This window comes from Cydia pomonella, chromosome 14 (assembly GCF_033807575.1).
Source record: "Cydia pomonella isolate Wapato2018A chromosome 14, ilCydPomo1, whole genome shotgun sequence".
In the NCBI taxonomy this organism is placed as follows: domain Eukaryota; kingdom Metazoa; phylum Arthropoda; class Insecta; order Lepidoptera; family Tortricidae; genus Cydia; species Cydia pomonella.
This window is the reverse complement of record NC_084716.1, coordinates 21,046,176-21,099,593: the sequence shown is the minus strand read 5'-3', so window position 1 is coordinate 21,099,593 and position 53,418 is coordinate 21,046,176. Positions and strand designations below refer to the sequence as shown.

At 36.1% G+C, this 53,418-nt stretch overlaps 3 protein-coding genes across 3 annotated transcripts; 1 reads left to right on the top strand and 2 right to left on the bottom strand.

The window, feature by feature from the left end:
- Nucleotides 1-6,687: 6,687 nt before the first annotated feature.
- On the bottom strand, nucleotides 6,688-19,056 carry LOC133525187 (keratin-associated protein 9-1-like). The gene is made up of 17 exons (XM_061861462.1): nucleotides 19,039-19,056; nucleotides 18,104-18,130; nucleotides 16,994-17,020; nucleotides 15,748-15,780; nucleotides 14,620-14,646; nucleotides 14,313-14,339; nucleotides 13,603-13,629; nucleotides 12,018-12,044; nucleotides 11,685-11,711; nucleotides 11,229-11,255; nucleotides 11,061-11,081; nucleotides 10,547-10,588; nucleotides 9,795-9,821; nucleotides 9,600-9,626; nucleotides 8,893-8,919; nucleotides 8,407-8,439; nucleotides 6,688-6,817 (listed from the first exon to the last, which is right to left on the bottom strand). Exons 4-17 carry the CDS (start codon nucleotides 15,751-15,753, stop codon nucleotides 6,737-6,739), a joined length of 426 nt encoding a protein of 141 aa, XP_061717446.1. The 5' UTR covers nucleotides 15,754-15,780; nucleotides 16,994-17,020; nucleotides 18,104-18,130; nucleotides 19,039-19,056; the 3' UTR covers nucleotides 6,688-6,736.
- A 225-nt stretch (nucleotides 19,057-19,281) lies between these two features.
- Nucleotides 19,282-28,894, bottom strand: LOC133525229 (uncharacterized). Its single transcript, XM_061861518.1, has 13 exons — nucleotides 28,228-28,894; nucleotides 26,348-26,374; nucleotides 26,210-26,233; nucleotides 25,784-25,819; nucleotides 24,623-24,658; nucleotides 23,288-23,314; nucleotides 22,784-22,810; nucleotides 21,475-21,507; nucleotides 20,392-20,418; nucleotides 19,724-19,750; nucleotides 19,622-19,648; nucleotides 19,512-19,538; nucleotides 19,282-19,287 (listed from the first exon to the last, which is right to left on the bottom strand). Exons 2-13 carry the CDS (start codon nucleotides 26,354-26,356, stop codon nucleotides 19,282-19,284), a joined length of 306 nt encoding a protein of 101 aa, XP_061717502.1. The 5' UTR covers nucleotides 26,357-26,374; nucleotides 28,228-28,894.
- A 1,947-nt stretch (nucleotides 28,895-30,841) lies between these two features.
- On the top strand, nucleotides 30,842-52,204 carry LOC133525186 (keratin-associated protein 5-1-like). The gene is made up of 20 exons (XM_061861461.1): nucleotides 30,842-31,906; nucleotides 32,384-32,419; nucleotides 32,777-32,791; nucleotides 33,715-33,732; nucleotides 36,336-36,359; nucleotides 37,055-37,096; nucleotides 37,865-37,894; nucleotides 38,532-38,570; nucleotides 39,185-39,211; nucleotides 40,413-40,439; nucleotides 41,370-41,396; nucleotides 41,762-41,788; nucleotides 42,369-42,395; nucleotides 43,330-43,356; nucleotides 44,631-44,645; nucleotides 44,829-44,864; nucleotides 45,316-45,342; nucleotides 47,300-47,326; nucleotides 49,354-49,389; nucleotides 52,117-52,204. The coding sequence occupies exons 2-20, from the start codon at nucleotides 32,387-32,389 to the stop codon at nucleotides 52,198-52,200; spliced, it is 588 nt and encodes a 195-aa protein (XP_061717445.1). The 5' UTR covers nucleotides 30,842-31,906; nucleotides 32,384-32,386; the 3' UTR covers nucleotides 52,201-52,204.
- The last annotated feature ends 1,214 nt before the right edge of the window (nucleotides 52,205-53,418 follow it).

Below are 53,418 nucleotides of genomic sequence, written 5' to 3'. Positions count from 1 at the left end.
GATGTATTGACCATGCATACTCGAACATACGTAAGTCCGATATAAATAAAATTAACTGTATCGAATTGAATCTATCCGATCATTTATCATTAATCATTGGTATTCATATAAATCACCGATTACAATCTAAATGCCATGTTTTAAAACGAAAGTTTTCACTTTCTAATAAGCAGGACTTCACTCGTAGTCTAAATTTCCAAAATTGGGATGAAATCTTGAGTAAAAGCAATTGCCCAAATGAGAAAACAAAATCTGTTATTAATGTGTTAAAGCATTACTTTGATGTACATTTTCCTGTTAGGTATCATCCTATCAAAAACTCCGACGATGTCTGGGTCAATGACACCGTGAAAAAACAAAGAAACATTATTAAAAAACTTAAAGTAAAACTAAGTCAAAACCCAAATGACACTGTGGCGCGTTCGAAGCTTCATACGTTAGAACTTTCCTACTGGTCCCTTCTAAAAAAAGTACGAAAGAATCACATAAACAGCCAAATATCAAACAGCGGTCATGATATGTCGCGTAGTATATGGCGAATTGTATCAAATGAAACATGCAGAGGTAAAAATAACAAGAACCGAGCGATCGACATTCTTGTTAGCAGGGCCGCGGGCGACTGTCAGGACGCCCGAGCCGCCGCCTCCGCCGCCTTGTTAAATAAGTACTATGTCGACGCAAATGTAAACAATGCGAGACCATGCACTCCTACTGCCTTAAAATATCTACAGAGTTACTTAGACAATACTCCCCTACCTCTTATCTTTACCCCATTTACCCTAAGTGAATTGATAAAAGTATGCAAACAAATAAAACGTAAGACATCTAAAGACATAAACGACATGTCTACGCATATCTTGGATTGTTTGCCTCCTTGTGTTATATCCCTTCTCCTATCACTATTCAACGAATGCGTTAGTGTCGGTATATATCCCGAAATTCTAAAATTAATAAAGGTTATGCCAATTTATAAGGGAAAGGGTGAACTGCATTTACCCAAGTCTTACAGACCCATCTCACTTGTACCTGTTATCTCAAAGGTTTTTGAAAGACTACTCAGTAATAGACTTATGGAACATTTTACTCACAATAAATTACTAAACAGTAAGCAGTATGCCTATCAGCCGGGCCGGTCGACTACTGATGCCGCTCGTGATGTCGTGGGGCGAGTGCGGGCACACCTTGAGGGCTCGCGGCATGTCGCTGCTATTTTCTGTGACTTGTCGCGCGCCTTCGAGATGATAGATCACTCGCTCCTCCTCAGTAAGCTCTCTTACTACGGGGTCACCGGTACCTTCCTCGATATAATAACATCATTTTTAGATGAGCGTAAACAATGTACGTACGTACTTAACTCGAAGTCTGAAATGGAGTCAATGGGTAGCTGCGCCGTGCCTCAGGGGTCTGTGTGTGGAAATAGCCTATTCTTGGTCCTAGTAAATGATATCACGACAGCTTGCCAAGGTCAGGAGTATGTTATGTTCGCCGACGACACCTGTGTTATTGTCCATGCAGATGATTATGATGGCTTAAAATCAAAGATCTGTCACGTCATTAATCAACTTGTGAAATGGTTTTCGGCCAACGGCATGCTTTTAAATCTAGAAAAAACTAATATTGTCCATTTCCAGTCAAAAAAGTCAAATAAGCCCAATCTGGATATTATATTAAATAACACCCCAATTCCACAAGTCGAAACGGCTAAGTACCTAGGCTTCCATATTGACGCCGGCCTAAAGTGGGCCCCACACATACAGGCAACTTGTGACAAATTAGCCGCAGCGTGTTTCGCACTGTCCAGGATAGCACCCAGTTTATCTATAGAGAACATAAAAACTGCTTACTATGGTTATTTCCACTCGATTCTTACGCAGGGTGTAGATCTCTGGTGCACAGCGGCAGATCGCGACAGAGTGTTTAAAATGCAGAAACGAGCCCTGCGTATAATCGATGGAAAACCTTTTGACCATCCTGCTCAGTCGTTGTTTAAAAAACATAAAATCTTAACGTTACCGTCTATATACATATTGACTGTGTGCATGCATGTAAGGTCAAATATACATAATTATAAATCTAGCGCAAAACTTTGCAACACCGCGGCGCGAAGGCGACCACGGTTGCAAATCCCAAAGCAACGACTCGCTAAGTCTCGACGATCGCTTGATGTCATGGGACCAATTGCCTACAATTCCGTACCTAATGCCATCAAAGACTCTGCCAGCGATGCGATATTCAAAAAGAAGCTTAAATCCCTTCTAATAGATCAGGCATACTATCGTATTGCCGACTTTATGAGTGCGCCGGTGCGAAATTGACCCAGCAGCGTTTGGAAAACAGGTTTTTAGTACCTAACCTACCTACAAATGTTACTGTTTCCTTGTTTTGTTACTTACATATAATGATAAGGACATAAATAGTACTCAATACAATAGTTTTTAGATTTATGACGTGTAAAATGTACTATGTTTATATTTACCAATAAAGTCTGTATTCTGTATTCTGTATTCTGTATTCTGTAAAAAAAAAACCAGTGACCTCTGGGGAGTCTCCGTTCATACTGTCAAATCCTTAATAGAAGTTGTAGCACCTGACTTGGTAGTTATATTTAATAACAGTGTTGACTGCGGTGAGTTTCCTGATCTAATGAAACATAGTAAAGTCACTCCTATATTTAAATCAGGTAGCACATCCGACCCCACTAACTTTAGACCGATATCAGTGTTACCGACCTTCAGCAAAATTTTTGAAAAATTAGTTTTGTCTCAGTTATTGAAACATTTTAATATTAATAATCTAATGCATAACAAACAATTTGGTTTTACACGGGGTCGCTCAACAACCGCTGGTGTTGAGCTAATTAAACAGATCTTCGATGCCTGGGAGGAGTCACAAGATGCTTTAGGTATCTTCTGTGATTTATCTAAGGCCTTCGATTGCGTCTGTCATGAAACATTGATCAGGAAACTGCACTATTATGGAGTAAGAGGCTCAGCACTGAATTTAATAGTCTTAGTTACACGGTAGAATACAAAGGGTTGATGTGAGTGGACAGCGACCACCGGGGTCATTGGTCTCTATGGGTGTACCGCAGGGATCAATATTGGGGCCGTTCCTGTTCTTTATCTACATTAATGACCTGCCTTACCTTGATATAGTATTGTTTGCAGACGATACCTCACTTATTTTCAAAGTCAAACGATAGCAACAAGCTTGCAGTGATGTAAACAATGCTATTTCTAAAGTAGTAAATTGGTTCAATGTTAATAATTTATTGTTAAATGAGAAAAAGACTAAGTGCATTAAGTTTGTTACAAGTCACATACGGAATGAGCAAACAAGTGTCATTGTCAAGGATGAGGAATTGGAACTAGTAGATAGTACAGTTTTTCTTGGTATAACTTTAGATTCTAAACTACAATGGGGTTGGGGACCCCTGTCTTGTATTGCTAATCTGTCGAATAGACTGAGTTCTGCAGCTTTTGCAGTGAGCAAGATCCGTCAGTTAACAGACGTGAAAACAGCTCGATTAGTTTACTTTAGTTACTTTCATAGCATTATGTCATATGGTATTTTACTATGGGGCAGTGCTTCAGAAATAAAAACCATTTTTGTTCTGCAGAAGAGGGCTATTCGTACAATATATAAAATGAACCATAGAGACTCACTTAGAGATAAGTTTAAGGACAGTGACATAATGACAGTGCACTGTCAATGTATTTATGAAAATATTCTGTATGTACATAAAAACATTGCCAGTTTTAAGAAAAACTGTGAGATACATAATATTGATACTAGAAATAAGCATAAGCTCGCAGTGCCCTTCACTAGGCTCCATAAAATTAAAAAACCATTCATGGGTAATTCGGTAATTGTGTAAGATTTCCTAATATTATAATTATAACTGAATTGTCTGTTAGTAAATTAAAAAAATATGTAATACATAAGCTTATCTCTTAAGCCTATTATAGCACACAAGACTACATGAATGATGAAACACCGTGAGATTAAGTGTGATTGTAAATAATAAATTATTTATTGTTGTGTTAATAATGATGAAATTGATAATTCAATGTATATATACAATATATTTGACATTTAGATTTTATTCTAGAAACTTTCTAGACTAGTATTTTTATACAATATTGTCGTTTGACGATCCTTTTGTGAAATTCTTATTATTAAGTTTGCCATATCTATAATAATTCAATGTTTTTTTTTAGAACAATAATAACTGCATCAATAAATTGCTCTGATATTTAGATTAAGATGATATTTGTTAAATTTGACTATTTAAAAGTGCTTGTTGCTAGGCCTATTTGAATAAAGAATATAATTATTGACTTTGACTTTGATTATGAGCCAATTACATCTACACTTTATCAGGTCTGATATCAGGACCCGATTTCGGGCCCGAGAAATAGTATTTTTCTTAGTTAATGTAAAAGGATACATAAGCGATTACTTATCGTATATAATGTTTTTCACGTAGCTTGCGTTCTGTGACAGCTGTTATCTCAATACAATTTCTAACCTTAAAATGCCAAATTGTATTGAGATGACAGCTGTCACAGAACCCAAGCTATGTGAAAAACATTATAGGAAAATACTTTGTCTCTAATTGCCAAAAATTTTCAAAGTTTGACATTTTTTCATAAGGACCATTTTTTTTCATTTCAAATATTGTAAACGATGTGCTGATATTTGGTTAAACGGAAAAATACTCTTGTTCATCAGAAATATCAAGCTTGATAAAGTGTGGATTTAATGGGCACATATTTTTTTTAATTATATTAAGGTATACTCTGGCAAACTTACTATGTTACTAGAAGACGCGAAATTCAAATTTTGTGTTTGAGGTCAACTACAATTTTAAAATTTGTCGCCTTTTTCTACTTACGGAAATGGCTTACCAAACAATATTTATAAATATTTAAAATAAGTTATTTGTTATGTTACGAGCAAGCTTCGTAAACAGATACAAATTACAAACAAGTGTCTTCTGTCATTGAGAATTTGATTTCATTTGACATTAGTGTAGTATTAGCTATGGAAGGTAGAGGCAAGGAATAGAATCTCCATAGGCAGAACTGTTGCAAATGTGTCCAGCTGTCGGCTATAAATAATAGTTCCAAATCTCTCCAGAGTAGCGCTAGAGTAGCTAAGAACCTTGGCGTTATTGACAGAGTGAAGTGCGCTGTCTATGATTAGATTTTTTTCTCAAGTATTCTAGGTATTGTAGCGCCACCTATTTATGGTTTTTCGTCGGACACTTTTTGGTATATGGAGTGGAGATTCTATTCCTTAACTCTACCTTCCATAGTATTAGCCAAAGAGCATATAATCACTACGTTGTTCGTTCTACGTTGGTATTAGCGAATGAATTTAAAGCACGGACTTTTAAGATTATCTTTATATCTCCATGATTTAAACTGGATTTAAAGCCGGCAGATGGATCGTTTTCAAAGGTTATATTTTATCATTTGTTCTGTTATTAATGTTTGTATTTGAATAATTTGAAGTATAATATACTTCAAGTTATTGTTCACATGTGAAGTATAATATGTATACTTCAAATTATTCAAATACAAACATTAACAACAGAACAAATATTATTTAATCATGTAAGTCGTGTATAAATAAACAGTTATTTTATTTGACTATTATCAGGGCCCGTATGTGTTACTTTAAAACTTACGCGTAAGTTGTAGTAGTATTAAGAAAAATTGCCATACCCTAACAGGGTGCCATATGATCCTGTTCATTATTGTATTAACTATTTGTACCATGGTTTGCAATAAACGTTATATTATGTCATGTCGTTGACGGAAAAATTACGTCACACTATATGAATCCAATTTTCTAATTAGTATTTTCGCAATTATTAATAATTCTTCAACTTCTTTAGTTTACTGATATAGATATGACAAGCAATATAGAAACGTCTAACTGAATTTCATCTTATTGTCACTCGACTAAATAATAGATTGTTAGTTTATTATGTAATAGATATTTTTGATTTTTAACAGTGTATTTAACGAAACAATTATTTTTTTACGCGAATGCGCATTATATATTTTGATAACGAACCTATTACTATATAAGGTTAATTATCAAAATTTATAATGTTTAAAAAAAAACTGGCTGTCTGTATGTGAAATAACGTCAATGGCATGAAATGTACGGGCCCTGCTTATTATGTTCATTAACCATAGTTATTTAGAATACTACAATCTAATTGTTTATAGCGAACCATGGTACATATACAGTTCTTACAATAAAATTTGTGGAACACATGTCCCCCTGGTAGGGCATTGCAAATTAATCTTATATCTAGTTATTTAAGGAACAATTTTTATAACTGGTATTCGTACATAAGATAAATAATAAATACACGAAATAATAACAACTATATCCTAGCTTATATCTTGTATTAAGTAGTCCTAATTATATTTACACAAAATAAAGGGGTTAAGAAGTAATAATATTAGTAGTACTTGCGAAAAATTTTCTTCTTATATTTCTGGTATTGTTTGACAGCTTATTTTAAATCTGGATAACCATGAAATAAGAACCTTATATTGTAGATGTCCAAAATTGGTTCCGGGGGAAGAGCTTATTGTATCCACATGCACTTTTACAAAATTTCATAGATTACCTTATCAAATATGTTAAATAAGGGCAAACAGATGAACTACTCAATATATTTATTTATCCAAATAATTAATAAAACAAGTTATCATATCAAATGTCTTTTAAATTGATTCCATAAATCTGCCAGTTTCACTCTGAAGCTGGATTCGGCTGGTGGCACGTGCTCCTATAATACAATAACAATATAATTTTAATATTTTATTTTATTATACTACGTTTTATTTTCTACCACTCAACTCAACCATAGCATATTGTCCAATCCACCTTTTGTTGTTCTGTCCCAATGAGCCCAGCCAAAGGTTTTGAACTTTGGGCTGATAAAAAAGCTATAGGTACTATAGGTAGATGAGGGCCTACCGCGAACCACGTTCGACGTGTTGCCTCTCTGTCGCACTTGTAAATTCGTGCGTAAGTGTGATAGGGAGGCAACACGTCGAACGTGGTTCGCGGTAGGCCCTCAGATCCTACTGTCCGTCTGGTCCAGCGGGTTAAGACGCGGACGGCTAGAAACGAGTGTTACGGGTTCGAATCTCGCCCGGTGGCAAACTTTTGCACGCGGTCGAATGCTGATAGCGAGTATAGCGACCCTGCGGCACCCAATCGAAGGCGGAGCCGGCAGTCGTTGGTCGTTTTAGACGGTAGTCCTCTACTGGTTAGTCCGTCATCGCCCCTGGTTTCCCCCGGACTAGGTGGCATGCGTAAAAGCATTTCCCCAACGTAAAAAAAAAAAGGCCCTCAGATCCTTTATTATTTATATATATATGGATTGTGTTCACTCTCTACACTTCCTAATGTAATGAAACACTTCACTTGACTAGACAACTTGATACTCGTTGATTCCGAAACCAAATTTACATTATAAGGGGCTGTAGAAAAATCTTAATAGCGTGAAGTAGCCGATAGCACAGCGACATCTACTGTAAAATTAGGCAAGTATAAAAACTAAGTATACTTGCTAATTTTAACAGGTTGAACTTGAAAGCTTATTTAATGCTGAATTACTTAATTTAACGTTATTGTCTCTCCCAGTTTTGCAAAATTCTATGTAATGTTCGGAAAAATGTTATAAAAAATACGCGACCTGTTCAAGGTAATTTTGATCCCTATTTATTTATTTTTCTTTTTTACTTGGTTAAATGTTACATAATGCAAATGCTGAATCTTTTATCTTAAAATATATATAATTCATGTGTATTGGTTTTGCCAAAATTGCAATTGTACGTGTTTTACCAGACCTACTCGTTGGATGGCAGTCAAAAATTAGCGTGTCACTGAAAAGTACCTTAAGTTTGAAGGGTATTAGCTGTCTTATCTTGTCGGAGAACGAATAAAAAGTACCTAGAGTTTGAAGGGTATTAGCTGTCTTATCTTGTCGGAGAACAAATAAAAAGTACCTAGAGTTTGAAGGGTATTAGCTGTCTTATCTTGTCGGAGAACGAATGAAAAGTACCTTGAGTTTGAAGGGTATTAGCTGTCTTATCTTGTCGGAGAACGAATGAAGTACCTTGAGTTTGAAGGGTATTAGCTGTTTAGCTGACTTATCGTTGTCGGAGAACTAAATGGTGATGGAGACAGGAGGTGGCCATGGGAACTCTGTGATGAAACAACGCAACCTAATTGTGTCTGGGGTTTCTAAAATTGTCTCCATTGTATTAGTAGCCCGTGGTAAAAAAAGTACAGTCAGCGACAAAAGTATGTATCAAAAATGATTTTTTTGCCAAAAACTTAGTATAAAGAAAACAGATTGCTACTTACAAATATCTCCTGGTCACAGAAGAGTCCTGTACACTAAAATTAAATACAATATGTGGGAGGTGCGTAATCTTCTTTCTCCTTTCTTATTTTTGTCATATTTTTAATTGTATTCGGAGATCAAGTCTCACTGGGTCTGTTATCACGGTTCCGTAGTTGACTACGGAACCCTAAAAAGGTTTAAAAACTAAATTATTATACGTATAGAGTTGGACAAAGATAAGTTGGCAGCGATTTTGATAGCCCAGATGGTGCAAGTGTTATTTTAAACGTCAAACTTCTATGAAATTATGACGTTTACTTAACACTTGCACCGTCTGGGCTATCAAGATCGCTGCCAAATTATCTTGGTACAGTCAGCGTCAAATACTTTGTAGCAACGAAAGTAGCCATATATTTAGTATAGTGTACCGAACTATTTGGCCACTTTGACTGCTACAAAGTATTTGACGCTGACTGTATGACTCTAATACAATAATGTATAATTACCTTAACTGTACAATTTATCCCGCTGCACTGCACCAAAATAAATAGACTTATTACTTAATGTGAATGTTATTACTGTACGTTAAATCTCCTTGAAATCATATATTTGTTTAATCCATAACCATCATCCAAATCCATAGCGCAGGCTTCGTCAAAAGCATAGATACAAAACAGAACTTACTGTTATTACTTAGATATTTCGAAACAATATTTTTTGCCAATAAGTGTATCCTTAAATTAAAGAAACAATCTTTATTGATTAGGTATACTACTTTTCAGAAGCTCTGACAATCTCAATTAAATCTACTATTACGAAGCTCTCACGAAGACGAAAACATTTTTCTAAGAAAGTTCATTAAGGGCCACTTGCACCAATCACTAACCCAGGGTTAACCGGTTAAAACTGGAGTTACCATGGTTACCAGTACAATTTGATTTGGGTTAACGGTTTAACCGGTTAACCCCAGGTTAATGGGATGGTGCAAGTGAACGGAATTGCAAATCGTAATCGCCTATAATTTTTGTGTCTTTGCAATTTTGGAATTCGATCAACAAGAGATATTTAATATACCTAATTATACCTACTGTTTTACTAGGTTTGACTAGTTTTTTTGTGGCTTTGTTTCGTTTAGTTTTAATTTAACTTATAGTTTATTTTGATGATTTTTATGTCATATTCCTAACCATGACAAAATCTTTTCAATAATCACCCTGGCTCTACAAGACTGGCCAGTACACTGAAATAAAATAAAATAAATATTAATAAACTCGTATAATCAGCAACCAAAGTAGAAATAATACATTCAAAATGATTTGCACTTTTGCCGCAGGTACACTTACATCTACTTTCGTATTTAAATCGCAAATAAGACGCAATTTACTAAAATTATTATAGTCAAGATTACCTCAGATTGGCAGTCTGCCCCAAAACACTGCAATATAATAGAAAAATATACATAGCAACAGGAAAGGTAAACCGCGTTTAAGGGTCTTTCGCAATGTCCAAGTAAAGTCCTGAATAAGCTACTTGCAACTTATCTGACGAATAAAGTCATCGCTGGCGTTTCACAATCTTAAGATAAGCTTAACTGGTAGATTTTTCTTAGTTTTGCAAGAAGTTTTATCTGGCAGTTAATTTATTATTTGATTAGCTATTCAATACTTTACTCAGACTTTGTGAAACAGACCCTTTGACTAGGTACCTACACAATTTTTTGGATTCCTATGTACTTATAGGATTAGGTATCCTGCCTATCCCTAACCCCCTAATAAAGCTTTACAAGCCTCAATTAGTTCATTTATGTTTTATCCCTTTCTAACAAACACATAAATCAAATTGTCAGACAAACGATTAATAGGTAATTCATCATCAAATAATAGGCAAGTCATATAGACTAGTTATATATCAAAGGTAAATAAATATACATGATACATAAATTTGAGAGAATATAAATATGTTTAACAAGTCAATTACTGCGACATTATTAGTATTAGCTATATTATTTAATTATATTATTAACTAGATACTTATCAATAAACATTTTGAAGTTAAATATTATTCGACTCTAAAACGGCCGCTCAATAAGTACAGGGAAGGAAGGAAAGCCAATTTAATGTAAGCCTATGAAAAGTACGTTTTATTAGGTATCATACGTACATGTGATTCTGATGCTTGATGATTAACATGTGGCATTGGCATCTGTAATGTGAAAATATACAAAAAGTATCAGTATAATGTTTAATAGAAAAAACCCCGCCTTCTTAAAACAGTTTGAAATGACATTTAAATTGTTTACAACCATAATAGTGCATCTGTTAATAATTTAGCCTCAAGACTTTACAGTAGGTACATCTGGCCAGAGAGTCATATGGCCCTTTAAATTTTCGATATAGTTATGTATTGTGCTAATTAATAGCATATGCACTGTAAATAACTATTTCAAAATCAGTTGAAAAAGAAAGCTAGGAGTTATGAAGTAAGTAACAACATTATAAAAAACAAACGTATTGAGAACCTCCTTTCTTTGGAAAACTTATGGAATGTGTTATGCTGTATACTATTCAACGAAATAAATGCTTTTTGATTTTTTTTGACTTAAGTCGGTTTATTAAAACGTAGGGTATTCTCTTTTATTCGGCTTGTTTTTGTCTAGTTTTATTTCTAAAACTACCTTGGGTGGTTTTTCTTTTGTCTGCAAACAAAAGTTGATTGCCTTTTTACTTGATGCATAATTGAATATCTTATCTGGAGAAAAAATAAATAATTTTTTTTAAGACCTGTCAAAGTGTAGAATCTTATGCAAATAATATTAGCAGAGAAAACAGTTCTAAATCTTTACCTTGGAAATGCAGCTGTCCCCGATACACTGCAATGTAAAAAAAAAAAGTATTTTTCTACTCGTCGACTGTAATGGTTGAATTAAGATTTCGTATACCATATTATAATTGCGTACTTTTCATGTATGGGCTCTCAACTCAACTAACGAATCGCTGTAGTCAACTATATATATATTTGACCAATCACATGCCGCCGCGCTCCCATAGAAAACATATAAACCAGCCCGTAAAATACTACATCCGGAATTATTCAGGTTTTATAGTAAAAAGTATTATTTTAGATGACTCGTAGAAAAAGTATTGTACTATACAATAGTGATATAATCAAGCTTTTAAAACTCAGCAGGCTTCGTTGTTAAACACGGTACTCGACTGAAAAGCTCTCTATTATATCACGATTGTATAATGTACTATTGTTATTATGTATCTAATTATTTAATTTATTTTTATGACACTACCTGGGATTCACAAGGATTATCTAGACACTGTAAATAAAAATATAAAATTATTATACTTCGTCTTAAAACTATTAGAGCCTCTGTGAGCTGTAGACCTTGCGCGCATAACTTGAAACTGAATTGATGTATGGCTCAGCCATATTGAAAAACTTCCAATAACTGAATCGTCAAAAAAAAAATCTAACCTGCTAACAACATTTCACGAGAATCGGTTGAGAATTGCGACCTGTAGAGGAGAACATCCAGACATACGAAAGCATTTTGGGCCAAGCTGAAACGGAGACCTGCGCTATCGCTCGGTCAGTGATCTCAAATAATGACTAGGAACCATACCGTAGAACTGCATTCATGTCCGTGACACTGAAACAAAAAAATATATTAATCATCATACCTACAACCTACATATCGGCTAGACCTTAACAAAGCACCCTATAGGCCCAAGCAAGAGTATTTTTCCGTTTCACCAAATATCAGCACATCTTTTACCATATTTGACACGTAAAAATTACTTTTTCTACATAATCATAATAAATTTATTAATAATAAAAAATACAGGTCACAGTAATTGCCTATATGTATAGGAAAATATAAAACATAATTAACATTTATACAAAGTGCAGTTGATTTAAATTAAACACAAGAACATGGATGATAGATAGCTGTACTAATACGAGTACATGCAGAGTACTGTATGTTAGATTATTTATATTATTTACATATTTGATTTTGTAAGATCACGGCCGTAGAATTCTTTATAGTCGTAGAAAGCCTGCTCGATTAGCCAACTCTTCAGTTTTGTTTTGAAGATTGTTTTGCTGTGTGTCTTGACTTTTTCATTGGGTAGGATTATATACCTTCGGACCCATAACGTGCACGAGTTTGGCTGACTTGGCCAGCTTGTGCGACACGGCTGGGAGTCTTCTCCCAACTCGAGTGGAACGTACCGCATAACGGCGAGACGTTTCGTTACTCTTCCTCAAATGTGTATTTTCCAACTGCTCTCGCGCGTGCACTGCTGCTTGGAGTATCAGCAGCGATGGCAGGGTTAATATGCCCACAGACGTGAGGCTTCGCCGACTCGGTTTGTGACATGCGAACTATGGCTCGTACGGCACGTTTTTGGAGTCGAAACACTCCCAATCTGCAGCACTAGCCCACAGATCTACTCCGTATTGCAGATGTGCGTGCACAGATGCGAAATAACAATTTCGCACCATATCGCGGGGGAGGATGCGAGCCAGCCTTTTTAGGGCGAAATAGGAATTAAGATTTCGTACAGCAAACTATAATTGCGTACTTTTCATCTACAGGCTCCCAACTCAACTATAAGATTATTTTTCGATACGCTTTAGTCAACTATAAAAAAATTGCCGCCGCGCTCCCATAGAAAAGACTAAGCGGGTGCGGCGGGATGCGGAGCGCGGGGTCGCGTGGAGTCGCGCAGTTTATGTCTTTTGAGATACATTTTCGTCTGCTGAGATACTTACCAATTTTCATTAATTATTTAGGTTTTATAGTAAAAAAGTATTACCCAAAAATGTTCAATGTTTGATATTTTTGCATATGAACCATTTTTTACATTTCAAATATTGTTAACGATATGCTGATATTCCGTGAAATAGAAAACGATTATCAGGCCCGATATCGGGACTGACTTCGGGCCCGATATCGGGAAGTCTGGATGTAATTGGATCTTATGAATAAGATTGTGTCACGGCCCGATTCGAACTTGAATGAGTTGAATTTTTCAAAATCGCTTCTTACCTCTTGTACATTTTATAAATACAATCTAGTATGCAAATTTCAACTTTCTAGCATTTGTAGTGTAGTCAAGACACACGCATTTAATATATATTAGGTTGTAGGTCTAAACTTTACCGAAGCCGTCAAAAGTAGAAAAAAGCGTTAAAATCAGTACCTTAGTAGTGCAGCTTTTTCCAAAACACTGAAATTGATTCCAACACAAGAAATGTATTTACATGTTTAATACGAGTACTATACTCCTCAATTAATACTTGTATAAATAATAATAATAATAATAAATAAATAAATAATAAATATTATAGGACATTATTACACAAATTGACTAAGTCCCACAGTAAGCTCAATAAGGCTTGTATAATAGTATTTTATACAATCGTGATATAATGGAGAGCTCTGGGCTAATGAAAGCTGTCTTAATTATTGTTTGGAAAATGTTAATTTGCTAAATTCCAATCTAGCAAATAAGTATAGGTATTGGAAAAATCGGATTGACAAATATACAGTTGGAAGAGATTTTTTTAAGAAATGTAAGTACTTAAAAATATTCTTAACCAAAATTATTAGAATTTTGTATTAAAGGGCCATTAATCACGTCATAATAAGTAAGGGGGGAGGGATTTGAAAAAAATCACGGATGATCACAGTGGGAGGGGCGGATCTAAGGACAAATCTCGTCAAGAAATATGACGTGATTAATGGACAACCTTTAAGCAGCAACGTCTGCAATCATCTCCCGGCGAGACTCGAACGCGTGACTTTAGGATACCAGCCCACCACACTACCATCTCGGCTACCGAATTTTTCACTTATCCTTTATTCCTCAGATTTTATGCATGTTGAAGCGCAGAACGTAACGTCACTCACCTCGGCAGTACACTCTGGCCCCACACACTGTAACAACATTTTCAATATGTTAGAATCAACCTTTAAGTGTGACTTGTTGCCATGGTTAAGGTTTGTTTTCACTTTTCCAGTGGAAAACTAGCACTAAAATTCTGATTTTATGGTACTTTTATTTGTAAACCATGCATTATTATTGCACACGATATATTAAGCTAATATTTCTTCACAAACTGTCCTGTTCTTCGCGACCCAGAATCATTAAAAAAAATGATGTCTGTAATTCATAGTAGTACCTACTTAAAGTATAAAATATGCCATATATGGTTACCTCACTATTGCAATTCATTCCTGTGCACTAAAAGTAAAAAATATATTATAAATGTATTTTAAAATACGACTTTCACAGACGAACTCTCGACTACAGCATAAGTACCGAGCTCAGAGACCGGCTTCAGCCAACGAAACCACAATGTTTCGTACAAGAAATACCTAGATTTATATGCCCTAGATATCATTGCGAAGTAAAAAAAAAAATTATGGTATCTGACAGTTTAAGGGACACTTGCAACAATCACTAACCCGGGGTTAACCGGTTAATCCTGGGTACCAGTACAATTTGACACTGGGTTAACGGTTTAACCGGTTAACACCGGGTTAGTAGGATATTGTAAGAGCGCTTAGTGTCGCTATCCCGACTAGGTAACTCAAATAATGTATACTAGAGGTACAGTGAGATGTAGACCTCGCGTTAAGATTAGAAAATGTAAGAGTGAGAATACTTAGTTGAACCCTTATCGCAGTGAACTCACAATCGTCTAATCCATATACCTATGCTATTTGCGCTTAAGTTCTTTATACCGATTTCTAAATTTCAAACAATTTTCAGAAACTGGATTAATAAAATAAAAAAATCATAGAATCTAGTCACAAAATTTCACGAGAATCGGTTGAGTATTGCGACTTGTAGAGGAGAACATACGGACATACGAAAGCAGATTGCCCGAGTCAAAACGAACACCTTCGCTAACGCTTCGGTCAATAACATTCATTTCTCGTGCTCTGATAGTAGGTCATTGTTATTCGATGAAGTGTGCAGAAAATGATACGTTTATGCTCTAGACAAAGTAGACATTTACTTTCCAAGTAGGTTTTTGTTCATTTATTTACGATAAACAATTAAAATTAGGTTTTAAATGTATTTGTTGTACACTTTCCCTTTTATTTAATTTCCCAATTCATAAATAACTTTTACCTAAATTGTTAATTGAAAATACTATAAGAGCTTTTATTTTGTCATGTTTTTTTATACATAATTTTACTTTCCTCCTATTATAATTAAAAAGTAGAGTGTTTTACTAGGAGTGAAAGGGACCATTTCAGTCTCGGACTATAGGCGCGGCTAAAATGATTACATGTGTGCCTTTCATCCCTTGGTTAACAATCTACAATTACTCACGTTCATAGTACAAGGTCTTGGAAATGAATGACACTGAAAAAACATTTCACCTGCAATCTCATACATACCTACATTACATGCTTATGTTAGATTGAACGCCCAAGGTGTTGTACACAATTGTATGGCATTGGAAACTCCTTAGGTTGCTCAAAATAAGAAAATAAATACACGGATTTAAAATAAACCTGTAGCTGAGAGATATAAGAAATAAGCATAAAGTGCTCACTCCACACATCAGTTTTGGTATCAAAACGCTTATTTTCGTAGTAGACATCTAGAATTGAGTAGCAGTATTATCAGTACTGCTACTTGAAAATAGATATTGCGACGACCGAAAAGTCTAACGGCCCGATTCGAAGAATGAGATACGATAACGATTAGTCCTGGTTTAGATAAGTTCTCATTTAGATATCGTTTGTATGTTGTATAATTGACAGAAGCAGCTCGATTCGGGCAACGAATATCACTTTGACGTTAGAAATATCGTAGATAGATCTTATTGGGATCACAGCGGAATCGAAATAAACGTCAACTATCGTTATCGATCTTTCCAAGATCTTAAACGTGTCTTAATCATTTTTCGAATCGGGCCGTAATGCCCAACAATTTTCAGCTAATATTGTAACCAGATTAACCGGAACTCTATTTTCAACTCCCTCGGCTTGTAATATTAGTTGTAAATTGTTGAGAAATACAATTTTCGTTAGTCGCAACACCCGAAACATCTAGTGTCAAGTAGCGGTACTGATTGATTATTCCGGTACTCGATGCTAGATGTCGACTACGAAAATAATAAGCTCTTTGGTACCTAAACAGATGTATGGAGTAAGCACTCTATCTTACTTCATAGCCTGTAGTTAGCAGTTATGCACTTGTAAGTAAGATTATTGCTTTAGTAATACGTAAAATATTGCGTAAAAGTTAATAGAGAATATTACGCAAAACGCTGCCTAGAGGGCGCTACTAGCACAAACTGAGGGCCTACCGCGAAACACGAAAATAGAAGTTTCGTTATCTGCCTCTCTACCACTCTTGCTTATCAGATCCATAGAGAGGCAGATACTTCAAGTTTAAAGTTCAGACAGAGAGTCCTCTGTAAACAAATCACCTTGATGCATCAGTTATAATGAAAACTTGTTATAAAACTGTTTAAGATATGTATAAGTTAATCTATGGTTTACAATATATGCTAGTGCTCCACATTTTGCAACATTCCTTCTTTTCATAATAAGTAATAATAACTTACACTTGACTCGCAAAACCAGCCGTTACACTACAAAATAAAAATGCTTATTGTGCAATAATAACAATGATTCATCATACTGGGCATCGGCTAAAGGTTGTGGCGCCATCGCTCGAAACAATACCTTTGGGGGTCCTATCTATTAGATGGCGCCACTTTTTCCTGTTTAACAAATTTAACATATAAATAATAAATAAATAAATATTATGGGACATTATTACCGAAATTGACTAAGTCCCACAGTAAGCTCAGCTTGTGTATAGGGTACTTAGACAACGATATATATTTATTTAAGAAACAAACAGTCATTTATAGTTATATATAACACTGGAACTTCTTAAAACTAGATTTACAGTTTCCTTAATGAAAATATTTAAATATTATAAATACTTAAATACATAGAAAACACCCATGACTCAAGAACAAATATCCATGCTCATCACACGAATAAATGCCCTTACCAGGATTTGAACCCGGGACCATCGGCTTCGCAGGCAGGGTCACCACCCACTAGGCAAAACTGGTCGACATATAAGTGAAAGAATAAGGATCAAAGTCAAATGGCGTTCTAAAAGTTTTAATCATGTGTCGAAAGGTGGCAGTAAATTTACTGTGGCTACCAAGTTTTCTTTGACAATCCGCCTCTATTTCAAATTCTCTTTGCTAATAGTCCCCATTTAGCCTATTCTGACAGAATGGTAACTACAGAACCCTACACTGAGCATAGCCCGACATGCTCTTTGCAGATTTTTATTTTTTGTAGAAGGTAGCTAATAAGTTATGGGACTGGAACTAGTTTAGGTATACATGGTGAAATTTAATCGGTGATCAGGAGTTGAAAAATATTAATTATTATTAAATATTAATTCAATATGCGCGATCTCATGCAATTTACTAATCTACTTAACTACAGACAGTACAGTTAATGATATTGTTAAAATTAATAACCACTGTATACACATTACACGAACACCACATTATAGAAGGGAAGTGGTTAGAATGCAGCCAAGCCTTCAACTATTCTGTAGCTGAGCATGACCACTTCTCACCAAGCGCCTCAGTTAAACGGTAAACTACTTATAGTTTACTAAGATACTAGCATGGTTTACTAACTTCATTCTTGAAGTACCCATGTCGTCTCTGAAATCAATCAATGCGAAAATAATGAAATAAAATATGAAGGCCCAACCACACCGCTACTCAAAAAACGGTGACGGTTTACTAGGAGATGCTAGGATGATGCGTTGAAATCATGACATTTACGATGCGTCACTGCGATTCTGTACCGTCACCTACACAAATTAATATATGCTCAATAAGTCTTGTCTTGTGGGTAACTAGTAACTATACTTAAATACGAATCGTTTATTTACCGAACCTTTTTTACAAATTGACATAACAGATTTAACTTAATATAAATTCGATTTTACAATTAAGCTAATATCCATCGGCCCCAAACTAGGCGCAGCCTGTATCTCGGGAACCGGGAAAAAAGATTTTACTGAATGAGAAATCTCAAATATAAAATTAATGCAAGTACAAAAAGTGCATGCAGACAAAACACAAACAAAAAATACAATAAAAATAAAACGTACAGGAAGGACATGCGTAAGTGGAATTATTTATATTTAAGGAGTGGAGTGTGAGTGAGTGTGTGTGTGTGTGTGTGTGTGTGTGTGTGTGTGTGTGTGTGTGTGTGTGTGTGTGTGTGTGTGTGTGTGTGTGTGTGTGTGTGTGTGTGTGTGTGTGTGCGTGCGTGCGTTTGTGCGTGCGTGCGTGCGTGCGTGCGTGCGTGCTTGCGTGCGTGCGTGCATGCGTGCGTGCGTGCTTGCGTACGTGCGTGCGTGCGTGCGTGCGTGCATGTGTGTGTGTGTGTGTTGTCCATTTCTTAGTTTTCGATTTTAAGATAGGGCAAGAGAAGTCATCGAAGTTACATAATTTGGAAAACCTATTGTAAACTGTAGGGTTTAGGAAAAATGGAAAACGTTTGGCGAAAGTAAAGTAAACATATATTAATCAGTATAACTAAGTGCCCATCATCTACTTACTCCTTTGCACTCGTGGCCATGACACTGTCAAAATAAGAAGAAAGATTAATAAAGGCAGGAATGATTTTTCAAATTTCATTATGATCTTTTAATCGTGGGTAGACATGCGTGGATATTTCATCTCAAAAGAGCGGCCTGATTCAATTATAAAACATAATATCATAATAATACACATGCTAGCTGTACAGTATAAAAACCGATCTTGTAGAACAATTTAGGTATTCAAGTAAATTTCGTTGAAACCTAAACCTAAAATAAATAAATAAAATTCATAAGGATTCCAAAGGACAAATAGTAATTTTGGGTATATCTCCATCATCAAGTTGTGGTCTAACATTATTTGGATTTTAATACATAAAACGCCACAAAATAAGCACTTACAGTAAATTCCTGGAAAAACAATTTAATACAGATTATTAATGGATATCTTAATAGTATATAGATTTTATAAAATCTGGTCAGCGTGAACTTACCGAATATATACAATCTTCTCCTTCACACTTTAACGAAAAACTTACATAATTTACAAAATTGCCTTAATAATAATTAACACAAAATATTTTAAAAGGCCTTGGAGTCTTACCGTGGCAGTACAATCTTTCCCTGTGCACTGCAATAAATAATATATAATTAGTAACAAAATTCTCTATGACATTCGATTAATTATTTCTGTGAAATTACATACTACAGCAATACATTTCTCCCCATTGCACTGAAAAATAAAATAGTTATCAGTTATTTTATCGGCTGGAATGTCCCAAACTAAACGAGCAAAAAAAGCTACATTTAGATCGCGCGCCGCGTTTACTGAAGTTTGCTTGGCAGTAAGACTGAAGATATAAAACTTGGCTGTAAGAATGCATAAATAAAACTTCGCTGTAAGAATGTTTACATAAAACTTGGCTATAAGTATGCATACATAAAACTTGGCTGTAAGAATGTATACATAATACTTGGCTGTAAGAATGCATACATAAAACTTGGCTGTAAGAATGCATGCAGAAAACTTGGCTGTAAGAATGCATACATAAAACTTGGATGTAAGAATGCATACATAAAACTTGGCTTATAAACTTAGCGTGGTCTGATTTAATTTTTTTCGCTTAAACTAAACATGGAAACAGTAAAGATCTTGTTAAATCTTTCGGAATTTCGTAACTGACAAGAGAGACGCCATATAACGTGAGACATACACTAAATACGTGTTTCACTTGAAGCATCCTTCTTGCTAGTCACTAAATTTAGGAAGTTGTAACAAACTCTTTTGTCAGATTTAATATTTTTTTACAGGATGGAGAATGTAGAAATATACTATGTCCGCATGAAATTATAGAATCGTTTGTTTTTTCTTACCCTGGCAATACAACCGACTCCTACACACTGTAAGTTTAGAATATTATTGAGTAAGGCCTGTACCGATAAAAAAAAAAAAAAGTCAAACGGCTGTAATTTTCTTTCTAATCAAGATGACTACAACTTTCTTACCGCGATAGTAAGTTTAATTATGATATTATATATTCCAATATAAATAATTCTGATTTTACGCTAAGCAACATTACACCGGTTAATAGAAGAGATCACTGAAAATTAGTCTTTTCCAAATAGCAAGAAAATTTGTAACATCCTATATGCTTGATTTCGAAACACTTAAAATTACTTCGAAGTTTCGTTCATTATATAATAAATAACTAATTTAGTATGTTGTCTTTTGAACAGAGACCTTGAAGCGGCAGACCTCTAGGAACAAGTGAAATAATAAACCCTCCTATTAAGCTGTTTGATATTACGAGTATTAGAAGTATAAGAACAAATTAAATTATTTTCAGAAAATATTTTAATATGTTTTCATTTATTGCTGTTTAATATTATTAAATAATAGTATTACCTCAGCTTTACACCTGTTTGCATTACACTGTAAATTGTAGAAAAACGTTTCGTAGCCGTAACAGAACTGCCTTAGTTAAGTGGTAGAGCCAGTGGCGGGGCAAGACCAAAACTTTATGTGGGCAAGGTAAATTTAGCGAGGCCCTCTGGTGGCGCAAGAAATGACGAACATTTTTACGTTGTGTCCGAGATATACTTATTTGAGGCGCGAGGCCCCTCGGACCGCGAGGCCGTAGGCGGAGGCCCACGTCGCCCACGCCTAAAGCCGTCTCTGTAGTCTTTTAAAGGGTTAAAACTTTTAAAATAATTCACATAGTTTTACTTTTAAAAAGTAATAAAATTAAATATATTCACCTCAACTTCGCAATTTATACCGGTACACTAAAAAATAAATACAATGCAAGGTACCAGTACCGATAATTGTGTAAACACAAAACAACTGTAAATGTAATATTTAAATAATATATAGAACTCATTCTTTACAAATATGACATGACGTGAAACGTATATCAGTAGGTAGGTGCCTTGTGGCATTGTGGCATTTATACGTACTTTAAGGTGGCATTTTTCCTTTTCAGACTGGCACTGTAATATTACATGTCTTTATACACAGAATTGTCTGAAACGTATATATGTATATGCTTTTATCTTATCTTATCTAAAGATTTTCGGGGCCCTTGCTACACTTCGACCCATCGGGATCTTTTGTGCAATTTGCCCCTTAGGAAAGATCCGTCAAATACTAATTCAAGTTGCCGTGGATCTATGTATGCTTTTACTGTTGATGCTATTTATAGTTTTGAAGACTGTACGGCACGATCTTTTGACATCAATTTTTATTCGGAAAAAGGCTTTCTCTTCCCTGCTAGAAGTAATCAAAGTGAAACTTTTCTGCTCTAGGACACTATTATTGCTTTTGCAGACTAAATAAATAAATAAATAATAAATATTATAGGACATTATTACACAAATTGACTAAGTCCCACAGTAAGCTCAATAAGGCTTGTGTTGAGGGTAGGTACTTAGACAACGATATATATAATATATAAATATTTATAAATACTTAAATACATAGAAAACACCCATGACTCAGGAACAAATATCCATGCTCATCACACGAATAAATGCCCTTACCAGGATTTGAACCCGGGACCATCGGCTTCGTAGGCAGGGTCACTACCCACTAGGCCAGACCGGTCGTCTGTAAGACTATTTTTCAGTTTAAATAATATTTTGAAAAATACTACATCATTTCCTCATGGGTGATGTGAAAAGCAGTATGTATTACATGGTAGGAAAATTATTTATACCTTGGGCGTTAACGCAGAATCCCGCACTACGCGCGGGATTTTATTTTAGAATTAATTTAAATACGCCCACGCCGTAAATACGTATGTATTTTGCTTCCTTGTGACGCAAGCTACTGTTTCCTAAAGACTTTTTCTTAACTGGTTAATTCTTTACCTTCGACGCAGCATAATAAAGTTGGAGGCTGTTTGTTCGTGTTGTTTTCCTTAATTGTGACGTTATCTATGAAAAGGGACCTTATTGTCGATGGCGCTTCCGACGCAATAAACGATGCTCCGATACAAATACAACGCTGCGCGACGCAGTGCGGCGTAAGCGCCATCGACAATAAGGTCCCTTTTCCTAGATAATGCCACAATTGTCCACATTAATAAACTTTCTCAACTTTCCCATTTATCTCTAAGACGGCTTGGCTGATTTGGTTGAAGTTTACGTTAAAGGTAAACAATGCGGTAAACAAGTCCACTGGATGGCATTTTTGTTTTTGCCACGGACTGTCAAATTTTAAATGATTTATTAATATATTCTATTGTAAAGTAATGTATGTACTCACTTCTGATCCGCACATTACGCCGTTGCACTACAACGAGTATCATTAAATTATTATTAATGGTTTCGCCAGGGAGTTTTGAGTTATGTTAACGAATTTTGTTTCGCATATTCCTGTTCACTTTAAATTATACATATGCAGATTATTGGATACAAGTAAATATGGCATGCATCCTTTAGGAACGGGTACTACAGCTAAAACGATTACATAAGATACGTAACGGCATATAAAATATAACGATCCCAAGCTTGGGCAACTAGTTTTTTCAAATAAGAAAAACAATACACACCTACATACATACATACATATAGTACATACTTAGAATATAAGTCATAATCATAAATACAATATAAATAAATATTTCATAAGATAAGATCGGGTACACAAAAACTGTAAGTGAGTGCAACATTCGCCGATAAACGTTATGTTTGGCGAAATATTATGTAAATGTATATTGTACCAACTAAAATGTATTTTTTGATAAATAAATAAAAAAAAATTACTTACTTCGTAATCGCAATGTTTGTTCCGGGTCTATAAAACGTAAATTATGTTAATTTCTTTTCACCACACCAACTGGTAAAGGCCTCTTGATTGTTCAAAAACTAACGAGAAAGTTGCATTTTATCCACATGTGCCATCGGCGTAGGCACAATTTTTTACGAAAGTGACAGCCATCTGATGTTTCAACCCAGAGGGAAAACTAGGTTTATTGGGATTAGCCCTGTTTCCTCACGAAGTTTTCTTTCACCGGAAAGCGACTGGTAAATATAAAATAATATGTCGCACAGAAGTTCCGAACAATTCATTAAAATTAAAAAAAAAATTAAAAAAATTGTTTATTTCAGACATATAAGTGCCCATAGAAGTATTAGTGAAACTTAAAAACTTAAAAATACTATGAACTAATCATTTACATACTAAGTATAATGAAAACAAAAGTGCAAAAAATGGGAAACATTCCATTGGCAGTAGCAAGCAGTGAAAATAATTTATTCACTACTGGGTCCTACCAATGACCACATCAACCCAGTACTTTGTTAGCGGGCAGTCCAGGCGCTCCGCCAACACCCTCAGCATACAGTTGCTGCTGCCACGCACTCGCTTTAGCATCGAGGCAATTCTTTTCCGCCTTATGGCGAAAAAGTCATACGCCCGTGCCTCGGCAAACATGCCTGATGCACTGCAGTGTTTTGGCAGCCTCAGCAGCATCCTGATGATGTTGTTGTACTGCACCCTTAAGGTGTTATAGGACTTCTGAGTAAAGCTTAACCTTAAGCTTTATTAGTAGATACGAACCGGGGTTACCGCGATCTCCGGATTGAAAGTCGCACGTTATTATGCTAGGCTACCAACGCTTGTTTTTCTTAGATGCAGATTCACTACGTGTAAATAAAAAAAAAAAACTTTCAAAGAAAATTTCAACTGTTTATCTATTTTGGTTCTTGTGATAGAGCCCACTTACAGACAGACAGATGGACAGACGGATAAACAGCTTGAGGAATAGGGTTCCGAGGCCATGTGGCCGCCCTTGGGATGCGGAATAGTTTTTGTATCACATAAGACTTCAGTAGTTGACGTAAATATTCAGGTAAATAATAAAGACCTTATGTTTTTTCATAGGAATAAAGTAGTAAAAATGTTTTTTTATACTCGTGTCAGTGGCAAACAAGCATACGGCCCGCCTGATGGTAAGCAGTCTCCGTAGCCTATGTACGCCTGCGATTCCAGAGAAACTGAACTGCTCTCGCATAGTAAAAAATATATGTATTAAAATTATAACTAACCGTATCTGTTTATTTTAATATTATGTTATATTATACATGTCAAGTAGATACATACCAAAACACATTCGTTCATGGGGCAGGTTGGTATTATCTATAAAATAATTATTAATATCGCAGTCGGCAGTAGTATTGCAGCGCGACATTACTATTGCATATGTCAAAATCGATGTCAGTGCCACGATTTTTGTCATTTGCGGCACTAATGAAGCCGGCGGTATTGTCATGCTGCAATATTGCTGCAGTCGGCTGCATTACTGCAGGAAATGTCATATACATAGGTTATTTACCTAATACAAACATCTATCAAACTTGGCTATACCCATAAAATTGTATCAGAAATTTTCCGTTCCGTAGCGATGCGCGGCAACCACTGCCAGACACCAAAATTAGTGCGGGCCACATGTACTTGTAATAATAATAATAATTTAGCCAATATACGTCCCACTGCTGGGCACAGGCCTCCTCTCATGCGCGAGAGGGCTCGGGCTATAGTCCCCACGCTAGCCCAATGCGGATTGGGAACTTCACATACACCTTTGAACTTCTTCGCAGATGTATGCAGGTTTCCTCACGATGTTTTCCTTCACCGAAAAGCTAGTGGTAAATATCAGATGATATTTCGTACATAAGTTCCGAAAAACTCATTGGTGCGAGCCAGGATTTGAACCCACGACCTCCGGATTGAAAGTCGGACGTCATATCCACTCGGCCACCACCGCTTTTTTTTTTGTACATGTACTTGTGGCACCGCGAAATCGCGGAGTGAGCCACGCCTTACGAGGGGTTAAGCAACTACTTTGCCCCCTTGTAAAACAAATAACTATTAAACACCTATTCACTCCTGTGTCTCAATAACCTCGCCGATAACCAATAACCATGGAGTTACTAATGATAGTCTAGGTAATCCAACAAGGGAAACTCATATTATCCTGGCAGGGCCGCCATGTAGTGTTGCATCTTAAATGCAACTACTTGCTTGGAGTACAGGTCTATAATGTCTTGAATAACATAATGTATTAAGAACTTAGTGACGCTATCTATGAAAAGGGACCTTATTGTCGATGGCGCTTCCGACGCAATAAACGATGCTCCGATACAAATACAACGCTGCGCGACGCAGTGCTGCGTAAGCGCCATCGACAATAAGGTCCCTTTTTCTATAAGGCTAAACTAAGGGAGTCTGAGTATACGCTTAGCGCGGATACAACAAACTTACCAAACTGCACGGCTTTTTTGTTTTCTTTTTCACGCACTAAAAACAAATGATTAAATATTTACATCGGTTAGGTACGTTAGAAATGTTGTTTATGGAAAAATTACATCATTATATGTGTATGTATATATAAAAAAATAAAATGCATTTATTTCAGACTACAGTTTATGTATTTTGATAGTACTTATAAAATTTGTACATTTAAAAGTTTAAACTTACAACTAAGGTTTACTTAAATAACTACCTATCTTAGAATCTAAACTGAGACCAGTGCCTTATTAAGCCACTGTCCCACAAATTGGCTACTGTGGCGACCGTCGCGCACCCTGAGGAGCGTTGCGTGGAATCTGTCCACATGGGCGTCGGCAAAGTATATATAATGATGTAAAATTATGAAAATATAAATTAATGAAAAATATTATATCTTACCGTAGCGTTGCAAATGCCTTCATCCTAAAATCGTTCAAACGTTAGTAGGTAAGTATTCAGTTAGCAGCAACATTGTTAATATCAATTTAATTATTGCACATTTGTTATAAAACGTAAAATTTATTATAAATAGTTTACCGCCGCCATGTTCGTTGGTGTTGTGCTCTAAAATTTTAAAAATAAACTATCATTGATTTTTTTATATATTTGATTGATTTATAATTCATCTGACAAGAAAAGCGTTGCTCAAGTTTCGTTTTATAATATAGCCCAAGACCACGTAGAATAATAAGTACCTATGCATGCGTTTTAGGTAAGAAAAACCGGCCAAGAGCATGTCGGGCCACGCTCAGTGTAGGGTTCCGTAGTTACTCTTCCGTCACAATAAGCTAAACTGGAGCTTAAAGTATAGTAAATTGTTAATCAAGGGATGAAACGGTACCTTTCATCCGAGTTAAACAAATAGGCAAATTTGCATAATCAGTACCTAATTAAAGTAAGTCTTTTTACTATGAAGGGAAAACTTTTTGCGATAACTCAAAAACAGCTAAACTGATCATGTCCGCTATAGTTTTCATTTAATGTCTTTCTTAAGCTCTACTTCCACGATTTTTTTCATATTTTTTGGACCTATGGTTCAAAAGTTAGAGGGGGGGACACGTTTTTTTTTCTTTTGGAGCGATTATCTCCGTATATATTCACTTTATCAAAAAATGTTTCTTGAAAACCCCCATTAGTTTTGAAAGACCTTTCCAACGATACCCCACACTCTAGGGTTGAAGCGAAAAAAAAAAATCACCCCCACTTTACGTGTAGGGGAGGTACCCTAAAAAAAATTAAAATTTTAGATTTTATTGTACGACTTTGTCGGCTTTATTGATTTATAGATCCATGCCAAATTTCAGCTTTCTAGCACTAACGACCACGGAGCAAAGCCTCGGACAGACAGACAGACAGACAGACAGACAGACAGACAGACAGACGGACATGGCGAAACTATAAGGGTTCCGTTTTATGCCATTTGGCTACGGAACCCTAAAAAATGAGCAGTAGTAGGGGAAAATTACGGTTACGCAGTGGTAAATGCCTTATTTTCATACAAATCGGGGGAGTATCAAGGACTACTGGGTTACTGTAAATAAGAATATTTACAGTAGTTACATTGAACAAAGCTATCGGGATTGGTACGTCCCACTTTTTCGCTTGCCATAAGAACGAGATTTCCTTATATCTTCATACGAATAACCTGACAAGGCGTCCTTTCTCCATCACAAAACAGAAAATGAAAGTAATGGCCAAGTATTCTAAAATATGCATTTTACGTAAGTGTCAAAAACATATGTACAGTTAGCAATACTACATATTAGCTTAGCATCCCTTTTGTATGCCCCTGCATAGCCGCAATAGCCACTGCTAACCCGCATACATATTTGTATGCCCCTGCATAGCCGCTACTAGCCGCATACATATTTGTATGCCCCGGCAAAACCGCTATTAGCCGCATACATATTTGTATGCCGCTGCATAACCGCTACTAGCCGCATACATATTTGTTTGCCCCGACATAGCCGCTATTAGCTGCATACATATTTGTATGCCCCTGCATAGCTGCTACTAGCCGCATACATATTTGTTTGCCCCGGCATAGCCGCAGCTAGCCGCATACATATTTGTATGCCCCTGCATAGCCGCAATAGCCGCTGCTAAGCCGCATACTTATTTGTATGCCCCTGCATAGCCGCTACTGGCTGCATACATAATTGTATGCCCCTGCATAGCCGCTACTAGCCGCATACATATTTGTATGCCCATGCATAACCGCTACTAGCCGCATACATATTTGTATGCCCTTGCATAGCCGCAATAGCCGCTACTAGCTATACATATTTGTATGCCCCTGCATAGCGACAATAGCCGCTGCTAAGTCGTATACATATTTGTATGCACCCCTGCATGCTAAGCTAATAGCTTCGCTGATTGTACATGAAAAGTAGAACGGTCGAAATATGTGGACTCACTCGTGTTTTCTTTTGTGGCGGTTTTCTTTTTGTAGTAGACTGTGGGTTAAATACTAAATTAATATATTATCAATAAAATCATTGGTTTTGAGAAATTAATTACGGCTTTTACTTGTCCTACTACTTACTTAACTGAAAATGTTTAACTCTATGTCTCAATCTTGTCAATTACCTTTCTGTAAGGTAGTTTATATATTTTACAACCTTCGGTGACCTTCAATGTACCTAACTTACAACTAAGTTATCAGGCTCAGATAACTTTTTCAGGTGATTCAAAGTAAAGTACCTACCCACTGAAATTAATAATTTGTATTAATCATTAATAAGCACTATGTTTATATATTAAAGTCCACTCATTTTATTTTACAGTAAATGTACATGCAATGCAACTAAAAGTACAAAGGGCACATTACATACACTTCAACTTCAGTTGTTAAAGAGGGAAGAATACCTTTGCGATCCTAACAAAATAACGGTATGTTTTTTATAAAATTCCATTTCGGGAGAAAACGGTTTCCACTAACTAAATATAAAAATAACAGTTAAAAAACCAATTGGATTTTGATGTCAATCGCTTCAGCAACAACCTAGAATAATTTTATATTCTACGTTTATAGATTTCGCTTTAAATGATCTTTTTATTGCAAATGTTTAAAAAAGGAAAACCTTTAAACCTAGTTTTTCATAGTGTATAATAACATACTATTACTATACTATTAATAACATACTAAAAAACAATGTAGAATGGAAAATATTTAGAAGTGGAAAAACATTTTCTCTTTTCCTATTGACGAGTACGTGGTACTTCCCTCTTGATTTAATTATTAGATATATTCAAGATTTTTTTACATACTTAGTATAGCAGCAGACGCAATACAAACCCATTCCGGAAACTAAATTAATAAAAAAATATTAGTTATGGAAATTAAAGTTAATTTATATTAGCAACAACCTATTTATATATAAACGATGGTCCCTATGACAGTTCCTAAAATCTCTTTGGGCTGGGCTTACTTAAAAAAATAATCATTGATTAATAATAATAATTGTAATTACTCGATCTTTTAAAACTTGTTTTGTAGACGTGTTGCTTGACTGAGTTACAAAAGCGTACTGAGGAGAAAGCTGCCGAGCGCTGGCAACCGGGCGACATTGGTACTCGAGTGGCGCGATAGATGGCGCTGCTAGTTGAGAAAATCTCATAGGTGGTTCAAGCGGGAGGCACGGAGACCTAAATAAATAAATGTGCAAAACTTCAAAAAAATGTCTAAAAAATTTTTACGTGACAGCTCCTTCATATAAATTTGTTCTGTCATAGGGAGCGTCATTCGATGCGAGAGTAGCTCAAGATAATTAACCCGAATATGGGCATTCGGGAGAAGTAATTCATGTAGTTTTGTAAATTGGTACAATTATTATACCTTGTGGTTACCTGATGAACATATTAAAAATCCTCGAGAATTTACTAAAACCATGTAAAATTCTTATATTTTACCAATAAAATTATTTTATGTGTATTCCCTGATAAATATGACCTCGGTCTCATTAAAGCAAGAATGAAAAGGTCACTACTGAACCGGCGAGCTCCATCTACTATACCATCGACTATATAGAGCCAATCGCCGATCAGTTTAAAAAAAAACGTGTAAGAGTAAAAGTAAAAAAATTAAGTAGAATTTAAAACCTCAAAATACACGGTTGTCTTCAATATCTGTACTAGTTGTACAGATATTAAAGATATGAGCAAAAATTTGAACAAAGGTACTTTCAACTCCCCCCTACACCCTCAGCACAACCTCCACCCTCGAGGACTTTTAGTATGTTTATCTGGGGACCACAAGGTAAAACTATACTAATTTACAAAATTACACGAATTACTTCTCCTGATTTTATACTTTCGCTAGAGGTATAGTCAAGGAAATTGAATCTTTGGCAGTTTACGGTTTACATTGGACAGCTCTTGGCATAAGTATGTACAACCAAATTTACATCAATCGCAAATTGCTGAAGAATCAATTTCCTCAACCGTACAGCTCCTGTATTTAGAGATTTTGAATTCCAACTTAAATCTTTAAATTTATGGCAGATTTCGGTTTATAAGTCCTGAGATAATGACTGGGTTAATAAGGAAAATGTATTTTTTCTATACTATTTGGTAAAAGATTACATTTTATTTAAAGACGTTTGCTTATGTTGGAAATAAACCTCCGCTTACCTCTCCAGGTTTCTTGTGAAACTGTAAGAAACGAATATGTCATTTAGGAGTAGATTCAGAAATCTTTCTTTATTGTTGATATGTATGTATAGGGCGATATAAAGAAACACGATGTGACTTCATTGGCGGTTTATTCTCAACTAAAAAACATGGTTAAGCGCGAGCGGCATACCCACATACCTATATCTATACCTAACTTATTAGTTATGTCTACCTACATGTAGTATCGTGATATAATACTACAATTGTAACTTCATATTTTAAGTAGAAACTTTTTAATTATACCCGTACTTACATGCTCTTCAGGAACTATATAGGGATCATCATTATGAAATCCTTCCTGCAAAATATTCCATTTTTTTTTTAAATATGATATAATAACTTTTTGAGTCAAAAGCTAGTCAAATAAGCAAACTTACATTAATCACGACGATCTGGAATTATTGTAAGTATCATTCTTAAGTTTGGAAATTGATAGCAACTTGATTTTGTTATCGGTTGCCTTCAAAAATAAAAACATGTCAATTTTTTTACCTAATTCTGAAGTTTATCTTACTTGTAAACCATCATTTTAGATTTCGCGCGGACAGTTAGTGAAAGCGACACCTTTCGATATTACTTTTTCAAAGTAGTCAAGTAGTTTAAACAAAGTAAAATAACAGTAACTAAATATTATTAATTATTACCGATGCTAATGACGTTACCGCCAGCAATGTGCATCTCGCTGGATCCATCGCCGCAATAAAACTGAGTAGGTGTGACTGTGAGTATAGTTACTATAAAATTTCTTTGATAAATCGTAGCAGAATCAATCGACTACTAATCTAGTCGGTGTCTTTATTGCTCAAAGTCGTGTCTGTTTTTGAATTGATTACTTACCCGACTGCGGTAAAGCTATAAGGGAGGGTAATGATTGTGTTTTAGTTAGGGCAAAAATGCTTTCGAATGTCCGTCGGTCCGGCTGTTCTCTTTTACAGGTGGCATTTCTCGACCGATTCTCATAAAAAAATGTAAGCGCTTTTCTAAATCTCTTTTATAGGTGGCATTTCTCCACCGATTCTCTTAAAAAAATTGTGAGCACTTTTCTAAACGTATATAGATTTTTTTACGACTTGATTTTAGAAATTTTTGGAGTGGCGGAGTCATGAGGGTTTATGAAGTTGTGAACCGCAGAGCAACTTGTTGTATACTGTGCATGGGTGTGTTATATTATATCCTAGCATCAAAAATAAAGCCGATCTTGATGAATCGTGTTAATCCATAGGCTACTTTTTTAACCCAAATGCATTCCAAAATGAAGGTGACTCTTTGAATGTTGAAATTAATCCGCAGGCTAGCCGTGTAAATTGATTAACTACCCAGATGATCAATTTGTAACAGTATGTTATAACCATTTACCCGTGTCGGATCCAGTTTGACACTGCTCGCCATTTGCATCTGTATCTTCCAGCGACCCTTCAATAGGTAACTCTTCTTCTTTTAGGTAGCATCCTTATGTCTGAGGGTCGTGGGCACATTAAGTCACTCCATGTTGTACTGCTTTCCATCCTGGCCTATTTTTTGCCTTCCTAATGGAGCTCTGGAGTCCGATGCATGCAACCTCCTCGATTGCATTGTACAGGTAAGTTCAAAGACAACATTCAGCATAGTCAGTCTGCGTTCGAGCTATGACGTCTCGGGACCCGAGGAATCGAAGGATTGGCGTGAGAAGTGGAGATTGGTTTCGATTACTTCGGGCTAGTGTATGGGCTATAATGTATATTTTTGTTTTTATTTGCAAATGTATATTTTACAGTCGGTTCCTCTGTCGCCTCTTCATTACGGAGTGAAACATGCGCAGTAATCTTCACCATTTTAATATATTTAATATGTCTGTGTCTCACGAAAGTTTTGTTTTTTAAATATATATATTTTTTAAAGATAATCCATAATTTGTTTCAGAATATGTGGCCGCTAATATTATCCTTGATGGTGTTGGTATGCTTTTCTTTTACTTAATGTATTTATAAATTTCAAAACCGTGTCTTTTTTAAATGTATTCGCTCCGATATCTCGAGCACGGTTGGATCGATTTAGGGCATTCTTTTTTGTTTGAAATGATAGGTATTTAATAATTTGTTCCATTATCATCAGCCTATGATCTGAACCCAGATGAATCAACTGAAATCTTTATATAAGCATATAAATAATAATTTGGGTATAATTTTATAAAATTAATTCGTCATAAGCTCTCGGAATGTGACATTTGGGGAATAAATATAAATATTCGACTCTAAAAAACAGACAGTTCACTGTTTTTTAGAGTCGAATATTTATTTGAAACGTTTTTTCCAGTTCGACGGGATTTATGTAAGTGTTTATACCAAAGCAAATACACTAAACGCTACAATAATTAAATATTAAAATAGGAGTGAAGCAAATGAACAGCACAATATTATTACGATTGTTTTACGTTATTCATATGTTATAGTATTTTGGCATAAGTAGGTCAAAAAATGCTCGTGGCGGATTTCTTTACAATGCTCTAATCCACGCCACTCGCCTTTTTTACTCTTCTTATACAACAACATACTTACAATACTTTTTCTACGACTACTGACTTAATAAAATGCAAAATTAATTTTATTTACGTTCGAAAGTTCGTATAATCTCAATAACTTAATTCCTTCTGACGCTGCGTAGTGCGTACCTACAAACTTTCTTTACGATAGAGTCATCAAATGAACACGGCCTATTTTTAGGGTTCCGTAAAAAACGGAACCCTTATGGATTCGTCATGACTGTCTGTCTGTCCGTCCGTATGTCGCCGCCACTTTTTTCCGAAACTATAAGAACTATATTGTTGAAACTTGGTAAGTAGATGTATTCTGTGAACCGCATTAAGATTGTCACACAAAAATATAAAAAAAAGAAACAATAAATGTTGGGGGTCCCCCTTACTTAGAACTGAAACTCAATTTTTTTTTCATAAAAGCCATACGTGTGGGGTATCTATGGATAGGTCTTCAAAAATGATATTGAGGTTTCTAATATCATTTTTTTCTAAACTGAATAGTTTGCGCGAGAGACACTTCCAAATTGGTAAAATGTGGCCCCCCCCCTGTAACTTCTAAAATAACAGAATGATAATGCTAAAAAAAATATAGATATACATTACCATGCAAATTTCCACCGAAAATTGGTTTGAACGAGATCTAGTAAGTAGTTTTTTAGAGTTCGAACTTAGTTAAACATCATGATAGAAGTGGTGTGATGTTTATTTACTGTTTTAGGGAGCTTGTGACGTGCATGTAAGTAGTACTTGAGTCCGTTAAAGGCGTCTACGCTTAGTCTGCACTACAGTTCGTTTTTGTAGAATTAGAAAAAAAGTAAACGTCTTGACATGTCTTTTTATTGAGAAATGCTTTTTTTAAATTTGTAACAATTACTTATGAAAGCAAAAGAATGTAAATGATCGTATATGATTAGTAATTATAAATATAAATAAATAAATAAATAAATTATTTGGATAAAAACAAGACAAATTACATAATATAACAAAAACAAAGAAGATACATACTAAAATATATCTAATAATTAAATAAATAAATATTATAGGACATCATTACACAAATTGACTAAGTCCCACAGTAAGCTCAATAAGGCTTGTGTTGAGGGTACTTAGACAACGATATATATACTATATAAATATTTATAAATACTTAAATACATAGAAAACACCCATGACTCAGGAACAAATATCCATGCTCATCACACTAATAAATGCCCTTACCAGGATTTGAACCCGGGACCATCGGCTTCATATGCAGGGTCATAATTGCCGCGACTTATTTTTCAAAAGTCTTTTTCAATAAAAAAAACACGTCAAACGGGTCCATGCTTGTACTTACTTAATGTTAAGATCATCTGTAACACCATTGCTTCAACGAATAAATTATTTATAAATAGTAGTGATGGTCTACTTTAAATCGGCATATGGTATCAACATACCGAACAGCCGAACACGATATAATCGTTTTAAAATTAAATTTAAATGTCGAACTTTGAAGCAAAGTAGGCACATTACATGCTACTCATTTGATAATTTGATTATCTATTTACCTGTAACGGGTGCGTAAGTGTCGGTCTGAATTCTAATATAATTTCTATAAAATTACTGTACTCACTTTTAGTAAGAAGGGTGTACCTAACATTTATCTACTCTTCATTACATTCATACTACCGTAAGTCATGGTATTGCTTATAATCGATTAATGAAGTATATTTTTTATCCTGATCTTGGTATAGGGGAAAGATTAGGAAAGGCGTCTCCTGGTTAAATGTTCGAAGCTCGCAGCAAAAACCAACTTTGCTTTAGACCGCGGGCAGAATGGGAAGGGAGTACCTTGTCGTAATACAGTATAAACTAGTACGGAAGGTACCTAGCTTGCTTTCGCTATAAATAAATAAATAAATAAAAATAAAAATGTTATTTATTCAGGTATTAACCCATTAAATTACAATAACGCAACAATACAATAAAATAAAATATACAATTAAAATTAATACTAATTATATAGGTGCAGCGGGGAAACCTTGCTCATACAGTAGCAGGTTGTATACACTACTTTAACAATACTGTTCGCCGTTTCGCTCACTCTCCCGACAAACGACCAGTGCCTTTTACGCATTATAGCGTAAAAGGCATCTACTCTGTTCTCGGCGAACATACCTACTCGAAGTCTATTGAACGATCGTTTCGTGAAATGGTACCACAGCTAGCTAGTGTAGAACGCCTGACAGTACGCCTTGAACAAAGTTATTTTGGCTTGGTCGGAACAGTGAGCAAACCGACGTGCCAGCATGTTGCTTCTCATCGCTATGGCCCGCCGCTGTCTTTCGAGATCGTCATCGTCCTTTAATCTCTCTGTCAAAACATGCCCTAGATACTTAAAACTACTTACACATTTTAATTCTGTCCCGTTTAACCTAACAGGTGGAACGAAATCTGGGCCCTTATCATATTTAAAAACAATTATTTCAGATTTTTTTACATTGTATTTTAGTCCGTGTGTTGCAGCATAATGCTCACATATCGACACTAGCATCCTAAGGCCCGTGATAGAAGGGCTCAGCAGCGCCATATCGTCCGCGTAGCTAAAGTTGTTGGCACATACGCCCGCGACATGACACCCGACGGCGGCGCTGCTGAGCTCCTCTATCAGGTCGTTTATGTAAAGATTAAACAGCAATGGCGATGTCAGTCCACCCTGTCTAACTCCGCATTGCAACTTATACGGGTCCGAATTGGCATTTCCCCATCTAACGCTATTCATCTGGTTCCCATACTAGTATCTCAACAGAGTGGCTATTCTACTCGGTACACCTGCCTTTGATACTTTATCCCATAATAAATTATAGTCAATAGTATCAAAAGCACGGCTCAGATCCAGAAAACAGCCGTAAACCGACGTCCTTTTCTTAAGATATCGGTTTACGACGTTTTTAAGACAGAATATAGCCATATCTGTTGAGAGACCCGGACGGAACCCAAATGGGCGTCGTGTAGACGTATGTGTTTGGCAAGTATCGGGTTAATTAATCGTTCAAGAACTTTGGAGAACACGGTAGCTAACGAGATAGGTCGGTAGTTGGACGGGTCACTAAGATCGCCAGTCCTGTTTTTAACGATGGGAACCACATTCGTAGTCATAAATTCATCAGGTAAGTAGCCGTGCGCTAAACACAAATTATATACTTGCACATTCATATAAGTATAAATATATCTATATGTATAGCAATTTATGTACCTAAGCTATGTTCCTATATGAAAGTAAGCAATAAAGTTATTGATTGATTACTTGCTATCTTGTTGCACATATAACTAGGTACTTTTATGTTTTATTTTTTGCAGTGTTCAGATTTATGCACAGAAAACGTGTGTATATTTGTATTATTTGTTTTTGGAAAGACAGTTAAATAAAGCTGCTGCTGGAAACCATCGCGAGCGCGGACTTCTGGCCGAAAGGTGTGATATTTCGGCGGTTTCGTGCCGAATCCCGCACCAGAACAGGTGGCGCAACCGAAAAGTGCGTCGTCAAAATGATATTTATATTTTAAGATTTTTACTATTGTATGTATGTTAGTCTGAAAGGTGTATATACGGGCCATAGTTGCCTGAAAATAAATTATATTTATTTTATTTATAAAGCACAGGAAATAAAAAAAAATATACAGACGGATTAACATAATAATCTGTAAAGGGACCTGGCCGTTTTTGTCAACAATAAGAACTTTAAAATAATCACTTGTAAGGAATATTTAACTGTATAATTAGGTTTGAATAATTCTGCGCTTCGGGCAAGACTCGAACTTGCGACCTTTCGGAACACAGGTCCGATCACGCTTAACCGACTGAGCTCCCGAAGCTCACCAGAACTGTGCGTATCGTTCTCTTCCTTGTTTTCGCACTCGCTCTTGCCCGGTTTTTTTTATTTCTTTCTTACTTAATTATACAAATTATAGTATCGCTCGCAGACATATCTGCTTGATGAAAATTAGATTTTTATAGTTTGTAAATATCTTCTTATATTCTCTTATTCTTATATTGTTTTATCCATTTTATTTTTACAGATGGTACAGCTAGACACGAGTAGTAAAAGCTGTACAGCTCAAGTAAATAAATATATAACTATTATTTATCATGCTTTAACAATAGTTTTTTTGAAATCATTAACCTTTTTGAAATAATTTATTTCAGAGATAATAAACCAATTTTATTTGTTAGGCTGAATCAACTTTTTTATGTCAGCAAAATTTTGACTATTTATTTAATCGTATGGCGATATTGTCAAATAGGCAAAGATACATAAAAGATTATAAGGCAACATCCAGGTTATGCAGCCACTGCACAGTTTCGGGCGTCAGGTTGACGAGATCATCTGGTGTCCCCGGGTTGACTAAAAGTGATAAAAACAAATATTCGGATTTTATGTTTTTTTTTCCTTATTATATATAAAGATAATCAAGCTACATAATGTAATTTTTTTTCATGATTTGATATTTTTTAACTTGTTTAATATCAGTGATCCAGGAGACAAAGCTGTTCCCACACTTTTGTATGGAAATAAGGGTTCGTCCACTGGGTCACCCAATTTTTTAATAAAAATTTGACGTATTTTTATTTCTGCCGGATGTGGCATATATATTAAGAGTCTTGTTTCATTCGGACCATGTTAAAACTTACAAAAGTTGAACTAATAATGATTAAGGTCAATTCTTGCAAAAGACATGTAAAAGTTGATTCACCCACCTAATACAATAAAATAAATCTTAATACGATAATGTTAATAATACTTTATAACATTTTCGGGGCAAGTGCCCTTTGATTAATGTGTTTTAAGACAAAAATAATAATGAGTTATGAGTTACCTTTTATTTTAGTGCAGTGGACCAACTGCGTGTGGGGCAACAGTAAGTAGAAATATTCTAACCACAGTGCACAGATAAGATCAAGACGCTTTAAAGATAATGCAATTCAAGTGTGCAAAAGGAGCCATCATATCAACATTTTCCAAAATATACCGTAAAAGTAGGACAATTTGAAATTAAGTATTCCAACAATACACAATCTCATATACCTACCTCAATCGTTATATCACCTTTTGTTAGTGTACTTTTAACCGACTTCAAAAAAGGAGGAGGTTCTCGATTCGACTGTTTTTTTTTGTATGTATGTTACTAGATATCTCCGAGAAACGTGAGCCGATTTTCAAATTTTTTTTTTATCGAACGGGTATAACCCCGAGATGGTCCCGTTGGCACCAAGTCGGGGTCTGATGACGGCATCTTGGAGAAATCGAGGGAACTCTTCAAATGTTATAGGTACATGTATGACGCTTTTGGTAATTTTTGAAGTCGGTTTTATTTTTTGTTAAAATGTTTTATTATTGCATATATTGTTTCGTGTTCTCCACGATGACGCGCAGAATTGTCAAATCTAACCTTCAATAACATGACAAAATGAGCTAAGACGCGCGTCTTCGTGAATGACACGATCTATAAATATGTTTAATTGATTGAATGTAAACTATATATTTGCTTCCATTAGTGTGCATCGAAAGATCAGGAGGACCAATGTGTTATAGAGGTGAGTCTCAAATATGTGAAAGAAAATTTCGTAGCCATCTTACTGGGCATAGGCCAAAGGTTGTGGCGCCATCGCTCTAAACGATACGACACTTTTTGATATTTAACACATATCAGTAAAAGAATAAGGATCAAAGTCAAATGGCGTTCTAAAAGTTTTAATGATGTGTCGAAAGATGGCAGTAAATTTACTGTGGCTACAAGGTTTTCTTACCTCTATTTCAAATTCTCTTTGCTGCTACTAATGGAGCGTGGGGCGTTGTCCAGTCAAGTGTAAAAACATGGGTGTACACATCTTACTCAAAAAATGTCCTATAGCATCTTATTCCAGTGTAATAAGAGCGTAGTACCAAATTTATGAGACGATTCTCTCGATACATATTTTTGCAGTTGACTGTTCCTTGGGGTACAAGTTAAACCCTACCGCAGACAGCAGCTGCAGACGACGTAGCGCGGCGACACTACTGATTTCTATGTATTTCTTTAGTACCTACCTGTGTCGCTAACTAAGAATATTTTTTCATAGAAATACATAGAAAACAGGTTTTGATTTGTTGTGATCCTCTACTTTATTGGAAAAACGTTAATATTTACTCTGTTAAATTTAATTTCCAGTGCATTGGGCCGGAATGCAGAGCTTCGGTAAACTATTAACTATCTCTGTGATTTTTTGGTGAGCACGAAGTCAGAATACAACTGGATCGGCTGGCTCGGATACCATAGGGCCAGGGCCTAGCCAAGATGACAATGGTATCGACAAACGCCTAACGAAACAAAAAATGTATTACTTCTCGGGATGATACTACGAAGTCACGTGACGTGACTAGTACCTAACTCAGCATAAAATTTGCAAACAAACTGATAAAGTGCCAATCGTCAGCGTAGTGTAATAGATGCCTAGAGATGGAAGAGGATCGACGAGCCGTGAGAAGAGCGTATGTAATGCCCCCGGGAGGAAAACGTCCGTTCGGATGTCCTAGATACCGCTGGAGTGACGAAGCCCTCGGAGTACCCAACTGGCGTGATGTGGCGCAGAATAAGGCGTTCACTTGTGTCAGGCTAAAACCTTTTTTGGGTCATTGAGCCAGTTACATGTATCTAAGGACGGGCCTTACTGACAAGAAGAATGGGGTCAATACAGGCGGTGTCAGGCACACGAATTTGAGCCAATCGTGCAATCTAACGTCACACCGCGATTGGTCGCAACCATAGAGAAATAAGAAGTAATAGTGTGCTCACTCCATACATCAGTTTTGGTACCAAAATGATTATTATATTCGCAGTCGACATCTAGCATCGAGTAGCGGAACTCTCAGTACTGCTACTCGACAATAGATATCGCGGCAAACAAAAAGTCTAATGCTCACGATTTTCCGCTAATATTATAATCAGAGTAACCGAAATACTATTTTCAACTCCTACACTTATTCTGGTTATAATATTAGCTGAAAATCGTTGAGCATTAGACTTTTTGTTTGCCGCGATATCTATTGTCGAGTAGCAGTACTGAGAGTTCCGCTACTCGATGCTAGATGTCGACTGCGAATATAATAATCATTTTGGTACCAAAACTGATGTATGGAGTGAGCACTCTATTACTTCTTATTTCTCTATGTCGCAACTAAGTTGCGTTAGACTGCACGATTAGCTTGAATTCGAGTGACACCTCTGAACTAGCACTATACGTCCTTCGATATATATCTAACGTGGACATATGTCCATGGTAATAGTAGGTACTTAATGATATTTTATAGTAGGTATATCTGCTTATGAGTCATAGGACCAATGAAGTGACAGGCTTAACATTCTTTACCTATTTGTTTTTTTCATATTTTTGTTATAGTGCAAAGGAGTGGGATGTAAGGCTGTGGTGAGATATAAACATTCTTATTTTGTTTCCAAAATGTGATAATATCAACGTGACAGCCGAATGAGGTGACAACTGGTAACTGATTGAATACGATTAACAGAAATTTTGATTGTCACTTCCGGCACAAAGTAAATAGCGGCGGCGCGCGCCGGAGCAGAGAGTCCGCTCAGTACAAAGTGCCATTTTCGCTGCACGCACACAGACGTGACATTTACGCACACAGACGCTACATTTACAGGCGTTCTCGGGCACTCTCGGGCAGAGCTTAGTCGGGCTGTGCGCGCGTTGCTCACTTGACGTCCCCGCCGCTTCGTAGGTACCTACTGTCATGTACGTCAAAATGCAGTCTCTAAGGAATATATAAACATGATAAGATGTATGTATAAACGAATCGATGTATGTATGTATGTAAACTTATATTACCTACTCCTTTTTAAAATTCGAAATTAATACAGAAGCAACCCTAGTTTAGGTATGTATTTTCAATAACGGCGGGAACGGCTTCTGTTTATTTTTTATTTTGTGCTACCGGTCACTTCTCGTTTCGTTCTTAGTTTCTGCAGGATTGACATAACCTCCGAAGATAGTCTAATCCAAACTGTCGGCCCGATTCGAAGAATGAGATACGATAAGTATAAGTTCAGGTTTAGATAAGTTCTCATTTAGATATCCTTTATATGTCGTATAATTGACAGGAGCATCTCGATACGGGCAACCAATGTCACTTTGACGTTAGAAATATCGTAGATAGATCTTAATGGGATTACAGCGGAATCGAAATAAACGACAATTTTGACATATCGTTTAGTTATCGATCTTTTAAAGATCTTCCCAAGATCTTAAACGTGTCTTAATCATTCTTCGAATCGGACCGTGCTTATTTAATTTACTAGCGCAATATTACTTAATTAATGACTATTTTATTTGCAGTGTTCCGGAAGTCGTTGCATAGCGGAGGTAACATTTTATCTCGAAATTCGGCTAGGCGGCCAGCAACACTCTGATCGGTCATTCTCTAAAAATATGTCTGCGGTCTAATTACCCCGACCCATACAAAATGTATGAAAATAATCGCGGGAATTAGATGCAGCCGCAGACATATACTGAATCGGAGGACCTTATTATATCTTTGCAGTAAATTTTACGAACTATCAGTTAACAGCGTTGACAATGCTAGCCAAATTTCAAACCAATTTCAAACCCTCCAAATTGATTTCAATTTGATCCTGTCACACGCAGTGTGTCACGAGCATCTTGCTCGTTTTCCTATATTGATTGATTTTTTAAAGATTGTTTTAGAATATTCATTGATATTGTTACAGTGTAAAGGAGAGGGGTGTTCATCAGTCGTAAGTATCTATTTTTATTTAAAGATTTTATTTAACCCTTTTCCAAGCATATTACGATTTTTCACCCACATACGCGCCATACGACCATAGCCCCCTTTTTAATACGACGTTTTTCAACACACTTGCGAGGAAATAAAAAACTTTCATATTAATCAAATTTTAATTGTTAAATCAGTTAGTATGCAGTGTTGCATCTATCATACTGTCTGCCGCCCCTCGCCCCGCCGCCGGCAGCCGGTACAGCACATTATATATATATAAATATATAAAAAAAGTAACTATGTCGAAACTTTAAAGAGCCATATGTACTGAGAACCGTTGTACGATAAACGTGCGAATAGGTAATTCGCCACTCGTTACGAATATCCTATTTTTCGCAAATTCGTAAATAATTAACTATTATAGCCTATCAAGACGATTCTCGCTTCAGTCTGCGAATTAGTACAACACCCAACACTCCATTCTATTTTAAAATCTTTTTTTAAGTAAATCATTTGATTCTTCCGAAATTTAAATGACCATAACTTAGCATTTTTTATTTTTATTTATTTAATATGTTTTGTTTTTTTTTACATTTCAGTGCTATACTTCCTCTTGCTCTGCCACGGTGATGATATGATGCAAAACGTTAATTATACACTCAAGGGCATTAATATCGGGTCATTTTGTCCGACGATTCAACAAAATGGCTTTTATTCCGATGGTCCTGGGTTGATTTTGTTTTATTATAATTCAATCTTAACTGTAATTAATATAATACCTAATTTTTGTATACATTTTTAACTGGTATAATAGACCGCGGGCCAGGAGCATATATCGTCAGTCATCGCCTCCCGGATGATACTTTGTCAGATGATAGTTTAGATGCTGTTTCAAATTAAAAAAAACCGTCAGTCGGTTGTATTGCGGTGGAAAGACCATCAGCTGTAAAATGAACATGTAAAAAATACGCGCCTTACCACTTTATGTCTGCAAAGTATGCCTAATGTGTAAATTGCGTAATCCGTTTATGGCGTTTCAGGCGTTTCACCTGATGAAATGCTACATGCAAAGTTACATGATTAGTTATTGCTATCATAAAAAGGTAAAGCGCTTAAGTTTTACATGTTCATGCGTCCAGTTGACGTTCTTACCACCGCGATATAACCGGCTGACGATTGTTTTAACGACGATTTGAACAAACAAGCGGGAGGCGAAGACATTTTTTTTATTACGTGTTTCGGTGGCTGCCATTTCTCAACCCTCCAACGGAGCGGCAGCTGACGTCCACGAGGGTTCATCATACATAGCCGTTAACCACTATACGAGTTTTCGCCCGGGAGGCGATTGGTCATTGAAATCTGTTCCAGGCTCGCGGTCTATAATATATTTATGTACATATTGTATAATGGATTTTGTGATATTATATTTTAATATAACGTAATACTTTTATAGAATCAAAAACAGTTTATACGGGGTCGCAGTTCTAATTTAATTTCGACTGTCTATGGAAACCCGGCTATGGCCTTTACAGTACTACTAAACGTTGGTTTCGATTACAGTGTGAAGGACTTAATTGTCTGTCCAAGGTAGGTAGTCCAACAGGGCTAATATGGTCGTCTCTTTATCATTTGTCACCATGTCTGTCACGTTCTAACAAGTATGTAAGCGCGAAACTGACGGGCATAGTGACAGGTGATATAAATATAACCATCCTGCCACTGCAGGCCCTTGTACAATAGATTAGGCACAAAAAATGGAAATTAAAAAAGCCCTTAAAGGCGACTTCGGTTGTTAAATCAAACCAGCTTGGAGGATTTAACAATGGGAGTCCGGAGTTGCCTTTAAGAGCTTACTCCTCTGTCGAAAACCTCGAACAATGGTCATATGTATTGTACTATGTTTATCTGACATGGTTTTTTTACGTTACGTTGGGTTGGAAGGTCAGATGGCAGTCGCTTTCGTAAAAATTAGTGCCTACGCCAAATCTTGGGATTAGTTGTCAAGCGGACCCCAGGCTCCCATGAGCCGTGGCAATGTGCCGGGACAACGCTAGGAAGAAGAAGAGCCATACATTTGACGTGCCCCTCCCCCGCAAAAATTGCAGACTGTTTTATACAGAAAATTACAGACAAGGCGTCTTACGTTGTTAATTCCTCCAAGCCTGAGTTTCAAGTCTTTAGTTTTGTTTTTACTTACCTCCAAAATGAAAAACATCATAAGTATACGTAGGTATATAGTTGCCATATAATTTATTAAAACTCAATATTTCATCGTCACTTGTCATCTAGCTTTATTCATCATGCATTGCTAAAGTCAGTCAAGCAAATTCCAAAAAAAATAAAACAAAAAATATTACTTTGCTTATCCGCGAAAATATAACGCGCTAGTCAATCAGTGCTAACCCGTTATAGGTACTTACTTGCGTAAGCCATTTCCATCAGTAGAAAAAAGCAGCAAATTTAAAAAAAAATTAGGCGTGAGGGGTATTCGTTTTATAGAAAATTTGAATTTTAGCGCCTTTTTCTACTGACAAAGTTGTTTGACCGGCTGTAGACATATTGACGCTGGGTACCGTCGTCTGCTTATCGAACCGAAACGACAGGAAATCGACAGTGACTAATTATCAGCACGATAAATTAGGCGCCAAGTCTTCATAGTATCTTTATTAAATTAATATATGGATATTAATGAATTGCTTCAAAAAGTTTACCTCTTTATAGCGTATACGATACTAGTATTTTTAACTGACTTCAAGATTTCAAAAGGTCTCTCAATTCAGTTGTATGTTTTTTTATGTTTGTTACTTCATGACTCCGTCGGATCATTTCTGAACCGAATTTGTCATTTTTTTTTATTTCAGGCCGATGTGAAATTAGTATGTATGGTTTTTTATTATTTTATTTATATTCTTTTTTAACCATATTTGTACATTTAGGGACTAACTTACATAAAAATACTTACTATACATGCGAGGTGTTTTTTTTAAGTACTTATAACCAAGATATATGTAATTCTTTTAAGACAAACAATGTTTTTTTTTTTTTCAACACATGTGCAGATGGACCGCGCGTCAAATGTAAAGGCTGACATCAAGGTAAATTAAATACCTTGCAGATTCTATCCATTTTACGTATTTTATATTTAAAAAAAACTGCCAAGTGCGTATCGGCCCAGGCAAAATAGAAGGGTCCGTACCTTCATACGACATAAAAAGCCATACCTGTAAAAGAGCATATCGTTTTAATTTAGGAGACAAAAAAACTCATTAATGGCCGATCATATTCAAAATAGTTTTCGTTATACGTATTATTTAAATTTTACTTTGTAATTTATTTGCACACCCGGGACATAAGTTTGAGAAAGTATTAACTAAATAAAAAATGTTCTTAGCAACCTTAATTAATTTTATTTTGACTACACGTAGATTTAACATGTTTTTTTTTACGTTTAGTTAATTACATGATGGAGTTTACAAACATTGCAGTGAATAATTCTGTGGTTAACGTGAACAAGGATATTTTAGATATGAAACGTTTTTTCTACAGTGTAATGGGAAGAACTGCACATCAGAGGTAAAGTACCTATATTAAGATTATAAATACTTAAAATATATTCATTCATTTTATTTGTTCGGTCTCCTAGTGTAGTCGGATAGTGACCCTGCCTACGAAGCTATAACCGCGAAAATCGAAGTTCGTAAATTGCGGGCATTTTCCTCTGTCACTCTAATTACGTCTTAGTGAGAGCAAAAGAGAAAGATCTCCGCAATTTGAGTATTTCGGTTTTCACGGTAGGCCACCTGGTTCATAGGCGGGGCTACTACCGGCAGAGATTTATAATTATTCGATACTCGTAATAGTTTTGGAACGAAATTCCTTATCGGACGGTTCGGATGGGAGTTAGGCGAAAAAATGTAAGATTCTTCCGTCACGGCCCTCTTTTTAACCGACTTCAAGATTTCAAAAGGAGGAGGTAATCAAGTCGGTGTTTTTTTTTTGGGTGTTTTTTTAATGTTTGTTACTCCAGAACTCCGTCATTTCTGAACCGATTTTAAAAATCTCCGGACGTGTATGCAGATACTACTATTTGTATCTTTTTTGCACTTGAACTTCATATATATATTTTTTTCATCTCTTGAAAAATTAGTATAAAATATATATATATCTACAGTCATTTAGTCCTACAATAACAATAACTTATACATCAACTTAAAAATAATAATAAAAACTATAAATAAACTTAAAATAAAGGTCCTATAAATAAAACACGTCCTCCAAGTCACTGTGTCAGTGTGCCCAGAAGGCTGGCCGCATTGCCACGTTGAATGGCAATGTTAATGCGTTGAGCAAAATACTGGCCAGCCTTGTGGTCACCTGTGGCGTCTATAAGGCGCGCGGCTAAGTCCCTGTACTTCATATTTTTGATTTAATAAGCGAGTACATATTAAGTTCGAGTTAAGCGTAGGTATCAGTTTCAGCTTGTACAAAAAAAAAAATTGTTTGGTTGCTCTCCCTGCCTGTGAGTCGCATTTCTGACCTGATTTGTGAAATTCTGTAAGCAGATTCGATAATTATTAATATGTCGATTAAGTTATTTTGTAATTGTTAAGCAACAAAAAAAACTCATACATAAGGCGTTTTGCACTAAGTAACAATAAAAATATGTTTTTTGTAAGTGGCTTTAATTCTGAAATTAGGCGAATTCCAAAATTGTTTATAGGATATTTTAGTTTTTATATATGATTAGATATATACTGTTAAAATAAGCTTTTTGATTTGAATAGCTATAATAAAACTTACCTATTTGGAATTTGACGCACGACGCAGTGTCGTGTCTTAAATACGTTGCGTTTTTACACACTTTTTTAGGGTTCCGTACCCAAAGGGTCAAACGGGACCCTATTACTGAGACTTCGCTGTCCGTCCATCCATCCGTCCGTCCGTCCGTCCGTCTGTCACCAGGCTGTATCTCATGAACCGTGATAGCTAGACAGTTGAAATTTTCACAGATGATGTATTTCTATTGCCGCTATAACAACAAATACTAAAAACAGAATAAAATAAATATTGAAGGGGGGCTCCCATACAACAAAAATATTTTTTTTGCCGTTTTTATAAATAATGGTACGGAACCCATCGTGCGCGAGTTCGACTAGCACTTGCCCGGTTCTTTAGTTTGACCGACTATATTTGTGCTTCAAATCCAGGAACTTAAATAAGAACCACGTAATTATGTCTTTCGTATTTCCGATTAACTACATTGTAATAATATGCTAATATGGAGCTGTCCTGATGATGCAATCAGAAGCTAGCCAAAAGAACTCCTCGATCGAAAAACACAAACACTAATGCATTAGCTTAATTAAAATGAGAAGGAGAGAAAGTGCAGTCAGAAATAAAATTGTGCACCTAGTACAATTTTTATTTTTGTCTTTAGGTTGTTATCATACATTTTACTGCGTAAACGCTGCGTCTACGTCTACGTCTTTTGAGACATAATATGGCTGATCTTTTTTTTTTTTAATTGCAGTGCAACGGGCTGGATTGCGTAGTAATGGTAAATGTTATCCAACTATGATTATAAAGTGAACTTTAATAATTCAACGATAAGGGTAATGCTACTGACCACTTTAGTTGGTTAGTTGGTGTCTCTAGATATAACTTTTGATCCCTTAAAATGTAGAAACTTAATTTTCATAATAAATTATCATTATAATCATAATACCTATAAATAATCATCAATTTTTCGTGCGTTGACCCATGTAGAAAACGTCCTTCCTATAATAAGTTCTAGTCACCGTAAAACTACCCAACTATAGTCCAATACTGCAAGTATGGTCCACAAGTTCAAAAGGAAATTAAGTATCTATACACATGTTCCTTGTGGTTTACTCCTAGTTGTACCTTCCATTTATAAACATACTTTGCCTTGGAACTACAAAAATATAGTAAAATACACACCTAAACGAGAAAAATTGAGTTTATTTGTGGACCATAGTTGGGAGCTTTGGACTATAGTTGGGTGGTTTTACGGCATTCATTTGAAGACTATGGCTAAGGTTGACATTCTATTATTACGTATGTGGGCGATAAATTATACTGTGCCTGGAAAATGATTAATTATATGTAATAGTATCCGTACACGAAGAGAGGCCTCTCTTCGTGTACGGCTCAGCAGTGGGCGACTGGAGGCTCAACCCTACACATACACTAGACCCTACTCATAGTGTTGTGTTCCTGCCGGTGAGTAAGGTTGCCAGAGCTCAACGAGGGGGGTGTAGGGTCGGCAATGCGCATGTAACCCCTCTGGAGTTGCAGGCGTACATAGGCTACGGAGACTGCTTACCATCAGGCGGGCCGTATGCTTGTTTGCCTCCGATGTAGTTTAAAAAAAAAACAGGTTTTCTACAGTTTCGACAGGTTTTAAGTATAGTAAACACCCCTATAATGGAACAGGCACCAGTAATGGAATGGTATAGACAAATCCTGTAAAACAAGTATTTACCATCAGTTTTTAATCGCTGGTAACATTTTAGCAACAAGAGACAAAGAGCTGCTTAAGTTTAATTTTTCATTGATAAATAAATAACAAATTATTTTGAAAATTAATGGCGCCATATATACATTCCATGACTGGAGCAAATAAACAGTTTTAATTGGTTAATAATATTGAAACGAATTGGAATAGCGTTCATTAAATACATGGAAAACATAAAGGACGAATTGGACATTCAACTTTTAAAGCATAAAGCGGTAAAAAATTTACAGGTGTCGGTGAAATTTCAAAAACACTCCCAAATTTCTCTTAAATGTTCCATGATTGGTGCCGTTAACATAGCATAAAAATCATGTTTCGGCTAAAAGTCAGTTTCGGAAAAAACTGCCGAACCTTTCGGCCGCGCCGAAACTTACATACAACATTGTACTTCCAGATAGCGGTCGGGTTTCCTTTAGTGATAAGTAGATTCTCAATAGTCTTTGAATACTGGCTGATTGTGATCAGCTAAAATTTTTGTACTTATTGATAAAACAACTCTTTGAGATTTTGTAGGCGCCGTGCAGGCCAGGATCTCGACGACTCAAATAAAACTTCGATTTATAACGAAGTGAAGTATAATCTTCTAAAAAGTACTGGTTTACAAGGGTTCTTGCCAAAACGGTTAAATGTAGAAAGTGGGTGTTGATAGTATGGAGGGTGATGAAAGAGTCATCTTGCAATATTTAATCAGTACAAAAGGTGGTTTAAGGTGCCTCTAATTGGCCGCGATACAAAATATGTGGAGCGGTCATCTACCATAAAAAATCCGTGATTTAAATTTACTTGTATCGTTTTTTCGTCGAAATGAATTGTCGATGAAATAAAAATATTTGAGACGTTGTCTTTGAAATAATATTCGATTAAATGCTTGTCGGAAATCCAAGGGTAAACCAGAAATAACATTAACATTTCCAAATTAACAAAATATTAGAGTAGTGTACAACTTTAAGTGAAATGTGTCCGATGACTGTTGAAAGAAAAGTACCGTCGGTGATTAAAGCTTGTATCTTAAATGAAACGTTTAACAATAAGCTTATTTCTTTCAGTGTACGGCAGGTATCGGGGAAACATGTAATGCTCAGGTACATTCTTTGTCGTTCAACTTACAAATATATTTTTTAACACGTTTAATTACTCTAACACTCTTCCAATTAAGACCCTAGGAAGGCCCAATGCCTTTGAGCGTCTGGGCAGAGCTAAGGGCTCTGTCCCCGCACCAGCCGCTTCCACTCACTGCGATCGTAATATGTGATGTTTGTATCGCTACGCCGCAACGAGATTCAAAGAATAAGATACTGCCCAGAGGCGCGCTGTTGCTGTTGCCCAAAAACGGCGACTAGAGCCTTAAAAGTACGCCATCTTATTCTGTTCTGGGGATGAAATTCAATTGGTGCCATCATCTCATTTTTGACCGCACGTCGCGCCAAAGGAGCAAAGGTCATCCCCACTTTTGAGAAACATGGCACACCAAGAATAAGTAATTTAGCAGGCATCTCGCTCGTTTCTTCGCAGAACGTGCCGAATGGGGCATGAGTTACCTCCTGAGGTATTTCCTTCGCGCTACATGGGGTCCTTCAAGGAACGGGTACCTATTTAGGCTTCTGCGCACTTCATACATCTTTCAGAGCATGAGATATGAAAAGATTTTTTAAACTTGCGTATAGTAAACACCCCTATAATGGAACAGGCACCAAATGGGTTAGTGGGATGGTATGGACAAATCGTGTAAAACAAGTATTTACCATCAGCTTTTAATCGATGGCAACATTTTACCATAAACAAGAGCCAAAGAGCTGCTTAACTTTAATGTTTCATTGATATTTGTTAGTTTGAAAATTAATTGCGCCTGCATACATCCCATGACTAGAGCAAAAAAACATAGTTTTAATTGGTTAATAATATTGAAACCAATTGAAGTACCTTTCATTAAATACACAGATAAAGGACAAATTGGACATTCAACTTTTAAAGCATAAAGCGGTAGAAATTTTCCAGATGTGGGTGAAATATCAAAAATACTTCAAATTTTCTCTTAAATGTCCCATGATTGGTGCCGTTAACATGGGTCCTGACTGGCTTAAAATGGCCAGAGTTTTTGTATGTTTTTGTTGGATGTTGGAACGGCCCAATATGATGCAATTTCGTGGACATTTACTGAAAATGGGTCCGTTGGCACAGTTTGGTGTATCTTCCTAATCATGTTCCCGTTCCTGGCCTTTGAGTTGTAAATGTCAGATCTGATAACTGCACTGTCACCAGAACTTAGCGTCCTAAAGAACTTACATGTTCTCGGAGTCAGTATCCACTTACGTTAGTATGGGCGGTCACCATCCATCAGTCGCAGGAGTTCATTAAAGGTAACGTTCGCATTCCCGAGCACTACTACCGCAGTATTGCAGCATGACAATACTGCTGACTGCATTACTGACGCAAATTTCAAAGTTGCGGGCAGCAGCAGCAGCAGCTGCTGCGGCCGACTGCACAGTATTGCAGCGCTACACGACTGCAGAAAACGTCAAATTTTATATAAATTTATCGCAGCGGGCAGTTTTGTCGAGCTCAATACTGCCGCAGTAGTTCACTCTAGGTAATGCCGTCAGCGGCAGTAATGTTGCGCTGCAATACTGCGGCAGTAGTGCACCTACGGTCGGGAACCCGAACGTTACCTTTTACATTGCCTAGAGTAGTGGTCGGCCTTGGGTGACTTGCTGTAAGTTTTAGGGTTCAAAGTCTTAATCACATTATCCTTGAGCCTTTTAATTTGGATCATCTCGCTAAAATTAAGACTATGAAACGTCTTCTATTGCGGCTCGAGGAAAAAATACTGGAAACTGCAAACCAAACAAACCGGCGCGCACGAAGCATCTCGGTTACAGCTTACAGGCCAATTTCGAACGTACACTGACATCAGAATGCACGAATTATTTATTTATCGTGCGTCTCGCTTGCGCCAATACATATACGGAGTACGAGCGAAGTGCACGATAACTAAATGACATCATTAAATGTTAATGACATCAGTGTATGTTTGAATTGGTCTGTTAGGCAAATTTTGTTTCGTATGTCCATCTGTTCTACTCTACAGGTCGCATTTCTAAACCTATAAATATGTTTTGTCTATTTAGTTTTTCTCAATTCTTCTAAACGGTGGATCCATACATTTATTCAATTTTAAGCTATGCTTGCGAGGTCTACAGCTCACAGAGCTACTAGTTAACCCTCGTGTCTTGAAACCTTCGCAAGGCTCAACACGGACGCTCGTAGTTCAAATTTTGGAACTTTTCGCTTGCTCGGCTATCAATATTAGCACGAGCGGTCAAACAACAACTTTGCCCCCTTGTAGAACAAATAACTATTAAAGGGATCATCCATTAATTACGTCACATGAATTTCGAAGTTTTTTGACTCGTCTTTGTCACAATTGGTTACATTTGGCAAACCCCTCCCCCCTGGTGTGACGTCACATATTTTGCTATTTTGTTTTCAATGAAATCGGCAAATTGAATTAAGTATTATTAATATAATATCAAATTATTTTTGATAAAATAAATATTAGTAATTTTAGAACACATAAGCGATTAGGAAAGAAAATTAAACGAATAAAAATTATTATCGTTCCAAAAACTCGTTAACTGTACAGCAAATGGAAAAAAAATTTTGGTTAACTACTGATGAAGTTAAAGTGTCGTCACAAAGTTTATGACTCCCCCTCCCCCTTGTCACGACATGTCACATTTTCTTGACCCCCTCCCGCCCCCTAAACGTGTGATGTAATTAATGGATGACCCCATAGTTGTTTTCTTTTTCAGTGCACATCCGAAGATAAAGAAAAAAGTAATTGCGTTCAATTGGTAGTTTTGGGTACCACTGGTCAAATAAATATTAACGTATAAACGATTGGTTTTGTTTTATCGTACAACACTGCATCTCACCCAGTATAATTAACTGGATTCACAACCAGCCGGAAAAATGGCCCCCACAAAAGTAATGCTCGAACGGCTTGAGCATGAGTTTTGCTCCCAGTCTCGATTCGGCCGTCGACAACGACAACTGTCAAACATGACGAAATGTTCTGTGAAAAAAATCGCTTATAATAGCAAAACAACCAGAAAAAGCGGCCAAGTGCGAGTCGGACTCGCCCATGAAGGATTCCGTACCATTTATGACGTATTAAAAAAACTACTTACTAGATCTCGTTCAAACCAATTTTCGGTGGAAGTTTGCATGGTAATGTATATCCTATATTTTTTTTAGATTTTTCATTTTGTTATTTTAGAAGTTACGGGGGGGGGGGGGGGCACACACATTTTTTCACTTTGAAAGTATCTCACGCGCAAACTATTCAGTTTAGAAAAAAATGATATTAGAAACCTAAATATCATTTTTGAAGACCTATCCATAGATACCCCACACGTATGGGTTTGATGAAAAAAGATTTTTTAAGTTTCAGTTCTAAGTATGGGGAACCCCCAAAATTTATTGTTTTTTTTTTTTTCTATTTTTGTGTAAAAATCTTAATGCGGTTCATAGAATACATCTACTTACCAAGTTTGAACAGTATAGCTCTTATAGTTTCGGAAAAAAGTGGCTGTGACATAATCGGACAGACAGACGGACAGCATGACGAATCTATAAAGGTTCCGTTTTTTGCCATTTGGCTACGGAACCTAAAAATTGAATTTTCTCCAACTGGCAATGAAATGTTGACATGACTTAGGTACTTCAAATTAGGTCCGGAAATACTACATATCCGGTGCGATGAGTGAAGATGATATGTAAAGGAATTTTATACAGCCTTACACACCTAGGCTTGTAAAGCAACCTTCTTTTGTTTTTGAACGTCAAATTCTTACACAACGTGTTCGCATTCAACCGTCAAATAGTAGTAGATTCGTAATTTGTTTTTAGTTGTGTAAACCTACGAATAAAACAAATTGACAAATTTATTTTTTCATTTTTATCATTGCAAGTTTGAGAATAAGAGCGTTTTGTCACTATTAACGTGTAATAACCAGCCGACCCGATTAGTATATTTTTGGCGGCGGTTACATCCCTAATTTTAGTTAGTTTATTTTATTTTATTATCTTTTGATTAAGTCCGACGACCGGTC

Coding starts and splice junctions, on each gene's coding strand:
- LOC133525187 (XM_061861462.1), bottom strand. Junction 11,082..11,228: donor GGGACAGCTGCATTTCCAAG/GTAAAGATTTAG, acceptor TTTTGTTTGCAG/ACAAAAGAAAAACCACCCAA. Junction 10,589..11,060: donor CAAAAGAAAAACCACCCAAG/GTAGTTTTAGAA, acceptor TTCACATTACAG/ATGCCAATGCCACATGTTAA.
- LOC133525229 (XM_061861518.1), bottom strand. Junction 25,820..26,209: donor AAGGCATTTGCAACGCTACG/GTAAGATATAAT, acceptor ATTTGTTTTTAG/TGCGTGAAAAAGAAAACAAA. Junction 19,649..19,723: donor GGGAGAAATGTATTGCTGTA/GTATGTAATTTC, acceptor TATTTATTGCAG/TGCACAGGGAAAGATTGTAC.
- LOC133525186 (XM_061861461.1), top strand. CDS start 32,387: ATGTGGCCGCTAATATTATCCTTGATGGTGTTG. Junction 40,440..41,369: donor GAGTGGGATGTAAGGCTGTG/GTGAGATATAAA, acceptor TTTTATTTGCAG/TGTTCCGGAAGTCGTTGCAT. Junction 42,396..43,329: donor CTTCCTCTTGCTCTGCCACG/GTGATGATATGA, acceptor TTTCGATTACAG/TGTGAAGGACTTAATTGTCT.